The sequence below is a fragment of the Diceros bicornis genome, chromosome 13 (assembly GCF_020826845.1).
Source record: "Diceros bicornis minor isolate mBicDic1 chromosome 13, mDicBic1.mat.cur, whole genome shotgun sequence".
Taxonomy (NCBI): domain Eukaryota; kingdom Metazoa; phylum Chordata; class Mammalia; order Perissodactyla; family Rhinocerotidae; genus Diceros; species Diceros bicornis.
This window is the reverse complement of record NC_080752.1, coordinates 21,729,315-21,800,284: the sequence shown is the minus strand read 5'-3', so window position 1 is coordinate 21,800,284 and position 70,970 is coordinate 21,729,315. Positions and strand designations below refer to the sequence as shown.

General features: G+C 53.6%; 1 protein-coding gene across 1 annotated transcript; it reads left to right on the top strand.

The window, feature by feature from the left end:
• Positions 1-12,926: 12,926 nt before the first annotated feature.
• Positions 12,927-34,331, top strand: LOC131413245 (forkhead box protein O6-like). Its single transcript, XM_058553857.1, is given in 4 exon segments — positions 12,927-12,962; positions 14,540-14,689; positions 32,785-33,018; positions 33,020-34,331. Coding segments are annotated over 4 exon segments (1,464 nt in total). The 3' UTR covers positions 34,064-34,331.
• The last annotated feature ends 36,639 nt before the right edge of the window (positions 34,332-70,970 follow it).

The window sequence follows — 70,970 nt, the reverse complement described above, 5'->3', positions numbered from 1 at the left end:
AACATCATACTCAATGGGGAAAAACTGAAAGCCATCCCTCTGAAAACAGGGACAAGACAAGGGTGCCCACTCTCACCACTTGGAAAAAGAGCCACAGCCAAGTGGCAGGGTACAAAATCATCTTACAGAAATCAGCTGCATTTCTATATACCAACAACGAACTAACAGAAAGAGAAGTCAAGAAGACAATCCTGTTTACAATTGCAACAAAAAAGAATAAAATTTTAATCTAGGAGTAAATTTAACCAAGGAGGTGAAAGACCTATACAGTGAAAACTATAAGACATTATTGAGTGAAATCAATGATGATATAAAGAAATGGAAAAATATTCTATGCACTTGGATTGGAAGAATAAACATAGTTAAAATATCCATACTACCTAAAGCAATCTACAGATTCAATGCAATCCCAATCAGAATCCCAAGGACATTCTTCACAGAAATAGAACAAAGAATACTAACATTCATATGGGGCAACAAAAGACCCCGTATAGCTAAAGCAATCCTGAAACAGAAGAACGAGGCTGGAGGCATCACAATCCCTGACTTCAAAACATACTACAAAGCAATAGTAATTAAAACAGCATGGTACTGGTACAAAAACAGATACACAGATCAATGGAACAGAATTGAAAGTCCAGAAATAAAACCTCATATCTATGAGCAGCTAATCTTTGACAAAGGAGCTAAGGACATACAGTGGAGAAAGGAAAGTCTCTTCAAGAAATGGTGCTGGGAAAACTGGACAGCCACTTGCAAAAGAATGAAAGTAGACCATCTTCTTTCGCCATATGCAAAAATTAACTCAAAATGGATCAAAGATCTGAAGGTGAGACCTGAAACTAGAAAACTCTTGGAGGAAAATATAGGTAGTACACTACTTGCCATCAGCCATAAAGGGATCTTTTTGAATTCCATGTCTACTCAAAGGAAACAAACCAAAAAATAAACAAGTGGGACTTCATCAGATTAAAGAGCTTCTACAAGGCAAATGAAACCAGGATCAAAATGAATAGGGAACCCACCAGCTTGGAAAAAATATTTGCAAACCATATATCTGACAAGGGATTAATCTCCATAATATATAAAGAACTCACGCAACTCAATAACAAAAAAAAAAACAACCCAATCAAAAAATGGGCAGAGGAAATGAACAGACACTTCTCCAAAGAAGATATACAGATGGCCAATAGGCACATGAAAAGATGCTCAACATCACTAATCATCAGGGAAATGCAAATCAAAACCACATTAACATATCACCTTACACCTGTTAGAATGGTTATAATCACCAAGACAAAAAGCAACAAATGCTGGAGAGGCTGTGGAGAAATGGGAACCCTAATGCACTGCCGGTGGGAATGCAAACTTGTGCAGCCTTGTGGAAAACACTATGAAGATTCCTCAAAAAATTAAAAATAGAAATACATTATGATCCAGCTATCCCACTACTGGGTATCTACCCAACGAACCTGAAATCAACAATCCAAAGAGGCTTATGCACCCCTACGTTCATCGCAGCATTATTCACTATAGCCAAGACATGGAAGTAACCCTTGACTGATGATTGGATAAAGAAGATGTGGTATATATATACAATGGAATACTACTCAGCCATAAAAAAAGACAAAATCGTCCCATTTGCAACAACATGGACGGACCTGGAGGGTATTATGTTAAGTGAAATAAGCCAGAAAGAGAAAAACAAACAGTGCATGATTTCACTCGTATGTGGAAGATAAACCAACACATGGACAGAGAAAACTGTTTGGTGGTTACCAGGGGCTAGGGGGTCGGGGGGTGGGCACAAGGGGTGGAGGGATGCACTTATATCGTGACTGATAAACAGTAATGTACAATAAAAATTTCACAATAAAAAATTTTTTAAAAATGAAGGAAAAAAAAGTTGAAGGAGATAAACTGTTAGTAAAGTTCGCTCCTTCTTGGAAGGTAAGAAGCCTTTCAAAAACAAGTCTTCTCATACAAGTTTTAAACACTGAAATTGAATGTTATGGAGTAGTTGACCCCTTTATTGAAAAGGTTAAAAGGGATAGAGATGGAACACTCTCTTGATACTTACAGTTTTTGATACATTGACTACACATATATCACTCAACGGTGTCAAGGGGAAATCCTACTATACTGAGAAGCAAAATTAGAAAAACATACTAAAGATATAAGAATATGGCATTAACAATTCAATATAGGATTATATACTGACTTCTAGAGTACCTCTGAAAATCTCCTGACAACTTGATTTAATGATTTTTTTAAGTTTTAAAAAATATATAAACATAATTTGCTCAAAGGTTTAAAAAAGTGTGTTTTCACTTGTACCAACTCTCCAAGTAAATGACCTACAGGCAAATTTACTTAATTTCACTTAAGTAATTTGGTTGAAATCAATACTTAGTCCCCAAATATTTTAGGGCTCTAATAAAGTTTGATAATCAAGCTGATATTAGTAGGGTAGACTTAAAATACACAAAAGCACTTGGAATGAGAACTATATGACATAGAGGAAAATATTCACTTAAAAGTCTGAATGTTAGTAAATGTCAGTAGAATCCAACATTCTCTTGTGAAATGATGGTCAAACATGAACTCCTGAGATGCTAGTCAGATTCTATTAAGAACTTGTTTCTATTATTCACAAGTAAACACTAATAAAAGAATTAACTTACTATTAGTCTACTATCAAAGCTTTCAGAATGTTGGTCTTCAATTTTTCTTGTTTCTCACATAATTAACTTTTTTTTTTTTTTTTTGTGAGGAAGATCAGCCCTGAGCTAACATCTGCCAATCCTCCTCTTTTTTTGTTGTTGTTGAGGAAGACTGGCCCTGGGCTAACATCCATGCCCATCTTCCTCTGCTCTATATGGGACGCCGCCACAGCATGGCCTGACAAGTGGTGCGTCAGCGTGCGCCCGGGATCCGAACTGGCGAACCCCGGGCTGCCGCAGTGGAGCGTGCGCACCCCACCGCTTGTGCCACCGGGCCGGACCCTCACATAATTAACTTTATAAGTAGACCTTCAGCTTCTCCCACAAGGCCTGAAGGACACAGCACTCCTGCTGTCATTTAGTTCAAAATACTCCATGAGGATATTCTCTTCCACCCATGAATTCCTTAGAAGTAAGTCTCTTAGTTTCCAAACATAATTTTTTTAAATAATTGATTTCTAATTTTCTTCACTGTATGCACAGAATGGTCCATATGGAGTTGATGTTTAAAATCATATTGAAGTTTCCTTTGGAGTCGATTTACAAAAAATTTCCATGTATCCTTGAAAAGAATTATTTCACTTTGTTGAATGAAAGTTTTTACACACACACATATACATATGTACATAGATTTAAATATGTACACATATGTATAGTCAAACAGGATAATTTATGTTGTTAATTCATGTTGTTCACATGTTCTACATCCTTATAATTATTTTATTTCCTTGATTTATTATTTTCTGAGAGAAATGTTAGAATCCGCTCATATAATGGCGGATTTCAGAATGTCCCCCTTGAAATTCTGTCAGTTGTGCCTTACATATTTCGAGTCTAAGTTAGACCTATAACACCCACAGAGACTCGAACACGGAGAGGGGCATGGTCAGGATTCTCAGCTTCGGATAGTGTCCAGCCCCCCCGGCAAGGCACCGCAGAGAGGGCTGCGGGTGCTGCCACTCCGAGCAGCACAGCCTGGAACAGTGATGGGGAGAAGTGGAGGGACAGTTAGACGGAGGGGCGAGCGGCTGGCATGCAGGTGCTAGCGGACTCAGCCATGCACAGGGTCCCCAAACCATCCTCCATAAACGGGGAGGGCCTCAGCACATCTCTAAGACAGCTATCAAGTAACTATAACAGTGTCTTGGTGTGAGAGTAAAATGTCTAGAACATGTGCTTTAGGATGATGCAGCTCTGAATTTCACTCGTGATGATATAAGCCATGATATCCATTTCCATGACAAGTAATTAAACATGAGAATTTTCACCTCCATCATTAGTAACTTCAGACTGCTCCTCCTCCTCCTCTTCCTCAAGGTCCAAATCACTCTGCCTGAGATGAGCTTGCGATAGGGCATAATGTTTCTTCTTAAAAGCTAGGAAATCCATCATGTTCCTTTGAAGGTGCTGCAAAAAAAACAGTTCAATCAAATACTCCTTAAAGGCCGCCTTCAGCGCCTCCATCTCTCTGTAGTGGTGGTCCAGGCACTGCTTCCTCATCTCAGCCAGCTCCTGGGAGGCCAGAGGATCTCCTCCTACTTCTTGGGATCCTCTCACATCCCAGCACTCCCCAGAGATGTGAAAGGAAGGCTGGAGAGGCCAGCGGGCACCATGGTCCTGGAAGGGCTGGTGGGGCGCAGGGATGTCCTCCCGAATGCTGAAGTTCCCCCAACCCTGACCCTGACCCCACGGAGCAGAGGTCTGGTCAGTGGTGGTCCCTGCAGCACCTGCTTCTGCTGGATCAGTGGCCCCTGGATGTTGCTACTGATCTAGGGTGGCAAGCTCGCTGTGGTGATGTGATGGGGCTGGCCACAGGCTGCAGGCTGCCCCTGCCTGTGTCCACAGGGCTCTGGGGTCTCAGGTGCTGGACAGCCCCCCCTGGACTGGGTGTGGGGCTGTGAGAGTCTCCATTTTCTGACAGTGATGGGAGTCCCTGCATGCTGCAGGTGAACCTGGGTCCCCTGAGCCACCTGGCCAAGGCCCTAGCCCTCCTGAAACACAGAGCGCCCACCACTGGATGGGTTCCAGCTGATCTGCCTCACCAGGTAGGACCGCTGCTGCAAAGGCCCAAGCCAGCATGAGGGGAGCCAATTTGCATGCTCTGCAGGCCCGGTCCTGCCCCAGGGCTGGGCTGGGTGGGGCTCTGGGTCTGCAGCTGTTGGGACAGTGGTGAGGCAACCTGGATGTATGACGGAGATCCATGCTCAAACTGCCTCTGCTGGGCACTGAACTGAAAACCCAGAGAAGTGGGGCTGGGGAGCAGCACAGGGGCAAGCGGGATCCTTGGGCTTCCTCCCTCCTCCAATCCAACATTCTGACAAGTGATGCTCACATTCTGCACAGCCACGGGACTCCTATTCACCTGCTGCTGAACTTGGTAACTGGGTGACTGGGGTGGGTTGGGCTCACCGATGGCGTGAAGGACATGGCAGGGGCCTGGAGTGGATTTCCATGGGCCTGCTGCTCCTCTCCTTCGCTGCCTGTGAAGGCCCCAGACCTCTGCAGCTGGTGCTGGACATGCCGAGGGCCGCTGCCATGGTGCATTATCACTTCTTTATGAAATAATTCCTAAACAAATACAGAAAAGATGAGATTCAGTGAGGCAAATTTTATTTCTAGTAGTCTTTCTGAGTACTGTACAAAGGCATTTAGAAAGTCCGACTACTGCATCAAAAAGCGTACCCTTATTACTTGCTTTAGGAATAGGGGAGCCGGCTGCTGTGGTTAATAACAATTAGGCACAAACTGATTACTTTAGGTGGAAAAAAGCCCTTACAGTGGAGTAATTTCAGATTAAAAGAGCTGCTCAGCAGGAGATGTTCAGTAACACTTTCTTGTATCAAATTTTCCATGAGCTAAAGCATCTGCTTAATTCAATTCTACTGGCTAGTGGCTTCTGAGCTGACGGTAATGAGGACAGCAACAAGGAGCCAGAGGAGACCAGGGGCAGCGGCTAACGTTTACCGGGGCCGGTCCTCTGTGCTCCAGGCATGGTGCTAGAGGCTTTCCATTCCTCACCTCACTGACTGCTCAGGAGAATGCCACGAGGCCAATTCCACCATCATCCCGTTCTACACGGAGGGAACTGAGGCCACGAGAGGGGAACACGCCGTCTGAGCTAAGAGGCAGTAGCCTTCTTCAGCCCCAGGCTCTCCAGCTCCAAGGCCACGTGCCGGCCACTGAGCCAAGCACTTGGATAGGTCCTACACAGACTCAGCCTTGCCCTGAATCTGGATTTGGATATTGTTGACCAAACTCAGCGCTGGAGCACCAGGTCTTTGGATTTGAGCCTGTGTGAAGACTGAACACTCTGTTTAGCACCTACCCTACGGGAACTAAGTGCTAGAGGGACTCAGTGATTACTGCTTAGTGACTAGCTCTCTGGTGGAAAATAGTGAATGGAAGTAGACAGACAGTTTCTGAAGTAGTCATTCCAGAGACAGGCCAGACATGCGGTGCAGAGTGGGCTTGAAGTTCCTGGTGGGCCAACCTCCAGGTCCAGCACTATCATAACTTGGGACTAAAGCCCAGGACACAGGAGACTCCCTACTGCCAAATATTTTTGAATAAAGTATATGTATTATAGAAAAATATATTTTATAAGACAGCTCAGATATCATTTTTTTCCATCATAATACATCATACAATTTCAGGGGAAACATTTAAAAGTTGCAATAACCCCACCAACTATGGCAGCCGCCTTTCCAAAGGCTTGATGCTCAGAGATGTTTATGACAGCACGTCATATAAAAAATGGATGTAAACGAAACACCAAATAGAAGAGAACAGCAGGTCAGTCATGGGATGACATAGTATGTAGTCACTGAAATTACTATAAAGAGTGTTGAAGAAATAAAATGTTTACGTTAGATTTCAAATGGAAAAATTCAAGATAAAAAAATTTTGTAATTTTTAAAGATTTAATAGAAAGACTCAAATGTGAACCAGCTGGGGTTGAGAACCACTGTGATAGATCAAGAGTCCCTTTGTGTTCACCCCTGTTACACCTTCTAAACAATTTCTACTGCAGGACTCGCCCCTCCTGCCCCAGCTGTTACCAGCACACATGAACACACGTGAGATCATGGAAAAACCCTCACAACAGTGATTAGACCTGTGGTCCTTAACCCTGTTGATGCTTCTGAGAATCCAGTGAAAGCTACAGACTTTTCTTACCAGATCTAAGATGAAAATCTGGTTCTACACAGAAAACTAGGACTAGAAGAAAACTTCCTTAACCTGATAAAGGGCATCCTACAGGTAACTTGAAGCTAACTCATACTAGATGGTAAAAGACTGAACACTTTTCCTCTAAAATCAGAAAGAAGGCAAAGATATCCACTCTCAGTACTTCTATTCAACAATGTAATGGAGATTCTAGCCAGTGCAATCAGTCAAGAAAAATAAATAAAAGGCATACAGATTGTAAAGGAAGAATTAAAATCCTTCGTTCCCAGGCAAAATAATCATCTATACAGAAAATCCCATGGAATCCACAAAAAGACTCCTAGAACTAATAAGTGAGTTTAGCAAGATATAAGCTCAATATACAAAAGTTATATTTCTACAAGCTGACAACAATCAGAAATTAAAAATTTTAAAATTATGATAGCATCAAAAAATATCAGCAATAAATCTATAACAGATGTGTAAGACCTATACACTAAAGTGACAAAAATTGCTAAGAGAAATTTTTAAAGATGTAAATAAGTGTTCATGGATCAGAAGACTCAATATTGTTAATATGTCAATTCTCTCAAAACTGATCTAAAAATTTAAAGCAATCTCAATCAAAATCCCAGTAGGCTCTTTATAGAAAGTGAGAAGCTCGTTCTAAAATTCATAAGGAAATGCAAAGGACCTAGAAGAGCCAAAATTTTGGAAAAGACACTGGAAAATGTAGATGGCTCGACTTTAACACTTATTATAAAGCCAGCAATCAAGACGGTGTGGAAATAGATCAATGGTACAGAATAGAGAGACTAGAAATAGATTCACACATATATGGTTAATCAATTTTTAACAAAGGTGCAAAGACAATGATGCTGAAACAACTGGGTATCCACGTGCAAAAAGATGAACTTTGATTCATTCGTTGTACAATAGACATGCACAAAAATTTTCAATGGATCAGCGATGTAAATATAAAACTTAAAACTAAAAACTCCCTAGAAGAATGCATAGAAGAAAATCTTTGTGATCCTTATGACTTTGGGTAGGCAAAGACAGCTTGGATACAACAATAGATTCGTAAGAGAAAATTGATAAATTGGACTTCATCAAAATTAAGACTTATGCTCTTGAAAAGACATTATTAAGATAATGAAAATATAAGCCACAGACTAGGAGAGAATATTGTCAAATCCCATTATCTGATATAGAACTTCCAACAAGAAGAATTCTCAAATTCAATTTGAAGAAAAAATTTTAAGTGGGCAAAATAGTTGAGCAGGCACTTCATTGAAGAAAAATGTATGGATGAGAAATAAGCACATGAAAAGATGCTCAACATTATTAGTCATCAGGAAAATGCAAGACAAAACCACAACCGGATATTACTACACACCTTAGAATGCTAAAATTGCAAAGACTGATCATACAAAGTGTTGGTGAGAATGTGGAGAAACTGGAACCCTCAAACACTGCTGGTGGGAATGTAAAAGGGTGCACCCACTTTGAGAAACAGCTTGGTAGTTTCTTTAGAAGTTAAAGACACACTGAGCACATGATCCTGCCATTTCACTCCTAGGTATTCACCAAGGAAAAAAGAGAGCATATGTCCATACAAAGAGTTCTTTACAAAAGTTCATAGTGATAAACTTACAAAAATTTTGCATATGTATGGATATTAAAATTATTTAAGAAATTAGTAAATAGAGCCCAGCATATACTAACAGAGATAATAGACTGTCCTCAAAGGGGAGGTAGGCCAAAAATGTAAGAGAGTGGACTATCAGGAAACTCACTAACTTTATCATCAATTTTAAAGCCAAAAAGTACTAGATGACAAAATAATAGTTTATAAAATTAGCAGCCATTCCTAATAAAAATTCAAAATACAACGCCTATCAAAGGAAACTACTTAAATGTGATGTTTTAAAAAACTAGGGCCCAAAACTCAACAGCAAATATGTTAACGTTGACGTACAGAAGCTAATTCCAATAAATTAGAAACACAAGAGAGTCAAATATCACCACTTCACCACTTCAACGGAGGTTTTAGCAATTAAAAAAACAAAGAAAAATGAGCTAAATAATGAGGGGAATGAAATTATCTTTGTTTGCAAATCATATGACTGTATGCCTAGAAAACCTAAGAGACCAAAAATTATAAGAATAACAGAATTTGGTAAAGTGCCTGGAATCAAAATAAACATACAAAAATCAATAGCTTTGTTTCTATGTCAGCAATAGACAATTGAAACAGAAATAGAAAAAATATCCCATTTCATTAACAGCCACAAAAACTATAAAATACCAGTGAATATACACTTAACAAGAAAAGTGGAGCACAATCTGAAAAAAACCATACAATCTTATTTTAGGATATAAAATGACACGAATAAATGAAATAAGATACTATGTTCTTGAATAAGAAGATTTAATATCATAAAATGCCACACTTCCAAAAAAGTAAATATACATGTAATGCAATTCTGAGGAGAATTCCAATGAGTTTGGCTTTTGTTTTGCTTTAGAAATAGAAAACATGACTTTAAAGCTTATATGAAAAAGCTCATGTCTGAAAAGAGGCAACAGTATTTTGAAAAGAAGAATAAAGAATACCGAGGGGGTTCTTGACTTACAAAATATTCATACTTATTCTAGAGCTTCTGTACTCAAAAATCAGTGTTGTCCTGGCACAGAAATAGACCAAAAAAAAAAAAAAAAGAGGAAAGGAAAAGAATACAGAGTCCTGACCAAAATATATAGACAGTGGTGTTTACTTTGAATGAAAAAAGAATGCTTTAGCTAAAAAATGGTAGTGGCACCTAGGGAAAAAAAAAAAAAAAGCTAGTTCCCTACCCCACACCATGTCAGACGGAATAAAGAGTTAAATGCTATCTTCCTCAAAAGAAAGAAAGAAAGAGAATAAGGGGAGGGAGAGAGGAAGTTTATTAGAGTCAAATTTAGGAGAATATTTCTACAATCCTGAGATGGTGAAAACTTTCTTAATAAACATGGCAGGAAACCCAGATGCCATAAAGTAAAAAATAACTACATAAAGATGTTCTAACAAAAAGACAAAAAATAATCAGGGGGGAAATACATGCAACATTTTATTTATGGCTGCAAAGGGTAAATATCCTTAATATACAAACAGCTCCTAGAAATTAGTGAAAAAACAATTCACCAAGGAGATGGAGAAGAATATAAGAGGCATTTACTGAAGAGGCTGTCCCAACTGGCGACAGCCAACCAAGGAAAAGCAACATAAAGCAATGGGGCAAGATGTCTTTTCACCCATTCAGCTGGCATTAACTTCAGATAGGAAGTCAAGGATCCTCCCCTGCATTTATAGAATGTAAATTGCTATAATAGTCTGTGAAACACTCTGTCAACATCTATTAAAATTAAGATTTTAAATATGTATATCCTTTGACCCATTATCTCGATTTAGTTCCCACTATTGGGAATCTAGCCCATAGAAATCAAGTACCAGAACCTATGTATCAGAACGCTTATCTCAGTACCACTCGTGGTGGGAAAACCCATCAATGGGGGACGATTGACTCAGTATGGTACATCCTAATTATGGACCATTATGCAGCGACCAAAAGAAATTATCTCTGGACTTGAATAGATGTTGGAGACATATTGCTAAGTGAAGAAAAAGGGGGAAGGGAGGTAAATAGGACTAAGGAGAAAAAAGGACAGAAAGGAATTCTTATTTTTCTACATTGTTCGAATTCTTCTTATAAGGTTGTATTTTGTTGTATTTAAAAACTAACTTTAAAATATACCTCATTCCAAGGTACAAAAAAAAAATTACTTTGGCAAATCAGTTTTCCAAAGGATCTTGAGATTCAAAATGTCAAACGCTCAAACTTTCAGCGTTCTTACGCCAGCTGACTGCAGCAGGTCAGTTTTCTGTGCGGAAGGATATTTACTCAGCCCTTGGCCAGATGGCTTAACGGTCTTCGGGGCGAAGGTGTGTCCTAGTTCGCCATCCGGTGTCTGAACGCCCCCTGCGGGGAGGTCTCTCCCAACGGTGCGCGCGCAGGGCTCAGCCCACGGAGAGACTGCTTCCCTGGACGGACGCGCCCTTCTCGGGGTGCAAAGCAGGGTCACCCCGACCCGACGGCCCACCGGAGACGGGCGCGGCGGCGTCAGCACCGTTGACAGCGGCCTCCCGGAACGGGGCAGGGGACTGCACTGTGGGAGGCGGCCTCACCTAAGCGGGGGTCACCGGGCCCAGGTGACAGGGGAGGCGGGCCAGCAGTGGAGGCCGAGGGGAGGGCCGCACCGCCCATCACGCCCCGGCGTGGACAGCGGCCGTCCCTACCGAGGCTGCCGGGCAGGCGGCGCAGGACTCTGGCAGGAGTAGCGCAGCGGCAGGCCACGGGACTGCTGGATCCGCCGGACTAGACAAAAGCGGTCTGGCTGGCCCCAGTGCGCAGGCGCACCAGCAGGCAGGAACACAGCTCAGGCAGGGGCACCTGCGGACCCGCAGGCGGAATGCGGGCCGATCGAAGCGGGCGGGGTGAGAGCGGAGGACCCAGAGGGAGTGGGTGGGGCAGAGGTGGCGCCTGCGCACTCCTCTAGCTTCCGTCTCTGGCCGCCACTGGCCTTCATGCCTTCATTGATGCATCTCTGCTTGCCACAGACTATGCACGTGCCAGTCTGCCCACCCACCCATACACGGGATGCTTACTACCTGTTACACTGACCAAGCACTTCTAGTTCCTGCAGTGGTAGAACCTGGAATCTCGTGAGGAAGGGTCAAATCAAAAGGGTCAAAATTGGGGTGAGTTTATTATGAGCCATATCTGAGGACTAGCCCAGGGACTTCCTTCTCCAAGTAAGGAGGGGCGCGAAAGGAGTGGGGTGTACAGAGGGGTTATACACCATCAAAGAGCATGTATCACATATGATTGGAATGTCCCTTTTACAACAGTCAAGAGATTGCCTAGCCTGCACAGCAATTCACACAGCGATTGATGACCACAGCAAGTAGCAGGTCTGTCGTCTCGTCTCGAGCTTGGTGGTCACAGCAGGTCACCAATCAATCCGTAGCCTAGGGAGAGATGCTTATCCTTAAGGAAATGCCAATGGGAAGTTACATCTTTCCTTATCTTAAAGGGCCTTGTGCTTGTCTTTGGGACATAGTAAATACTTAAAGCAGATATACAATGCATGCTCAGTGGCTGCGGCAGGCCCTTTTGGAAAAACAAGGTCAGGCCAAATTAGTTTTACACCAAATGGCTTCCTCATATAACCCAATATATCCTATTGCTTGCCATTTATTTATCATTTATTAATAAATAAATGCCCAATGAGAAGAAAATAAGGTAGGGCTGCTGAGAAAATGTGGTGGGAGTTGAGTGCCTATTTTAAACTGGGGAGAAGGAGTCAGAAGATGCCCAATAGGCTGTAAGCGGGGATCTGAAGATCCACAAGGATAGTTCTTCCTCCTGCCTGTGACCAGGGAAATGTTCTAGTGTGTCTCTGGTTTCACTCTTGCTCCGTTTCATCAAGTCTCTGAAACCAGCTCAAGACAAGGTTGACATAAGGGAAGCCATATTGTAGAAAAGAAAAACTCTCTTGTAACTTTGAATGACCTCTGACAAACTAACCCAGCTGGATATGCACCCTCCAGGAGATCTAACTGCTCTGTAGATTTTATGACACCTGCTCGTGCATGTACCTCCCAGCTGCGATAAGATGGTAACTTGATAAGGTGATAACTTTGTTTTTGTTGAGTTCCTTAGGAATGTGATGACCCCTGAACAGAAAATCTATGCTGATAGCCATCATCAGTGAAAACTGAAAGATCTGGTGTGGCACTCCCAGTCTATAAGACCAGAAGGTCAACATTCCTAATCCCCTCCCCAGTAACCCAATGGCCTATATAACTGCTGTAAGATTTTTGTGCCCCCTTAAGATGGTTCTTTTGGACATGAGTCGGCCATCTTCCCTCTTGCTAGGAAGCTGTAATAAAAAGTCCTTTTTCTCCTACCACTTTGCCTCTTGGCTATTGGCATGTCTTTTGGCGAGCAGAAGGCCACACGTTGGGTGGTAACATCTCCACTGCAGACAGGGCGACCTTTCAAAATTGTAAGTCAAGTTGTCTTTCAGGCTTCAACCTTTCCCATCTACTTAGGATAAAATCCAGATGGTTGTCAGAATCTTGCCCCTGTTTCTTCATGGTACTTATCCCCTTCTGAATTATTTTATCGTCAGGCTGGCTGCTGGAATGTGACCTCCTTTTCCAGGGTGCATTGTAATAAAATGATTTTCCTGCAGTATAGGAGATATTATAATAAAATGATGCTCCCACAGTATAGGATGCATTGTAATAAAATGATTACACTGCTTTGTTACAATTATAGCTTTACAGGTGCTGAACATCTCACATGACATAGTCCCAAGTTTCAACAATAAGTAAAATCTACCAGATTTTGGCTAGATGGTGGAATGCATGGATGGCCTGCACTGAGGCCACCCCACTTTCCTGACTAGGGGCATGGAGTTTGGGTGGGCGTTGTTAACCTGACAGCAGGGACTCTTATTTGTAATCTGGGCTGCTGGTTTGGGCTATCAGAGCTGGCTGGCACCTGTGCTGGTCGGGAACACCAGGGGTCTGCAGCTGGGCCACAGTTGTCATCATAACTTGCTGCTGCGTGAGTTTCTCCTGGACCACCCGTGGCTGCACAGGGCCACGGGGCCCCTGTGGGGATCATCTGGACTAGCTGCCTGGCTGTTGTTGCCTGGGTGAGGGGCACAGTCTGTAGAGAAGCCTGAACTGAAACAGTTAGAAAAAACACATTACCTAGAAAACACAGATCAAGTGACATGACAAATGAATCATTCTTGGGGGTGGGCAGAGGGGTTTTAGAAAGTTAATTAGCCGGAATGCTTTTGTGAAATGTGAAAACTACCTGACATATCAAAATATGACCCCTGGTTTCTAACGAAACAAAAGAAAACTAAACCATTGTTGCTTTAAACCATTGTTGGATGCCTCTGCGGAAAAGGCGAGGGTTGATGACTGGGGACTGGTGGTAGTGGCAGTGTTCAGCTTTTAATACTATTTGGTTTTTTGAAATCTATATGCCAGTGTGATTTTGAACAAAATAAAATGTTTTTAAAGCACTGCTTTTATATGGTCACATTTTGTAGCAGTAAATAAAATAGTAAGAGCCTGACGTTTCCTCTGTTAGGAAGGTAAGTCATCACTGTCCCTAGGAGGACTTATACCTCTAGGACTCAAGGTCACTACAAGTGGGTTCTGTTTTCTTTATGCATTTCCCTAAAACTATGATGTGGCAGCTTCAGCTTCTAGGACGTACCTAAGGTTATCGGCTGAAGGAATGATCCTAGAAATGAGCTCCTTCAGTACATTTGGCACTGAGTTTGAACACGTTTGTCCAGTTTTTTCCCTGCTAGTCTAAGGATATCAAAGGTTTTCCTCAAAGTTAATTGTTTTCTGTATTATGAAAATCAAAAGAGATCCTCTAGGGCCAGCCCCAGTGGCCTAGTGGTTAAGTTTGGTGTGCTCCGCTTCGGTGGCCTGGGTTTGGTTCCTGGGTGTGCACCTACACCACTCATCTGTCAGCGGTCATGCTGTGGTGGCGGCTCACATACCAAAAAAGAGGAACCTGTCCTACGCCGACCTCATCACCAAAGCCATCGAGAGCGCCCCGGACAAGCGGCTCACGCTCTCGCAGATCTACGACTGGATGGTCCGTTACATGCCCTACTTCAAGGATAAAGGCGACAGCAACAGCTCGGCCGGCTGGAAGGTGGGGGCGTCCGGCTGTGGAGGGGGCTGGGGTCGCGGGCTGGGGCTTCCAGGCTGCTAGGTGCGTCCAGGCTCCCGTCAGGCGGTCAGAGGGAGGCCCTGGGGCACCCCCAGGGACATGGAGTGTGTGCCTAGGGCGTGGGGCCGGCCAGCAGACAGGCGCGGGCGTGCTGGAAGCAGCTGTGTGTGTGCCCTGGATGCGGGGTGGGAGGTCTGGTGGGGTGACAAGGGACTGCCGCTTTGAGGCATCTCGGAGGAGCATCCCACCCCGTCCTTGGGAGCATAGCAGAGGAGCCAATTCCCAGGCCTCGGACATGGGGGAGCCCCTCTCACCCCTGCGAGTTTGCTTTATGATACTCTTGCCCTCTCCACCAGATCACCCTCCTTAAAGAGCTGGAATAATGACTTGGGGCCAGTGACTGCTTTCCCCCCAAATCTTTCCCACTGCCCTCCCTGGAGCGGGCCCCCGGGTGAAGAGTGCGACCCTGGGCCCACAGTTCTTCCTGTGGTGCCAGGAGTTCACCCTAGGGCACCAGCCAGCCTGGGGTGGGGAACTGGTCAGGTGACCTGGGATCTGAGTTCTCCATGGGGCAGCTGCTGCCCCCTTGCCTGGATCAGCATGGTGAGCTGGTGATGACCTCTGTTGGTGTAGGGGCACGGTATTGAGGGCTGGGGATCTGTCCCTGCCCACCCCAGGCTGTCAGTCTTACACTTCTCTGGCTTTCTGAGCCCAGATGCATTTGGTGGTGCGGGGAGGGGCAGGGGCACCCCAGGGAGGCCTCAGTGCCAGCCAGTGGAAAGGGGGGCGCCATCTTGCGAGGGGACAGGGGCTTGACTGGATTGTGGCCTCCAGACCCTCCCCTGGCCATCTTGTTGGGGAATGGGGATAGTCGATGCCTTTAGGGGAGAGGAGGTTGGTGGGGGGTGCTGTGCCTGGGGCCTGTGAGCTGTCAGGCTCCCTATGGGAGAGGGGTCCCTGCAAGGGAGTCGTGCCTACGTGGAGGGAGGGGGCTGTGCGTGGTGGTGGCTGCAGACAGGGTCAGAGGAAGGAGGTGTGCCAGTGGAAGAGGGGAGGCTTGTGGATGTGGACAGCTCTAGATGCCCAGAGGCTGCTTTTTAGGGGCCGCAGTGCTCTGACCCGGGAGCCATGGCTCTCAGGCGTTGTGCTGGCAGCTTCTCTGTCTCTCTGTGGCCCCTGTGGGGTGGGGCCACAGCTTGGAGGAGCAGACATGAGTTTCCTTCCCCAGGCTTTCTCCTGTCCCCTTGGGCTCAGCCCGGGCCAGAACATTTATTCCTCCCAGCTGGGTCCTGCCCTTGGGCTTTGCTCCCTCCTCCCTCCCTGCTCCCCATGCACTGTCCCACCTTTCACTTCTCCTTGTGGATATATTCCCTGTCCTCAAGGGCACAGTTTAGATGCCTCTTCCAGGAAGCCTTCCCTTAATCCTCTTTAGCTAGCTTAGGACTCCCTCTTCTCTGGCCATCTCCCTATCTGTCATAGGTCTCATTTCCCTTCTCCACCCTGCGTTTGGAAGACAGTGGCAGTGTCAGAGCAATCTCTGTGCCCACAGCACCCAGCATAGAGCTTGACAACGAGGAGCCACCGGTGCATGTCTGGTGAAAGAGTGAAGAAATGGGTGGATCATGCAGAGGATGCTGAGACCAGGGAGGGTACTGTGGGCCAGGGTAAGCCAGGAGGGCTTCCTAGAGGAGGTGGAGCTCCAGCTGGGCTTAATAGATTAGGTATGATGGGGGAAGATGGCAAGAAGGGACGTGAGGCTGGAAGCTGGGCGAGAACTGCACTTCATTGAGGGTCTCAGGGCCAAGCCCTGTGCCAGACACCTTCAGGCATCTGTGCCAGGTGTCTCCTTTAATGCTCTCAGCAGTCCCTAAGGTGAGTTTTACCGTCACCATTACAGAACTGGGCACTGAGGCGCAGAGTGGAGGAGTGAACTGCCCAAGGTCACATAGTCAGTTGGTGGGAAAGCTGGACTCCAGTCCAGGTGTGTCTCCCTCCAAGGCCCCACAGAGCCTCTGGAATAGTATCCTGCTGGCACTGGCCGTGGGAGTGGGGCGCTGACGGCTTTTGCACAGGGGCAGGTCTAAATCCTAGAACGTGATTGGGAATGGAGACAATTTGGAGATAATTTAGTCCCATGTGTTCATTTCTCAGACTGTGAGACTGAGGCCCCGGAAGGGGATGGGACTCTTCTCAGGTCGTCAGTCAGCTGTGAGCGGCAGGCCCTGGATGACGGCCCAGGTCTCCTGCCTGCCCATTGGATGCATTTTCCACTGCACCATGCTGCTGGGGACACACTGGTTCTCCCTGTTCCCCGGGCTCAGGAAGGAAGGAGCTCTGGAAGGCTTGTCCTGGACTGGGGCATTGGAGAGGGTGCTTCAGCCTGGGGTTCCTGACTTAGGCCCTGGCAGAGACCACCCAGGCATTGGAGGAGGCTGTTCAGATGGGCCTCTCCCATCTCATGCTCTCAGTCGCTGTCCCCCTTGTACCCCACCCCCCATCCAGCTCCCCATGGAGCTTCCTCCTCGTCATTCGTGCCCCCCCTGCCGCTTGTTCCTCCATTCCCAGTCAGTCCCTCCAGGGGCCTGGTGGAGGGGCCATCTCCAACTCCCAGCCAACCTCTGGTTAGCAGGGCCTGTGGTACGCTCAGGTGCCAGGGCTGGGGCAAGGGGCCCATTGTTCCTTCCTCCCTCCCCTCTCCCACATAAGTGTTGCACTTGAATCCCCAGGGGTGTTAGACGGAGTCGGGGAACAGGGGAAGGCACTGCACCTGCCTTCAGGATGCATCAGAGCTCAGCCAGTTCCACACCCAGGCCCTGTGTTTTACAGGCAGGAAGGGCCGGGGGTGGGGGAGTGCAGGGAAGGCAGGTTAGATCCACTGGGAGCCAGGCAAGCCCTCACAGAGAAGGTGGCACTTGATCTGAGCTGCCTTCACGGGGCGGGGGGGGGGGGTGCAGAATTTGAGAGAGTCTTCCAGGGGCTGTTGACTGCATATGGAAAAGCAAGGAGGTGGAATCATACATGTTGGGTTTGGGAGATGGTTGGGCGTGCCAGGCTGGAATGAGGGCTCCTAGGGATGGCAGGGAGGTGGCATGGGAAAGGCAGAGTGGGCCAGATCAGGACGGGCCGCTGTGCTTGGCCTTTGCCCTGTGGTCCCAGCTGTGGCGTGCTGCGGAGAGGAAGTGGAGGAGGCAAGGTCAGCAGCAGGCACAGGGCACTCAGCAGGCTGAAGCCTGAGGAGGGGCTGGGCTTGGTGCTGGGAACTCCACCCAAGAGGCTGGCAGTGTTACCCTCAGGGCGGAGGGTCTCTAGGCCTGGGACGGCGCTTGGACAGGAGGTCTCCCTCCCTCTGCAGTGTGCTAGTAGTGTTTATCTCCACCATCCAGGTAGAGCCTCCCACTTCCTCTCAGATGCTCCAGCCCCACCTTCCCTAGTGCTGGACTCCTCCCGGAAGCCTTCCAGGCTGCTCAGGGTCCTGGCACTCCTTCCACTTAGCGCCTCTGGAGTTGTTCTGCCTGCTTTTGTGTTTCCTGGCTGCCAGCTCCCCTGGGAGCTCCCAGGTCAGGCCTGGGCGCCTCCCATTTCTGTCCCCAGGCCTGGGGGTGGGGAGGAGCGCAGTGGATGGGGAGTTTCCCTCTCCTTCAGGGCTGGAGCAGCCTAGCTGTTGGGGGGTGGGATCTGGAGGGGTGGTGCTACCCCCATCTGGCCCAGGCTGGCCAGCAGGTCCTAGGTGGGAGGGAGGCTGGAGGGAGGGACTGATCTGAGAGGCCAGGAGGAGGGTCGTGCTACAGCCGGGCTGAGCAGTGCTTGTGAGCGCAGAGGGCTCCCCTTCTTTCCTCCCCCCAGCCTGCTCCAGCAGGGCTGCCTCCTCCTTCTTTGTCCTCCGGGGATCCCCAGCCCCAAGGGCTGGTGGGGGTTCGGGAGGAGGCGGTGTGAGCCTGGGTTGGGGGGTGTCCTCACCCCCCGCACTGCACGAGCGGAGGGCTGGCAGCTGCCCACCTCCTGGGCACGAGCCCGTGCCAGCCGCTCCTGGCACAGTTGCTGGCACGCCCGGCAGACTCCCACGGCCACCTGCTCACACCCACCCACGAGCGCTGGCGCGCTGCGGGCCCTTCAGGCTTCCTGGGCCTCCCGGCGCCCCTCCCCCGCCGCCGTGCTCCGGAGCCCCCACCCCGGTTCTCTGCGCCCCGCCGGCCCCTTCGCTCCCGCCAGCCCCACCGCCCTGGCCCCCATCCTCGCGCAACTTGGGGAGCTCAGGAGGCGGGGCGCCGGGAGGCCCCTGGGGTAGCTGTGCCGCTGTAGGGGGGAAGGGGGGACCAGGAGCCAGGCAGGCAGGCAGACAGACCGACAGACAGGGTGAGGGCCCCGCCTGCCACCTGGCGCCGCTCCAGCGGGACGATGGCGGGCAGCGCCGTGCCAGGCGGTAATTGCAGACAGACTAATTTAAAGAGATGAGACGGTTATTTTTAACTCGTGTTAAGGTAATGAACGGCGCGGGGGGGGGGGGGGGGGGGGGTTGCGGGTTTGAAAGTTCAGCACCCCCCAGCCCCCACTTTCTGCGGGTTGGGGCCCCCCTCTCTGTGTGCCCTGAGGACTCCAGCTGCAGGATTCGCTGGAGTGGGGGTGCTCTACCAGAGAGGAGGGAGAGCTGGGAAGGAGATGCCCACTAGCCCAGGGCATATCCCATCAAATCCTGGCCACCATCCTTCTGGGTGGGTATTAGCATCTCTGTGTCCCAGGTGGAGAAGTGACTTGTCCTGGGGTCACATCCCTATGAAGTGGCAGGCCTGGAAATTGAACCCCCTTCTGACCCCAAAACTCAAGCTTTTTCTATACCATTGGGGCTGGAGGGGGGCTCTTGTGTTTGGATTTTGAAAGGGCACAGGATTATTCCTTGCAGCCCACCTTCTCCGTCCTTTGAGTGGCAGCCGGTGGTGGCCACCACATGGGGTCCTGGGGCTGTGGAAGCCCCTCTTTCTGTGTCCTCTGAGGGGAGGGGGTGGTCATGGACTGTGTGTATGGATGTGAGCCTCTGGGATATAGGTGCAGCAGCCATAGCAGGGGGAGCCCCCTCCTCACCTCACTGTCCCCCCTATTTCGTGACTGACTCACCAGCACCCTTTGCCTATCTGCAGCCTGTGGGCCTGCCTCCTAACTTGGGGGTGGTACCTGGGAAGCAGGTACACACTGGTGCCCACTCCTCCCACCTCCAAATCAGACTTTGGGTCTCTAGGGGAAGTGGGGAGTCACAGAGCCCAACACCCCCTTCCATGCCTCCTTCCTCAGCTCAGTCCCTTCTCACACACTCCCAGTGACTGAGAGCTCATGATCTCTGACCTCTGAGACTGCCCATTCTATTGCTAGACAGGTCTTAAAGTTAAGACGTCCTTCCTTCTCCCGGCAGAGGCCCATCTCCCTGGAGCATCGCTCAGGGTGTCCTAGTTCAGCCCTTTGGGGTCAGTTGGAGCTGTGGAGTTGGGAGTAGGTGAGGGGTGGACAGAGCACCTGTAGGAACTTGATCCAGGTGTGTGAGCTGGAGCAAAGCTCTTTGCATTCTGGTCCTTGGTATTCTCCCTAGTGTCCAAAGGGCCTTAACTCGGTTTCTGGTCCTTTCGGCGCTGTGACTGACAAATCCTCTGGTTCGGGAACCACGAGGGGTTAGTTGGCATGGCGGGCACAAAGTACCGATAGGACTTCTCACGGGTGGAAGCGTGTGAGTGTGGGTGTGGATGGACTTGAACTTGGGGCTCCTGCTTGGAGATGCCTACCCTGCCCATGGCGTTACCCAGGTGGCAAACGTACTCTGGGCGCAATGACAGGAGTGCTCATGGCAGTCCCAATTGGCCCCCAGAGCGGGCAGATGGGGTGTGCAGGGTGTTGGGTGGGCATTAGCTGAGGCTCTGGGGCCCGAGTAGGGCGCTCAGGGGGATAGCTGGATCTGGAGCGCCCCCCTTCCTCCTGGCACCCTGGTTACCATGGAAAGCAACTCTTGTTTGGGAGGGTTTGGCTGTTTGCTGCCATTCCCCACCCCCACCCCATATGTGGAGGTGGGAGGGGGGCCAGGTGGTGTGTGGGGGAGGGGCCTCCCACACCCTCCCCCCAGGGCCTCCCTCTTTGCAGAGAAACCTTTCTGGTCTCTAGGAGGGGTGCTTCTTGTGGGAAGGGGAACACGAATGAAGAGAATTAACGTCTGGGTGCTAGGCAGTTAGTTGGACACTTCACATAAATGCTCTCATTTCATCCTCCCTGGGTCCTGCCAGCTATGTGTTAATAGCCCCATTTTGCAGTTGAGGAAATGGAGGCCAAGAAAGATGAAGTCACTTGGCCAAGGCAGCATGGCTGGGATGAGGCCGAGCCTGGATTTAGACACAGACTTGTCTGTTTCTACCATGTTTCCCCATGTCCCGATGCTGGTGCAGTCTCAGCCCCACACACCAGCCAGCCCTCCTGCTCCAAGGCTTGCTCATGCTCCAGAACGCTCTAGGGCTCCTCAGTTCCCCTGGGAGCCAAGCAAGCCCAAACTGCTCTGTTTGGACCCCTGGGCCCTCTGCTGGCCTTGTCTAGACCCTACCCTCGCTCCCGCTTTCCCTGCAGCCTCTGATCTCAGGCCACCCTCACGTTGTCGCCTTTACACCTGGCCCTGGAGTTCTTAACCCACACCCACTGTCATTGTCACATGCTCACCAAGGCAGCTACTGACTCATGGACTGATCCCTTGGGACACCCCTCAGAAAGTAGGCGGGGTCTTGGGTGGTTGGAACAAAGACCTGCCTCCCAGGTGATTCTGGAACTCACTGTGTCTCCCTGAGAATTCCTCCCTTAAATCCTTAGTTGTTGGCAAACCTGGCTGATGATCAGAGTCACCCAGAGGCTTTAGATAATACAGGTTTCCAGTCCCCATCTCAGACCCTCTCCATCAGACTCTCAGCGGGTGGGCTTTGGAATCTATATTTTAACAGGTCTGTCTAGTCACGGGTCCGATTCTGAAGCAGTGCCTTAGATGGTAGCGTCTCAGGCTCCACTTGTCCCTCCCTTCCGCTGCCCCCAGTGTGGACCAGCTTCTTCTCCAAGCAGGCTGCCCAGGTTGAGCCCACTCCTCTCCTGCTCGCTCTTTTTGGATCCTCCAGAGACTTGAACCCCATGCAGACAGCTTGAAGGGACTGACCCCCATCCCCAACACATTCACTCATCCCTCACGTCTTAGGAATCGCGCCATATAGAATGTGGATGGAGAGAATGCAGCTGGCAGCCAGGGCTGATACGCTGTGCCACTCAGAGCCTCTGGCCACAGGAGGGAGGGGAATTGATGGTGTAAATTCTCAGGAAGCCTCTCTGCACCTAGAAAGGTGAGGAAACTGAACGTCACAGCCCCTGCTCTCTGAGGGCTCCCCATCTGGTGAGGAGACGTGAGCACGTGTACAGTGCAGTGCTGTTCCTACAGGATCCAGTCCAGGGGCTTCAGCGTGACACTCAAGGCCTTGGCCACCTGGCACCAGTCAGCCTCTCCAGCCACATCACTCACCGTCTTCTGACCCTTGCTGTAGCCACACTGCACTCTTCCAGCTCAGGATTCAATCGCCTTATGCCATTACGTCCATGCTTTCCTTGAATTCTCATAGCAACCCTGTGAGGCTGGTACTGTTACTGTCCCCGTTTTGCAGATGAGGAAACTAAGGCTGAGAGAAATAAAGTGGCTTTCACAGTATCCCACTGTAAGTGACAGAAATGAAACTCCCCAGGGCTAACTCCTGCCTAGCCCATTGCTCTGGCCAAGACATTCCAAGCTGGCCTCCGCTTCCACCCCTGTCTCCAGCCCCATCATTGCCTCTCTGCTCTCCCTTGGAGTTTGGCCCTGAGGCTTCCAGCCTGGGGCGTGGCTCTGGGGTCCTTGGCTCCCTTTCTCAGAGAGCTCCCTGAAAACAGGGCCTGACCAGCCTGATATTGTCCCACACTGCACCCCCCTCCCCAACCCCATCTGTAGGCCCCAAGGCTGATGGCAGCTTCCTCCCTCCAGGCCTACACCCATTGGGCACCAACTGCAGTGCTGCTCAGGGGAACGGGACTGGCTCCCTGACTTTGAGGTGCCCACAAGTCAAGCTGGGGAGATAAGATGAGGACTCCAGATTTTGATTCAGGATAAAGACTGCTCAGGGTCACGGTGGAAGGCCAGATAATGATCTATAGGTGTTTGGAGGTAGAGGAAGGGAACCAGATAAAGGAAGTCAACCCTCAGGACTCTTTAGGAGCCCCACAGAGTCTGGCTGTGTTGGCCAGAGCCCACCAGGACTTGAGACTGGAGAAGCAAGCAGAGGCCTGACAGTTAGTGGCCTTGAATGCCAAGCTGGGGAGCTGGCACTCCAAGCTGTAGGGGATGGGGAATTACTCTGGCAGAAAAATCCCTTGACGGTGGTGTGGAGGGTGGACGAGGGGAGAGGCGGGCGCTGGCACCCAGTGTGGGCCTGGTAGTGGGGTCCAGGGGAGAAGATGAGCCCGAGAGAGGGTGGAGGCCCAAAGAGTCCTAGATGCCAGGCCTGAGGTGCCATTCAGCACCCTTTGGTGCTTCAAGGATCCCGGAGGTGAGGCAGAGTGGTGTTAGGGGTCTTGGATACAGGCAGGGAGGAGCTGATCATAGCTCTGTCACTCACCCTGTGTGTGGCCTTGGGCAACTGTCCCCAAGATATCAGGAAATAACATGACGGTTATTCATTGCTCTGGGAAAGGAAAGGAACCAGCACTGCTGTGTCAGGTGGGGGTCCCTGGGCCCTGATCCCTAAAAGACACTGACTTGTGCGTGTTGCGGGAAAGGGGGTCCTTCCTCTAATGCCTCCCTTTCTGTCCCTAAGGTGTCAGATATTCAGGATGTCCAAGCTTTGTCCTGCCCTTAGGTTGACCCGCTGCTTTCTAGCCTCCAGAGCCTTCCCCATGGCCTTGGGAGGCAAGCAGCCAGGTTTTAGGCTCTGTATTTTTAGAGATAAAGGCAGTGATTTGCTCAAGGTCACCCTTGAACCCAGGGCTGCCTGCCCCTGGGTGCCTGCTGCCCTTTGCCCATTGGGAGGCTGTGTGACCTTGGGCATGGCCCTTCCCTCTCTGGCTGAGTCCTATCTAGAGATCTGAATTCCCCTCCCCCAAGACTCTGGGAAGCTGTGATGCCTTCTCCACCCCTCCTGTCCCCTCCCCCTGTCCTCGTCTGGCCTTGCCTCCTCTGTAACCTGAGCTGGGGCTGTGGGGGAAGGGGCTTGCCCTCTGCCAGAGGCACCTGCCAGCTGAGCAGATGTGAGGGGATGGAGGCCCCCTCCTCCCCCAGGGCATCTCCGGCTCTTAGCCTGGCCAGGCTGGGGCTGGGAAGGCAGTGCTCAGTACACCTAGCCCTGGCCCCTGGCCTCTGGACCCAGAACTTGCCCTGAGCACTTGTCCCTTTTCAGCAGACATTCGTGCTCCAACATGTCCTGCAAGGACCTCTCAGTATCCAGGAGAAGACAGATGGCAGATGAGGGCTGGTGCCCAGTTTGGGTGGGCTGCCCTGGGCTCCTGGAGCCCCTTGGCATGGGGACAGAGGGCCAAGGGCGGCCCCTGGGGCAAGGCCAGTGTCTGCGCGGGTGGCCATGCCCCTGGGAGAGCAGATGGCTCTCTTGGCACCACGCCCATTCTGCCTTTTTTCCCCTCAGGAGCCGGCCTGCAGGGCTGGGGCACAGCTGCTGGGCCCTCCCCAGAGCCAGGCCCAGGGCAGGGCTGGGTGAGGTCACCGCAGCTGCTCCAGGCCTAGGGCAGGGGTGTGGGGAGGTGCGGCCTGAGGGAGGGAGGGGGCTCCGACTGAGAAGAGACAGGGAGAAGCCTGAATGGCTTTGCATTTAGGGATCCCCTTTAATCCCAGATGAAGGAGGAAAGAGTGTGGAGGTGTGGCTGAGCCATTGCGGACAGCCCCCACCCCCACCCCAGGCCCACCCTGGAGCTTCTGCCAGGCCTGGGCTCCTCCCTAGAGGCATCTCAGGGTGGGAGGAAGAGCAAGGGCCCTGGGTGTGAATTCCTGCACCACCACTTACACGACGTGACCTTGGGCAGGTCAGTTTGTCTCTTGGAGCCTCAGTTGCTCGTCTGTAAAATAGGGATAATAAACCAGCTCGGAGGGTTGTCACAAAGACTCAATAGGGTTTTAATTGCTGAGTGCCAGCACAGTGCATGGCACCTGGTGAACGCTCAGTAAATGGTAGTTTCTTTGCTTCCTCACTTGGCTGGATTCTCTGGAGGAGCCAGGAAGTGCTGAGGAAAAGGAGGGAGGTGGCAGAGGCAGCAGGAACGGGAGGGGAGACCAGGATGGAGGAGGCAAGGCCTGGAGCTCTGGCCTGAGGTTTTGCTGAACAGAAACTGCACAGAATTGCCAGGCCTGAGTGGTTTGTGGCTGCTGAGAGCTCCATCCTATGGTTGACTGAATGTGAGCCAAGGGTTGCCCCAGAAAGTTCACGTGGGGAGGCAGACTCATAGACAGTTATACTCCAGTGTGCAGTTAGATTTCTGTAGTAGCACTGACGTGGGAGCAGCTATCTTTGGGGCTTGCAGAGGGCGCTAGGAAGATGCCACAGAGCTAGCCTTGTTGGAGCAGCAGGAACTGGTGGAGCAGAGAGGGAGGGAAGGGCAAAGGGAACAGAGTGCAAAGGCATGGAGGTGTGAGACATCCAGGGTGGCTGGAGCCCCAGATGGGCTTAAGGGAATGGAGGTGATGAGGCTGGAGAGCCTCAGAGGGCTCTTGAGTATCAGTCTGGAGTTGGACCCAAGCCTGTGGGTGATGAGCAGCCACAGGCTTTTGAGGGAAGAGCTCGGACTTCTGCTGCTGCTTTGTTTGCTGCCCAGGCTGGGTGTGTGGGCTCTGCTGTCTCTGGGGTAGGGGTGGGGGATGCCAGGGCCTATCCCTTGAACTCATGCCTTGCTTGGGACATTTGGTTCCCCCTACCCCCTGGCTGCCCACTTCTGTTCCACTGCTGACCCCAAGCTCACCCACCTGTTGACACCTGCGGCCCTGATGCCACCACCTGCCCTTCTACCCCTCCTCCACTACAGACACTAGTACCAAGGATTTGCACGTGGCCTCAGGCCCTTGAGGTCATCCAGGTCACCCTTTCTGCCAGGTGAAGCACCACAGCTTCACCTCAGGCAGCAGAGCAAGTGACCCCCGGAGAGTCTGTGGCTCTGTCTGAGACAGGTGTGTGTTCCTGGGCCAGACTGGGGCCCCAGAGTGGGGTTGGGGTAAGGGGTGGGACAGGGGCTGCTCTTGGGGCTCTGAGACAGGGAGGGGTTGAGGTTCATGACATGTGGGATCTCATCCATGGATGTTGGGATTGTTACCTTCTTTTCCAGGGGAGGCCCAAGGTTCCATGGGTGAAGCTGGAATTTCAGCCACTGCCCTGGACCTTTGTTCCTGCAGGAAGGGAGGGAAGGAAGGAGGGAGAGACGAAATGGGAGTCATGGTGGGGATCCAGCGCTCACATAGCCCCACAGGTGGTGTCTGCTCAGGGAGGCATTAAAGGGAGGAGCTAGATCATCATCCCCATGGGGTAGGCAGGTCAACTTCCTGAGGGAGGGGCTGGGCTGAACCTTGGACAGTGATAGAACCTGGAGAGGTGTCCATACCTGGCTTCGGGCTTGAATGGATGGACACAAGACCCGGGACTGAACTGGGAGGGTCCTGGAACCGCCTGGTGCCAGGGAGGCCAGGAGGTAGCACAGGGCTTGTGGTGGGTGAGGGGCACAAGACTTGGGTCTCCTGTCTCTTATGAAAACCAGGAAGCTTGGGCTTGAGAACCAAGGCAGGGATGGACACTGAGGTGGGCAGGGGGGCAGTGTCCCCCGTCACACTGAGACCCAGACCTGGCTCCATCACTTCCCAGCTTCACGGCCTCAGGAGTCATTTAATCCACCTGAGCCTCAGTTTCCCCCCTTTGTAAAGTAGCACTACCTATTTGCAGGGCAGTTATCAGGATTAAAAGAAGAAATGTATCAAAGAACCTAGCCTGAGTCTGTCATACTGTAAGTGGTGCCCTTCTCCTGCCTCAGTATTTGAAGCACGTGGCGGTGGTGTGCTAGAGCTGGCTTCCACTGGCTCATGAGAGCCGATCGTGCACACTTCTTCCCAGTTCTGCGCTCAGTGACGTCATGCTGGCAGCTTAAAATTGGCTACGATGGGAGTATCCATGCCACAGAAATCAGCAACAGCTACAAATCAAATCCTGGAGAGCTGGAGGAAATCCATCCTGTGGGCCCTCTTTAGCCCTAGAGGGGACAAAACGGGAGGTGGGGCAATGGTGGAGCACTGGCTGGGCCACGCAACCTAGAACTCAAAGGCTGTGGGCCCTTTTGGGCCTGGGGAGATTGGACATAGTCATAGCAGGAGACAGCAAATGGTGGAACCCCTTTCCTCTCCACACTCCCCTCTCCCCACCTAGAGATCTGGTGGGCTCTGGCTGGAAAAGTAAGATTGGATGAGGCTGAGCTATCAGAGAATGAAGCTGTACTGGGAGGAGAAATGAGGTTGTACTGGAAGATAAACAAGGTTGTACTGTCAGGGAATGAGGTGGTACTTGGAGGCAAGGTGAGGCTGCATTGTTAGATAAATGAGGTTGTACTGTCGGGATGAAGTGTACTTGTAGGAGAGATGACGTCCTGCTGGATCAGTCAGGTTGCACTGTCAGAGAACACAGCCACACCACAGGAGGAAGGAGAGCCTCCGACTTGGAGAATAAATGAGGGTGTCCTGCTGGATAAATGAGGGGGCCCGTCAGGTGAATGGAGTGCTGTTAGCAAATGAGGTTGTACTTGCTGGATAAATGGGACTGGTGTGCTGGATAAATGGGGTTGTGCTGTCAGATGAATGCATTACTGCTCGTGGGCGAAGGGTGTCCTGGGAATAGATGGGGTTGTCTTGCTGGATAGATGAGGTGCGCCATCAAATGGATCAGACCCTGTCCAGGAGGGAAGCACGGTCAGCAAGGATGAGGTTATTCTGTTCCCACTGGGGCTCATGGAGTGTCTTCTCGCCCAGGTGGTACAGTCTGTAAGAAACCTTGGCCCCAGCAAGCCCTAGGTTACTCAGGTCTATCTGGGGAGCAGGAGGGAGCAAGGTGGGGGGCTGGGGTGGGCAGCTGCATTGTTCACCCTCTGAGGCCTTCTTCCCCTCTCACAGAATCCCTCACTGCTCTCTGCGGTTCCATCTGTGGATCACACTGTTCCTGACTTCCTCCACCCCATGCTTACCTCTCCTTCTGACTATGTTCCCTTCTCTCAGCCCAGTTTGGAGAAGCTCATATCATGTGCCAGCTACTCTGCCCAGTCTCATTAATTCTCCCTGCAACACAGTATTCCCCCTTTACTCTCTCATTCATTCATTCATTCCTTTGACATTTAGTAAACGCCTAGTATGTATCAAACACATGGAGTACAGTAAAAAATGGACAAAAATCCCTCATGAAATAGTGAAACCAGACAATAAATAATAAATACAGAATATAAATACATTATATATTTATATATAACATATATTAATTTATTAATTCATATATATATAAATTAAATATTCATTTAGACAGTGATAATTGCTTTAGAAAAATGTAGAGCAAGGTAAGGGGGCCCAGAAATGGCAGGGAAGAGGAGCAGTTGTTAAGAGTGGTCGGGATGGGCCTCGTTGCAGAAGGTGACATCTGAAGAAAGACTTGAAGGAGATGAGAGATCGACGTGGGTGTCTGGGCGCCCAGTGTTTCTCTGAGACAGAGGCCCCAAGGTGCGACCATGTCTCGCAGCTTCAGAGCAGGAGGGAGGGATCCAGCATTTAGGGGAGGAGTCTGAGAGGTCATGGAGGGGCTGTGGGCTATGGCAAGGCCTCTGTTCTTTACTCTGAGTGAGATGGGGGCGTCAGAGGGTTCTGGGCAGGACTGGACGTGATCCGGGTTATTTGAAGGACCACTCTGGCTGGCGCGTGGTGGAGGGCTGCAGGGGAGCAAGGGTGGAAGCAGGTAGCTGTGTGAGGAGATGGAAGTTCAAAGCATCTTGCCCCGGGGTCGCACTGCTTGTGAGTGTTGGAGCCAAAACTGGGATCCGCAGCCAACACCAGAGCGCATGCGCTTTGCCCTGCGCCAGCCTCCTCTCCCTGGTGGGTGAGGCCCCAGGGGACTGGCCTCCCTGGCCCAGGTTCTGAGGGAGAGTGGGATGGGTGTGGAATGTAACTCACTCTCCCTTCCCTCTGCCCGCTGAGGGTCTCCTGAGGCCCTGAATCAGGAAGGTCTATCTCCTCTGGGAACCTGCCCCAGGCCTGCATGGAGGTATGAGAGATGGGAGGCCCCAGAAGTCGGGCCCAGCTCTGGGCACCAGGGGAGCGCGGGCATGCTGGGGCCGGGCTGTGGTGGCGGGTTGCTAGGCGACTCCGAGAGGGAGCCCTGGTTACTGCTGCCTGGCAGAAGCATCTCCCTCCTCTGCCTCCCTCACCTCCTCTGTGGCCTCTGGCCTCCCAGGAGGCCTTGTGGGTGAATTGTGATCTGCGCTTGCCATTGGATGTTGGCCGGGAGGTCTGATCGGTACCAGGTGGCTGGGCTCTGAGGAGCCAGCCTGGGCTGCAGGGCCTGGGCTTCCCTCGTGGGGCACAGCCCTGGTGTACACCTGGTGCAGAGCCTGGCTCAGCAGTGAGGGCCTAGGTCCTTGTGCAGCTCTGGGCCACCTCCCTGGGTGACCCTGGACAAGGTATCGCCCTCCTCTAGGCCTCCTCTCTGCCCCATCCATCTGGCCAGCAGAATCTCTCCCCAGGGGCCTGGTTTTCTGTGCGAGTGCAAGGGAGGGTGCTGAGCCGGCAGGGCCTCAGGTGCCCCCACCCCCACTCCCTGATGGCTTGAGTGTGCAACACTCAAGTTTTGCATTAGATTCCATTAACTGAAAGAGTTCCACTACTTTGAAAAAAAGTTTGAAAACCTCTGGGCTGGATGATTCTAAGAACTTTCAGTGTCAAATCCAAAAGGTCCCCAGAGTACAGATGGCCCATCTCATCAGTTTACTGGTAGGGAAACTGAGGCTGGAGAGAAGGAGGGACTTGCCCCAGGTCAGGCTTGGTGGAATGGATCAATCCCCAGGCTGAGGGTCAGGGGGCTTGGGCCCGAATCCCTGCTCTACCACCAGGTCCTGGGTGACCTTGGGCAAATCCTTTCTTCTCTCTGGTTTGGACCAGCCATTGTTTCAGGCTGGGGCTCAAGCTCCCAGGGGTACCTGGCTGGGAAGGAAACAGAGTGGGGAAGGATGCAAACCTTCCTAGGCTCAGAACATGTGCTCTTGGTAAAAATCTAAAACATTATTTTTATATTCAGAAAATTTGGACGTATTATGAAGTACAATTCAAAATTCACTTGAACTCTACAAACGAATCACAAGACATATAGGAAATTTTGACCTTGTGATATGTCCCCAGTCTTTCCATGCTGCCAGCTTCTAGGGATAGTTTACATGGAAAGTTTGAGAAGCACTGGAGTACTGGCTTCCTAAGATTCTTTGGAAATTCTCTGACTCGTTTCTCTCTCCCGTGGTGGAATGTGATGTCCTTTAGACTCAGGGTGAGATTAACCTGAAATCAATACCTGGCTCTGCCACTTAAACTGTGTGACCTTGGCAACTTAGTTAACCTCTCTGAGCCTCACTATCCTCATCCTTAGATAGGGATCACAATCCCTGACTTGTATGGAGTTTGACAGACTGATCACGTGAGATAAAGTAGTTTAACGCTTATACGTCTGAACAGGCAGGTTCTGAGTAGGTGCTGGTACTTGGCAATGTCCTTCCTCCTTCCCCCCCAGCACTCAGAACCAGGCTGGCACATAGGGACATTGATAAAGACGTGTTGCCTTACTGACCTCCAGGTGGAGAAGCCGGGAGGTGGAGCTTCTGGGAAGCCAGAGAGTTCCATAGGGGAGAAGAACTGAGGCCTCCTAGGCCCCTGAACACAGGTGTGAGGGAGGGGCTGGGGAGCCAGGTGCAGGGGCGGGAGCAGGAAGGGGGTATCTAATTGAGGGAGCACCACTCCCTGGGGGTCCAGCTCCCCTCCTCTCAGGGCCCCAGGAGAAGCCAGGCAGGGCAACGCTTGGAGGGGCCTTGGAGCCCCAGCTGTCACCTCCTTAGACCAGAAAGTGCCAGAGATAGGGAGCCTGGGCCCTGAAGAGTCAGGGCAGTACCTGGAGCTGGGGGTGAGGGGTGGGAGCATATCCTGGGCAGCAGAAAGGACCCCTCCTCCTGGAGACTGGTGGGAAGGAGGCGGGAGGGAGAGCCCTCATGGATCAGTGGTTATGGTTACAGGTGGATTAATGAGTTAAGAGCAGGTCCATGAGCTGGGCAGATCTGGATGGAGTGGTACCTAGCACTGCTGCCTGTGGGACTGTGGGCAAGTTACATCATGCCTCTGGGCCTCCGCTCCCTGGTACATGAGATGGGGTAATGCCAGCTTCCCCGGGTTGTTAGTGCCCAGCACAGTTATGCTCAGGGTATGATATTAAGGAGGTAGAGACAGAGCAGGTCTGTTGGGTGACCTAAGAGATGAGGTCTTCTGGCCAGAGTGAGGGATTTAACCAACGTCTATGAGCACCTGGTGGGTTCACCAAACACTTACCCACACACATTATCTCAGGTAATGATCTAACAGCCTTCGAAAGTGGTTATTGAATGTTGCCCATTTTTTTCAGAGTTCACTGAGGCTCATAAGAGATTGAGTCAGCAGCCCATGGTCACATAGCTAGGTGGCTGAAAAGAGCCAGGCATCCTGCCCAGCCCTTCTGATACCCAAGCCCATGCTGTTTCTGCAGCAGTTACTAAGCTGGGAGGTCAAGGCCACCAGGTGGGAGGCCCCAGTGGTGGGGCGTGGCAGGCCCAGCAGAAGTCCTACTCCTCCAGGTTCCTGAGGGGAGCCAGGTCAGTGGAGCTGTGGACTCCCCTGCCTTCTTGGCAAAAGCAGGCAGTGACATGGGGATCACTAGAGACTGGCAGAGTAGAAATTTAGAAGAGGATATGCAGGGGTGGCAAAAAGGAAGCTCAGGGAAGTAGGAAGGAACAGCAGAAAGGGCCATGGAGCCTTGGGCAAGCCACTTCACCTCCTGAGCCTTGGTCTTCTTGTCTGTAAATGGGGATTACGCCACCTGCTTTGTGGGGATTTTGTGAAGGCTCCACGGAAGGGGCTTTGAGGGCAGAGCTACTCTGCTTCAGGTGGGTCAGGAGGGAAGGGTGGGCTGCAGCCCAAAGGGCAGGCTGGAGAGCTGGGCTGGCCTGAAGGTGGGCACCAAGCAGAGGTGGGGTCTGAGGTCTCCACGGCCAGTGGATGTGTTTTGAGGGGCTTGCTGGGATCCACGTCCTCTGTGGAGGTCCCAGGAGCTCAGAGGAGTTGGGGGAAATCTCTGCATAGTCTCGGGCCTATAGCCACCTTGGGGACCCCCAGCTTATTCTGCTTTCCCTGGCCAGGCCCTCCCAGCAAAGGGTTAACAGTCTTCTCTACCTGCAGTTGCATTTTAAAGACACGAAATTAAAGCAGGTAATTTATTCTCCCCACACACGAAAGAGCAATTAGTTCTAAACAGGGCTTAATCAGTCACCGAGAGATTGATTTCTGGAGCCCTGGGTTTTCGGGCTCCTGGCACCATGCCAGGCTGGGGAGGGAGGGGGGCAGACAAATGAGCCGCAGCGGCATGAGCCCTTACATAATCTGCCCGGGGGCCCTGGCAGGCTGGCCAGCTCCAGGCGGCGCTGGGCTGAGCTGGGGAGACAGGGTCCTGCTCCCCTGCTGCAGGCCCCTTAAGAGTCGCCCTCAGGTTCGCCCATGCTTCCCGGGAAAGGCCAGGCCCAAGGCTCGGGTCCCACCCTCTGGGCAGTGCCTGTGGGGAGCGGGGGAGAGGATGGGTGTTCGGGTTAGTCCGACCTGGGGACTTACACCTGTTCCCCCAACCCCATTGCCCCCTTCTCCCTTCTGGCTCTCTCCTTTCTCATCCTCTCACCTCCTTCTCTGTTTTCTCCCCCCTCCCCGTTCCCCACGGCCTCCTCACTTCCCACTCCCCCACCCATGTCCTTGTCTCCGGCCACAGAACTCCATCCGGCACAACCTGTCGCTGCACACCCGTTTCATCCGCGTGCAGAACGAGGGCACCGGCAAGAGCTCGTGGTGGATGCTGAACCCCGAGGGCAGAAAGACGGGCAAGACCCCGCGGCGCAGGGCCGCGTCCATGGACAACGGGGCCAAGTTCCTGTGCATCAAAGGCAAGGCAAGCAAGAAGCAGCAGCTGCAGGCACCTGAGCGAAGCCCCGACGACAGCCCCCCTGAGCGCACCAGCCCCGGGGCCCTTGCCTGCCGCGGCCAAGTGGGCCACCAGCCCGGCCTCACACGCCAGCGACGACTATGAGGCGTGGGCCGACTTCCGCGGTGGCGGGAGACCCCTGCTAGGGGAGGCGGCCGAATTGGAGGACGACGAGGCCCTGGAGGCCCTGGCGCCATCGTCGCCGCTCATGTACCCGAGCCCGGCGAGCGCGCTGTCGCCCGCGCTGGGTGCGCGCTGCCCGGGGGAGCTGCCCCGCCTGGCCGAGCTGGGAGGCCCGCTGGGTCTGCACGGCGGCGGCGGCGGCGCGGGGCTGCCCGAGGCCCTGCTGGACGGCGCGCAGGACGCGTACGGGCCGCGGGCCCGCGCCGGGACGCCCGCCTACTTCGGGGGCTGCAAGAGCGGTGCTTACGGCGGGGGCGGGGGCGGGGGCGGGGGCTTCGGGCCGCCGGCGTTGGGCGCGCTGCGCCGCCTGCCCATGCAGACCATCCAGGAGAACAAGCAGGCCAGCTTCGCGCCGGCCGCCGCGCCCTTCCGCCCCGGGGCGCTGTCCGCGCTGCTGCCGCCGCCGCCCGCGCCCAGGCCCGGCCCGGTGCTGGGAGCGCCCGGGGAGCTGGCGCTGGCGGGCGCGCCCGCCGCCTACCCGGGCAAGGGGGCGGCCCCATACGCGCCGCCTGTGCCCTCGCGCAGTGCCTTAGCCCACCCCATCAGCCTTATGACGCTGCCCGGCGAGGCGGGCGCCCCGGGCCTGGCGCCGCCGGGCCATGCGGCCGCCTTCGGGGCCCCGCCCGGCGGCCTCCTGCTGGACGCGCTGCCCGGGCCGTACGCGGCCGCCGCTGCCCGGCCGCTGGGTGCCGCGCCCGACCGCTTCCCGGCCGACCTGGACCTCGACATGTTCAGCGGGAGCCTCGAGTGCGACGTCGAGTCCATCGTCCTCAACGACTTCATGGACAGCGACGAAATGGACTTCAACTTCGACTCGGCCCTGCCTCCGCCGCCGCCCGGCCTGGCCGGGGCCCCGCCCCCCAACCAGAGCTGGGTGCCGGGCTGAGGGCCGCTTCCCGCGCCCCGGGTGCCTGCCCCGCCCCAAGGGGCCTCTGTCTTCCCATCCTGATCCCCGGGACCCCACCCCCGATTCCAGCTCCGCGGGAGGATCCAGGAGGCAGCCCCAGCCCAGCTAGAGACATCCCTCAGAAGTTGACCGCTGAAGGAAGTGGTGGGGAGGGGCTGGGGCACCCCTCCACTGCTGCCCAAACTCCTGAGACCCACTCCTTCCCCCGGGGGCAGGAAGTCTGGGAGTGGAGGCCGAATTCCGGGCTGGGTGGAACGGCGAGGAGCGAGGTGGGCCGCGCTGGTCGGGGAAGCCAACCGGGAGATGGGGCAGGGGGCGTCTCCGAATCTTCAGTTTCATTTGTGGGGCCCTCGCCATGACGAATCGCCCACCCCAAACTGCGGTCTAGTTCTCAGTTGACACTTTCCTACTGGTCTTAGCCTCACCCACCCCAAGCCAGCAATCCCCTCCCGAAAATACACTCACACCTACCTACTGTTCACCCTGAGCTGTCCTCTTTCAGCCCTAAACCACCCTCCCACCCATCCTTGCCGGCCCTAGCTTCTCCCCTCCTCCGTCGGAGTCAATCCCTCTTTCCAACCTCCCCATCACCCGCTAGTGCTGGTCTCAGTCTCTCCAGCGGGCCTCAGCTCCCATCCACCCCACAACCGACACCCCTTTCCCTGTGCCAGTGCTGGCTCCTCTCTCCCATATTTATAAGTGTCCGGTCGGGGCGGGCTGTGGGCGCGGCGTCCCTGGCGCATGTCGTAGGCAGTGTACCGTGGCCGTGCCGTCAGCGTGCGCGTGTGCGTGTGTGCCGTGTCGAGGCCGTGTAGAGTGCATTGTACAGCATATTTTCATGGATAAAATTGTTTTAAATATTTCCCGCGCCTTGGGCTAGCAGGGGGCGTAGCAGCAGAGGAGGAGAGTTGGCAGGGATCATGGGGACGGAGTGTCCCTGTGCCTGAGCCCCTACTGTGGCTTTGCCTCTGAGTATGTGTCAGCATTCACTACGTCTGTCTGCTCAACACACATTGGTTAAGGGCCTAGTGAGTTCCGGACGCTGGAGATGTGCCTGTGTGGAGCTCTGCACCTGTTTCCGTGAACATGTGCATGCAGGAAGTTTCTGGTTTGGCGAAATTCTGTCCTGAATAAGCCTCAGAGATTGGAAGAGAAGGCACAGATATTTACTGAGAACCTGTTAGTGTCAGGTCATGTATTAGGCACGATTTTTGTTCCCGATATACAGATGAGAAAAAGGTCCGAGAGGGACAATGGCTTGGGAAGGCAAGGTGGGGTGGAAAGGAGGCCTTTGAAGGCACACAGACATCTACTTGAATCCGTTCCCGGCGGTTTACTGGCTGTGTGACCATGGGCAAGTTTTTAAGCTCTGTAGCCTTGCTTTCCTGGTCTAGACCACAGGATAGTAGCACTGATTGCATGGATTTCTTCTAAGGAGTAAAGGAGAAAAGGTATGTAATGTGCTCAGCAGTGGTCCCGCACTCATTCATTCATTCATCCACAGAAGATTTAGTGACCAACTGTTATGTGCCAGGTCTTATACCAAGCACTGGGGCTGCCACAGAGAACACCACAGGCACAGTCTCTCCCCTCAAGGAACTTCGAGGCTCGAGGGGGACGTGGATGAGTAAAGAGGCGATTGCAGGTCAGAGCTGGAATGAAGGGAGGAGCCAGAGGGCTGCTGTGGGAATGAATGACACGCTGCACCCATCCCAGGCTTGAGGAGTCAGGGAAGGTGCCTGGAGGGGGTGCTGTCTCAGCTGAGCCTTGAAGGATGAGTTGGCCTTGGGAAGGGGAGGGATTCAGACAGAGGGAACGGCATGGTCAGAGGCCCGGAATCAAGAGATCATATGGGTTCCAGAACCAAAGGCAGTTTAGTGTGATGGAAACTCAGAGATAGAAAGGTTACTGATGACAGGGAGGCAAATGGGCTGGAGGGAGCAACAGTGGGAGGGAGTCAGTGGCCAGGCCAGAGGTGCTGGTGGTGACTGAAACCAGGAGGGAGATGGGAGGGCAGTGGGGCTGGAGCGGAAAGGAAGAGGTCACATATATTTTGGATGTGGGGTCATTGGGACTTTGTTGTGGATTGGACATGGGGGATGAGGGAGAAGGAAGAGTTGAGTGATACCTGGTTTCGAGTTGGTGACCTGGGCAGACAGAGCCCTTCCCTGAGATGGGGAACATCCCAGCAGGAGGAGCCCCGGGGAAGCTGGTGCGTTCAGCCTCAGACAGGCTCAATTTGAGTTGGGTACTACGGGAACCAGTGGGATGTGGGAGGGGTGTTCAGGAGCATGTATATTGTGTGAATGGCATTGGCCCTGGCATTGGCCGACATGGTAGCCTGGAGATGTCCCCCTGGGTAGTGAGGTCAGAAGCCCAGGAAGGTGTCTGGGCTGGAGAGGCTCAGAGAACCAAGGGCACAGAGGCTGTCATGGAGGTGTTGGGAGTGGCCTGGGGGTGGTGCAGAATGGGAAGAACAGGGGATCCAGGTCTGATTGCATGGATACCTTAGCACACCTTGGCACAGGAAGAGGAACCCACTGGTTGAGAGGGAGCCGCCGGACTGAGGAGAAGGAAAACCAGGACACTGTGAGCTCCTAGAATCTGTGCAAAGAGCATGGTCCTAGAAAGGAATGCCCAGTGCTCTTACCCGCAGAGCCTCACTTTCTTGTTCTGGGAGATGGGACAGTAGCACCTGTCTCAGATTTGTTTTGAAGAGCAAATAAGATTGGAATTATTCTCTGAGGTCACACAGCTGGCAGGGAGCAGAGCCGGGTTCCTGCCCACACTGTGGACCTCCAATGCCCAGGCTCTCCTGCAGCCTCCAATGCCTCTGGGGAGGTGGCTGTGACCACAAGAGCAAACGAGCTCTGAGCCAGCAGGACATGTACAGGACTTAAAGGTGGAGGGCGAGACCTCACTGTGGGGTGTGGTAGCTGTCCCTGCCGGGTGGGGAGCACAGAGAGGCTGACAGATCCTCCCCTGGGACAGATGCCCCAGCCCCACCCCACAATCAGACTCCGGATGGTCCAGCTGGGTCTGGGCTCCATATGGGCTGCAAAGCTGCCCCCACCCTAGGCTGACCGAGGGTGGGCTGCTGGTGTGCATGTGCAGGTCTGTGTGTGTCCATGTAGCCCCATGTGCCTCTGCCTGTGTGGGCCTGTGTGTGTGTGTGTGAGTGTGCTGGGAGGGGGGCAGGCTGAGTGATGGTTGGAGCCTCCCTGTCTGAGTACGCACATGCCTGAGCGTGTGTGTGTGTGTGTGTGTGTGTGTCTATTGAGAATGACAGTGTATCCATCTCTGAGTAGGCTCACATGTGTGCCCGGGGCTGTGGAGTCCATGCTTGTGTGAGTTGTGTGTGCTGCATGCCTTCCTCTCTGGGTGTGTCTGCCTTTCTTGGCGCACACGTCTCTCCGGGTGCACCAGAGCTGGTGTTCCCCTGCCAGGAGTGTCTTCTGGGCTGCTCTGCGGAGGAAGAGGAGGGGAGCAGAGGGACACTCCCAACCCTGGGATGTGGCCAGGCTTATGAGCAGGGAGCAGTGAAACCACCTCAGAGTAACGACTGAGCTCTGCCCGGCTCAGGCCAGTGGTAATTCTAGAGAGAGCTTCTGTCCTGCTGAGCCCCATCGGGAGAAAGGGGGCAACACCCCTGCAGCTGGGGGTCTGCGACTGGCCCTTCCCCACCAGCCTTGAGCCCAGCAGACGAGCCCCCCTCCACGCCCACTCCCTGGGAGGCGTCTGACACATGATTTATTCGTAAAAAGCTATTATTTGTGCCAAAGAAGAACAGAGCTGCTGGCTTTTTAAGTGCTGATAATGCTCTCAGCCTCCTTGCCTCTCCTCCCCTCCCCTCTTCTCTCTCACCTCCTTGGGACTTCCCATTCTTTCTTCCTCTCCTTTCTTCCCACTTCCCCTCCTGTTCCCTCTCTCTATTCCTTTCTTGTTCTCCTCATACCTCCTCTTCGCCCATTTCTTCATGCTCCTCCCTTCTCACCCCACTCACCTCTCCACATCTGCTCTACAATTAGGGGAAGGAGGCAGGGTCGCAGGAGGCTCAGAACCAATTGTCCCAGATTGGGGAAGGCCTACACAGGCCTGGAGCCCGGTGTACCCCACCCCTCCCCTCGGCCTTCACCTCTTCAGGACTAGGGGAAGGTTGGGAGGAGGGGGAGCAGGCTGAGAGTGACGGGGGATGGGCTGGTTTCTGGAGGCTGTCATACCAGCTCCCCCTATGCTAAAGGCTGTGACTTTTGCCCCCCATTAATAGCACTAGCCCCCCAAATAAACATTCAGTCTAAAAAACGTGCACTTGCTAAGCAAATGCAGGTTCAAGGGAAACTCCTTGGCCCCCTTTATCCCTTAAGTGTGCCCCGATAGAGAAACTCTGGAGCTACTGTTATTCAGGTGATGCCGGAAGAGGCTGGCATCAAGGGAGGCTCTTGGGGCCCCATCGCAGAGCTCCCTCTCTTTCCAGACAGGAGGTAGGAGAATGAGTATCACAGATGTGAGCATGGACATGGACACATGCAAGGTTCTTAGAAGCAGACATCACAGATCCACATGTGTGTGCCCTCATGCTCGCACGTGCACACACACACACACACACACAGGCATGCACACAGCCACACACCTACGCACACAGATGGAGAGTCGTTCCTCCCTGAGCACCTGCAGCGGGGGCTGAAACTCTCCCCATTTGGATACAGGTTCGTTCATTCATTCATTCACTCATTCACTCCATAAACTTTACATGCCACCCCTCTGTGCCAGCCCTGGTGCTGGGTGCTGGGGTGGCAGAAATGAGCGTGATTGGGCCATAGGGAGGGACTGGAGCAGGGGGCTACTGCATGCCCTCCCCTGCAGCCTTGGGCTAGGGGTTTGGCGCCCAGCAGGCAAGGGGTTAAGTCATTTGGCATCCAGAGCTGGGGCCATTAGGCCTCCTAATTATGAAATTATCGAAGGCCTCAGGTGACTGCTAATTTCACACACACTGTTCCTCTCACGGCTAATGAACGCCCGCAGAACCCACGCCTTGTCTTTCCTGCTGAACGGTGACCTGCAGATAATGAGCTCAGGAAGGCAGACAGGCGGCCGGCTGGGTGGGTGGAGTGCCAGGCTGAGGAGGGGGCCGCTTGCCCTCCCGGCTCCCTTGCTGGCTGCCAGCCCCCAGCGAGGACTTCAGGGCCAGAGCCCAGCCCACAGTCTCTGCAGGACAGGCTAGGCCAGGGGCCCTTGGGAGCGGGGAGGGCATCAGGTCATATGACCCTGGAATGAGCTTGGGGGTGGGAGGAGAAATGAAATGCAAATGCTGGAGGAAGACCATTTCTGCTTGATTCTGGGGCCACGTAGGAGACATTTTTTAAGGGTGAGGGTGTAACGACAGCTTAAGGGGTGGGCATTGGCAGTGGGGGCACAGTCATACCCTGCGGCTGGCATTGGTGATGACTCTGGGGGATGATGGTACTGATGATAGTGGCAGTGTCAATTGGCAAGGTTGCAATGCTGCTGCTGGTTGTGATTTTTAAAGTTTTAATTCTTTTGAAATTAAAAAAGTAACATGAAAAATTACCCTGCAAAATAGGAAGGAAATAAAAGTAATGCATACTGGTTGCAGTCTTAGGTGGGGGCAGACCAGGAGCCCAGGTCTAGAGGTCATGTACCCCCAAATGGGGACGCAATGGACACTTCAGGCTGACCACCAGGTGGGCTTGAAGGCTCTAAGACCTGCCCATGGGGAGGACCCAGCCTCTGCCCCACGATTCACCAACCTGGTCAGTGCCAATTAAGTGGCAGTGTGGCGAATGAGGAGAGCAAGGGGGTGAGAGTCATGGTCTGGTGCCTGGGCCCTCTGTTCTAGCTTTTTCTGTCCTATGGCCTAGAGCAAGCTCCCTTCCCTCTCTGGGCCTCAGTTTCTCTGAGTAAAGGGGAGGGTTAGACTAAAGCTGTGTTCACAGAGGGGACAGGGCTGGGATCCTTAGAGGTTGTCCGTATTCAGCCTGGAGTCCCCATCAGGGACCCTCCCCCGAGGCAAGCACCCTAGGCCAGGGACAGGCGAGGAATCGCCTTTGCTCCAGGTTTGTGCATTTGTGCACGAGGTGCCAAGGTGAGCATTACTCCATCCTCAAGAGTAGAGGGGCGGCCTGGCTTCCCACAGCCTGGTTGTAGGCTGTGTCCTCTGTCAGCAAGTTCCTGCTCTGCCACCAACTGGCATCTACTTCTGCACCTCAGTTTCCCACCTGTCAAAGGGAGGTAATAAAAGTGTGAACTCACTTCAGATGCAACAAAGATCTCCGAGGTTGTAGCTGTTACTGTGTGACCCGGGCCTGACCAGTTCTCTCCCCAGGTGCCCACAGGTCTCTCCCAGGCAGCTAGCTCCATGTTGAGGGCGGGGAAAAGTGTCTGTGCTGTGGGTGTTCCCCGGGGGGAGGGAGGGGTTGGGAGGGTGGGAAGGGCCCGCCCCTGCACATAGGCACACACCCCTGCATCTTGCACATCCCTGCCAGCCCTTTGAATGTGCCATCCCATTGATCCACGCAACAATGTGAGGTAGATACTTTTATTATCTCCATTTTACAGATGAGAAAATTGATGATTAGAGAGGTTAAGTGATTATCCCAAAGTCACACAGCTAGAAAATGGCAGATCCAGACCTCAAAACCAAAGTCTATGGGCCCTTGACTATTATGCTACACCTTTCCTCCACGTGTCATACACAAATGCCCAGGGACATGCATGCCACATACACATACATCCCCAACCAGAGAGTTTCTCATCTCCACGTCCCACCTGCATGCACACAAACACACGTCTGCCCTCCCCTGCGCTTAGGCATACAAACCCCGGCACCCAGAGATGCACTCGGACGGGAACATGTACCTTATTAGTAGACTTGCGAAAATTCACATGTACGTGCCCGCCTGCAAGCAGATGTCCACACACAAACATGCAAGGCACACGAGAGCATGCATAAACACACGCGAGTTCACATTTGCACACAAACACACTCACCCAGGAAAGTGCGCGCACACAAATGCACACCCCCGGGTGCACAGATGGTAGTGTCACCCGTGCACATGCACTGACATGCAAACACATAGGTACACAAGAAATATCTTCAAAGGAGCATTTAGACACACGTGCACATATGTGTGCCTGTGTAGATGCATGTCCTCCACATATGAAGCAAAGCACACGGGTACTCTCACAGGCACACACAGGCACGGGGTCACACGGGCCCAGGCACCCTGGTGCAGTTAGGTGAGCAACCTCTTGTACCGTAGGTGTGATGGATGGCCCCACGTCCTAAGTGACTATCAAAGTGTCGTGGTGTGCGAGGCACAAACACCAATTAGCTGGGCCTTTGAAAGCATCAGCTTGTTAGAGGGGAAGCAGAAGAGGCTGGAACTGGCAGAAAACACAGAGCTATTTAACTCTCGTGGGGTGGGGGTGTGTGTGCTGTGGAAAGTCCTTGGGACAGAGCTCCCTCCTCCACTCTGCACTTGTTAGTGGAGAAGGACCCTCACGAGGGGCCTTGGCAGGCGGCTTTGATGCTCCTTGAAAGCGGGGGTGGGGGGGCAGCCTCCTGCCAGCTCTGGGCTGGCACTGAGTGAGCGGGGGCTGCGCCAACTGGCGATCAATTTCATGCACATCGTAAACCTAAGTGCTTTCTGGAGAGTGGGGCAGATTGCACATAAACTCCCCCTTTTGTCCCTAGCACACGGGTGGGCGGGTGAGGCAGAGGCTCTCCCGGGTAGGCAGACCTCTGCCAGGCTGCAGGACACCTGGATAACCTGGTCCCCAGTAGGAGGTATCCTTGGGGACATAGGGAGTTCTCTCAGGAGGGCTGGCACTTGTGGGGGCAGCCGGAGATGTGGACAGCCCTGAGGTCTGCCAGACTCTGCTCCCTAATGGCTGAATGGCTTCAGGCAATCAGCTTCTCTGACCCTTGGTTTCTTCATCTGTAAAATGGGTTGATGTAAGAATTAAGTGAGTTCCTGTCTGTGGCATGATGTGTCACAGAGCTGAAGAACCTATGCGCATGAATGAGGTCACGTTTGCGTTTATTGGTATGCCTAAATGATTCAGGCTCTGAGTCCCCCCATGCTCACTGCAGGGCCTCAGGCCACCCCCCACAGTCTCCACTGTTTCTGGCAGGCTCCGGAGGTGGGGTCTCACAGGGGCCCACAGACCTGTCTTTCATTACTGCAGCCCACCCATCATTCTTCCAGCCTGGTCCTGACCCAACTCCCGTTTATGCACGCCTGCCACCTTTGAACATGTTTGACAGATCCTCCCCACCATTCCTCCCATCATGACATATCAATACCAGGCCAAAGAGTGGCCTCTGGGTGTTCTCCAAATCCCCTGTTGTTTGGATGCCACAGTGGTTCTGGGCTCTGCATCAAGGCCAGGGCAGCAGGGTGAAGACGGGGGATGAAAGGGGTAAAGGGTAGAAGGGACTGTGTTCCTGCTCAGCTCTGGGCCTTGTCATCTGGGCCCCAAGGAGCTGTGCTTGTGCTTATCATCTCTCAAACACTCTCATGAAATCAGTTTCTTCAGCTTCTGCCTTTGCCCTGACCCTGGAAGCTGAAATCTAAGCAGGGGCTCAGCTGGGGAGGGCTCCACACTGCCCTCATTCCAGGAACCCATACAGTGGAGGGGTTAAGAGCAGTTCTGAAGCCAAACTGCCCAGATTCAAATCCTGGCTTTGCTATTTACCAGACACATGATGTTGGGTAACTTATCTCTGCCTCAATTTCCTCATCTGTAAAATGGGGATGATGGTACCTACCTCATAGGGCTGTTGTTGTGAGAAATAAATAAGTGAATGTTAGTAAAGTGCTTGGAGTGTTACCAGCACATAGCAGCATGATGTGAATGTTTCCTGATAGTATTATGACGATATTAATGTTATGATATTATAACCATTGTTCCTGTTTCTCCTGTGCCCTTTTCAGACTCTCCTCCCCAATTCTTACTCTTATAACAACAAAATCAGTCTCCATATTTATTAGTGGGTTCAAAACAGAACTGGGAGTGGGAGTACGACAGGGTTACTACAGTTCACAACTCCAAGGGTTGACTTCCACATTATAATGTTTGTCAGTGCCCCTCCCCCCTGGAATTGTTCAGAACCCAACCTGAGCAGCTGAATGTAGCTATCTCCTTTTCTCTCTGATGATGGAGCCCTGCTGTCTTAGTCTGCTCGGGCTGCTATAACAAAGCACCATAGACTGGGTGGCTTAAACCACAAACATTTATTTCTCACAGATCTGGAGGCTGAGAAGTCCAAGAACAAGGTGCCGGCAGATTTGGTTCCTGGTAAGAACCCTTCCTGGCTTGCAGACGGCTGCCTTCTCGCTGCTTCCTCCCACGGAAGAGAGAGAGAGTGCTCTGGTGTCTTCCTCTTCTCCTAAGGGTGCTATTACTACCATGGGAGCTCCACTCTTATGACCTCATCTAAACCTAGGCCCCCAAATGCCTCCACCTCCAAACACCATCACATTGGGGATTGGGGCTCCAACATGTGAATCTGGGGGCGCACAAACATTCAGTTCATAACACCTGCCCAGCCAAGGCATCTCATGGTCAGGCCCTCACAGTGAGCCTGGCATACAGTAGGCACTCAGGAACTAGGGGTGGACCTTTTGATAATTAATCCTCATCACCACCCTGGGAGGAGTAGATGGTTATCCTCAGACTAGAGATGGGGAAATTATACTCAGAGAGGGCTGTATTAGTCAGGAGAGGAGAGGCTATGCTGTGGTAACAAACAACCCCTAAATCTCAGTGGAGAAACACAACAAAAACTTATTGTTTGCTTATGCAAAGTCTCCTGCAGGTCCGGGCACCTCTCAGGGCTGCTGTCCTTCATGGGGTGACTCAACTTTCCATGCCACTTTGATCTTGAGGATCCACCGCCTCAAAAGAGGCTTTCTTGGTTGCTGCAGCAGCTGGAAGGTCATGCACCAGCTCTTATATGCTTTGGCTGGGAAGTGACCATTTCACCTCTGTCCACAGGTCCTTGGCCAGGAGCAGTCACACGGCCCACTTACCAAGAAGGAGCCTGGGAAATGTAGGGTTTCGTGTATGCAGGAGGAGGGCCGGGGTGATTCTATGTGTCTAGGCATGGACAAGACAAGAAGGGCCCGGGAGCTTAGAGTGAGAGGGAGTTCTGCCAAGTGGGGCAGAGAGGAGAGGCTTCCTTGGAGGGGACTGGAGCTTGGCTTTGAAGAGGAGGCCAAGACAGATTTAGCATGGATTAGGCAAAGAAGAGGAAGAGGGCATTCCACGTGGGGACAAAGAAAGAGTAATCACCTGGCGGTAGACAAGCATAAGATGCCTCCAAGGAACGATGAGAACATCCTGGCTTGAGTGGTCTGTCTAGGGAGGATGGGGAAGGTCAGGGTGGACTTTCAAGGCCTTAGAGAAAGAGAAATATTTTGGAGGCAGAATTGATGAATCTGCAGTCCATCGTCACCTCTATGTGGATAAGGTGGGAGAAGGGGCTCTGGTTTGACTTGCAGGTTTCTGGCTTGGGAAACTGGGAGATGAAGGCACCAGTCATCAAGCTGGGGAAGCCAAGAGGACGAGCGTGGTGTGGGTCAGAGAGAAAGCTTGGTTTGGGCCACACTGGGTTGGAGATATCCAGGGAACATGCAAGGAGGGGCCAGGAGGCAGTGGATAGTCGCGTCCCAAGCTCAGGAGAAAGAGCTGGGCTGGAGTGGAAGATCAGAGGTGTAGGCACGCAGATGGTGACTGAAGCCTTGGGCACGGATTATATTACCCAGGGGTCATGTGAAGGGTGAGCGGAGAAGGGGACCCGGACAGAGCTCTGGAGAGCAGCCTTGTGAGAAGGGCAGAGGAAGAGTCCAAGAAGGTACCAGCCAGAGGGGTGGAGGCAAAGCCAGGAGGCATCACGGGAGCACGAGAGAGCCAAGAAGAGAAGAGAGGTCAGTTGTGCCTGACGCTGTCCCGGCATCCAGATGAGGAATGACCGTGGGATTTAGTGACAAGAAGGCTGCTAGTGACCTTGGGGAGGATTGTTTCTAGGGCATGAGGGGTATAGAAGCCAGCTTGGAGTGGGTCAAAGAGCAAATATAGACAACTCTCAGAAGCTTCTCTAGAGGGTGAGGAGAGAGACAGCCATGGTGGAAGAGGTTGGGCTGTCAAGGGAAAGTATTTCTTAAAATTATTTTATCATTATTATTGGTTTTTAAGAAAAGAGAGACTTGAATGTGTTGAGAGCTGACGGGAAGGAGCCAGTAGGGAGGGAGATGCTGGCGATTCAGGGTATCCCTGGGGGGTGGGGGGCAGTGGAGCGGAATCCAGGACTGGGGTGGTGGGTTGGGATTCGTCTAGAAGGTCAGCCATAGGTGGGCTGCTGGGGCAGGGTCAGCCATGAGGAAGCCATGGAGAGGGAGTTGGGGAATGACAGACAAGTAGCTGAGGCTCGAGGGTCCCAGATCGAAAACATGGTGGGGTGGGGGTGCGGGTATAAGACCCAGGAAAAGGGAGAGGTTAGGAGTAAAGGTATGAGTTGGAAAAAGAGGCAGAGCAGGGGGAGACACGGAGAGAGAGATAATCAGAGACATAAAGACACAGAAGGATACGAAAAGAGACAGAGAGGGGAGGACGAAAGGCAGGGCTGAGGCTCAGGAGGGGACCCCTCAGGAGAGACCCCTCCGTGCCGGCACAGGTGGGACTGCTGTGGAAAGAACGTGTGCTTTTCTCAGGGGACCCTGAGCCAGAGCTCAGATCCTCTCCCAAACCCTACTGGCGCCCAGCCCAGGAGTCCACCTGACTATAGCCATGCAGATGCCCGGGCCCCTTGCTCTCTGGGCTCCAGGGGTGGGGAGGGGCTCTGCCAAGCCCTTCCTCCATTACAGGAGCACCGACCACGCCCCTCGATGCCTCCAGTCCTGGGCAGAGGGCAACCTGGTCTTCACTGGGGCAGTCCAGGCCTCTGGGCACCCCACAGGCATTGGGCCCCAAGTATAGACAGGCCCTGAGGGAGATGAAGGTGGCAGCCAGCCCCCTGCCCCCCATCTCTCATGGCCCCAGCCCCAGGCCCTGGTCGCCCCGTGGGGCCTAGGCCACCCTGACATTCACCTAATTGTCTTCCTGCTTTGATGAGTGGCTCCGCAGAGGCGCCGCCACGGATCAAATTAAATGTGAGCTGAGCAGGCAGCCCTGCTGATGAGACGGGAAATACCACATTTACATAGCCCAGCCCTGGGGTGGGGAGACCCAGGCCCAGGAGACAAAGGTCCAGGGGACCAGAGAAAGACGGAGTCAGAGAGCCGGAGACAAGAGATATGGGGGTGGGGAGAAGGAAAGAGATGGCATAGAAGGTGGGGGAAGGTGGGCAGGGCACCATCCAGAGGGTCCCAGTCACTGCTGCTGAGTGACAGGCGGTGGGGGAGGAGGGAGAGCAATACAGGTGGAGGTTCTTGCCACCCCCAGCAGGTGACCTCCACCACGCCATGCCCAGCCAGCTGGCCCTGGAGGTAGGAAGGTGGCCTGGAGCCCAAGGTGCAGCTGAGTACCCCTCCTGCCCCACTCCCAGCTGGGTCTCGGAGCAGCTCCCCTCATCCCACCCCAGAGCCCACAGCTGGGCCGCAGCTGCTTCCCTCAGCACAGCCCTGGTGGGTGCAGCCACGAGCTTCCCCTCAGTTCACGTGGGGACATTCTGGCTGCCCCAGAAAGGGTGTGTGTGGTGCGTGTACAAATGTGACAGCGAGAGTGCGATCACGCGTAGCACCAGCATGGGGTCTTCTGGGTGCGGGTGCAACGGCTGTCACTAGCCCTGGGCACTTGGAGGACATTAGTGAGCCAGGTCTTCCCTCTGCTCAGTTTGGCCCAGATGTTCCCACTCAGGGACTCCAAGTCTGGGTGCAGGATGTGGGGCGCTGTTGTTCAAGTCACGGTGACTGTGCCAGCAGCCCCTCCTGCTCCTGAAAGCACGTTCCAGGAGCAAAGCACTGTCACAGCCTCAAAACAACTCTGTGACGAAGCCACTCATATTCTCCCCACTTTACAGAGAAGAAAACTGAGGTTCCAAGAGGGGAAGTGGCAGTGGCTTGACTACCTAGAAAGGGCACTGCCCAGACACGAACCCAGGACCATCCTACTCAGCCCAGTCGGTCCTTCTCTGCTCCATCTTCTGTCTGTCTCTCTGAGCATCTGAGGCCCCTGAGGCTGGGTCTGGTGGTCCCACAACACTCAGCACTGAGCCCTTGTGCTTAGTAGGAGTTGAGAAGGACTTGACTTATTCATCCCTTCCTTCAGCTTGCTATCCAGGTTCCCTCCAGAAACACCCCCTACCCTCCCTCTTCAGCCTCACACCTGGGCTGGACGCCTGGGATAGTACTTTCACCATTAACAGGGTTTACTGAGCACATGCCATGTGCCAGGCCTGAGGCACGCCCTTTACGTGTGTGTCACTGACCCCTCACTTCAACCCGAGGCAGGCTGCACCATCGTTAGCCTCATTTGCGAGATGTGGAAACTGAGGCTCACACAGATCAGGGAGAGGCATTCTGTTACGAGTTAGGCTCTATTTGGGTACCGTCTCCTTTTCCCTGAGAGTCCCCTCCCTCTGTCACCGACACAGACCTAGCCGTCCAGGGAGACAGAAGGGTGTGGAAGGAGAGGCTTCCCGTACTCGAGGGCGTGTGAGCTCGGGGCCAGGGCCCCCAGGACGCTCTACCCTGTGCCAATGTCTGTCAGGTGGTGTCTCCACCTCACCTCCTCGACTCCTCACAAGAGCTCTACGACCTGAGAATGAATATCCTCCCATTTTAGAAGGAGCAAACCAAGGCTCAAAAAGGGGAAGTGACAGCAAGTCAGCATCAAGGCTAGTTGTGAGGCCCAAGCGTCCAAATTCCCAGCTCTTTCCAGCACCCAAGGCTAAGCAAAGTTTGCCCCTTGCTTTCCCCATGGGAACTCCCACTTGGGGCTCCCCCCCTGCCCAGGGGAGCTAGACCCATGAAAGCGCCAGTTGGCTCCACTGAAAAGCCCTTCCCCCTCACTCACGGGGTCCAGGGCGGCTTTTACTGGGAAAATAATTAGAAATCTAATTCTTATTTCTCCCACTCCGCTAATTGTCTGTGGACAATTTGATTGTAACAGTCGTCACTGAAGCAGAAAAACCACCTTATTTCTGCCAGACATCCTCCCTGCAATTAACACTAGCAACTGCCTGGCTCTCCTCTCACCTGCAGAGACCCAGGGCTGCCCTCACCTCTCTGCCTCCCCAGCTTTGGCGAGAGCACATCTGGGGGCCAGGCCTGGCCACAGGGGGATGGGGCAGGGACTGCGCAGGGGCGGGTGCCTAGGGCAAGGGAGAGAGAGAGGAGATTGGGGGGTGGGATATGAATATTTGAGCATTTGGGGAAGAGGAAGGAGAAATGCAGACCCAGGCCCAAGGAGAGACAGGGGCCAGCGGGCCAGACCCAGGGCAGAAAGAGACGGGGGAGAAGGGAAGGCAAAGGAGGGAAGAAAATGCCCCACAGGAGTCAGGCTGAGGAGGCAGGAGCCAGGACCCCCAGCCCAGACCCTCTCTCTGCCAAGGCAGGGGACACAGCTCTGAGACAAAACCAGATAGTGTTTTTAGGAGCCGGCTGCTGAGGGCTCCCCAGAGGGCCCAGCCTCCTGTGGGATGTGGCTGCTTAAGAAGGGAAGGAGGGGAGGAGGGGCTGGGACAGGAGGGGTGTGCAGAGATGGGAAGGGTGAAGGATCCAGGGACCAAAACAAGAATGCGGTTGGAGATAGGACCGAGCATAAGACAGTCATACAACTGACCTGTTGATCGAAGCTGTAAGGGCTCTGCTCTCCTACCTACCACCCACCACCTGCCCTTTGCTCACTGAGAGCACAGCCCTCTGGGGACAGGCAGCCTCTATTTCTAGCCCAGTCTCCCCACACATCTTGTCTCCAGAGTCCCCATCCCTGTCCCCCACCCTGACCCACTCTCTCCTTTCCTGTGCAGAAGCCCTGACCTCACATGGGTTGGGGTTGAGCCCTCTGTCTTGGGGTGCAGGCTGAAGAGCTCACAGTGGTTCTCCTTGCCAGAGGGGGCAGGAGGGAGGGCCTGCTGGCTGTGTTGGCACCAACCTGCTCTCAGAGGCCCATTCCAGGGCATCTGCCCCAGGGTGGATGCTCCATTTAGGGGCAGGGGGTGGGCAGCCCAGCCTCACCTCACGGGGAACCCTGAGCAGCCTCCTCTGCCCCAGCCCCCTCTCTCTTAGTCAGGCCAGGAGGGAGAGTGCAGGGGGACTGAGGGGCAGGTGGCCATGTGGTTGGGGCCTGGGGCCTGCACAGGGGTGGGAGAGTGAGAGAAAGAGAGAGAAAGGGGAGCTGTAGCCCAGAGCCTCCTCTGCCTCTTCTTCCCTCTGTCGGTTCCCAGCCATCCCCACTCCCCCCTCCCAGGCTTGTCAGGGGAGGATATGGGGGGGCGCCGGGGGCTCCTGTCAGTCTCAAGCTGGAGAGCTCCCCGAGCTTCATTAACATGCAAATTAGCAAGTTCTGACTGGCTGCGGCAGATGGGCAGCCACCCCTCCCAGCCCCACAAGTGTGTGTGTGTGTGTGTGTGTGTGTGTGTGTGTGTGTGTGTGTGTTGCTGGCAGGCAGCAGGGTTTGAAGAGGGGAGACTGGCTCTCATTGCCCTGGACTCCGCAGACAGCAATATACGTGTCTCATGCACACGTACACACACATACCTACACAAAGACACTCGCCCACACACATAGTACATATATACACAGACACACACATGCACATATATGTATATACATACGCACACCAGACATACAAACACTCCTGGTCACAGCCAGCCAGCCACATATCTACTGCTTAGGGACATCCATGGACACACAATCACACACACAACTTCACCCACAGTGGTCACACCCTAAACTGTCTCAAACAGGCAAGCTCCCTCCCTTTTCAAACCCACACTATTTCACATTCTCACACACACAGCCCCACCCAGAAACACACTCACAAACACACCGTCCCCCACACAGCCACACACATACACACAGAGTCCAGTCAATCACACAAAGTCACACCCAGGCACACAGTCCAGTGAAAGGCAGGCACCGAGGCTCCACAGTCTGCCCCAGAGTGCAGCCACCCCCTGGATCCCTCCAGCCCATCCTGTCACATGTTCCCTCCACCGGAACTGACCAAGAGCAGCAGGCCTCCTGGCCCACCCTCACAGCTGAGTTTCTTGCACCCTTAGCCCCTCTGCTTGGACCCCGACTCTGAACCTCCTTCACCAGCCCGCTTGCACTGACTTCTCGTCATCACCCGCCCCGCAGCCTGCCCCGGTCTCCCTCTGTGGGGTTGGGCCCCTCCTGTGGCCACACGGTCCCCAGGCTTCCCCAGAGAGGGGCCCTGGTCACGCTGCACTGAAATTGCTTGTTGATGTGTCTGCCTCCACCAGGCGGGAGCTCGAGGAGGACAGGGGCGGCGTCAGCCAGTCTGGTGCATTGCTCGGTCCCCAGTGCTCGGTTCACTCTTACCCGCTGGGCTGTTTCCGCAGCAGGGTGCAGCAGGAGCCAGCAGCGATAATAACATGAACAGCTAATACTTACGTGGCTGGGCCACATACACAACGACCCCACAAGGGAGTGCCTATTCTTATACCCCATTGTTACAGATGAGGGAGCTGAGGCACAGAGGAGTTCAGGAGCCTGACCCAGATCACCCAGCCTCTGAGCGACAGACATGACTGGGATCTGAATTCGGATGGCCCAGCTCAGCACAGCTTTGCACGTGCTCTTCCCCAGGACACCAGGCAAAGACTCAGAGGGTTGAGGGGCAGTCACAGGGGTGGGGAGACGGAGTTGGGGAGGGAAAGAGCAACAGGAGGATTTTCCCAGTCCTGAGGAATAGAAGGAGGCCCTTGACCTCTGAGGGGAGGGTCTCTGCTCACTCACACTTGTCATGGAGGCTCTGGGCCCTGGGATCCTGGGGCATCAGGGCTGGGGAGATCAACGAGACACCCCCCATTTTAGAAAGGGAGTGACTGAGGCCAGAGAGGTCCCAAACTTGACGCCCATTTCTTTAGTACCTGCCGAATGCTCTCCTTTGATCCTCAAGACAGCCCAGTGAGGTTGGCACTCTCATTGGCTCCATTTTACAGGGCAGAAAAGTGAGGCTCCATGTATCTCCACATGCCCAAGATCAGTGTGGTGGCCATCTGTGGTTTTGTATTCAGAGAACCAGTTTCCCCACTAAAGGGCCCACCTTCCTGGGCAGTGTTGATTGGCTAAGGGATGGACACATGATTCAAACTGGGCCAATCAGAGCCCTGACTTGAGAGTTTTGAACTTGGGGCCAAGATGAGGCTGTGGAGGTTTCAGCAGCCCAGATCCCGTTCTGCAGTGGGAGAGGGAGCGAGTCTGACTATCACCTGCCTGTTACGGGGCAGCCCAGGGGCTTCAGCATGCCCTCGGCTTACTAGGCAGTCTCCAGCTGGTTCCACTAGCTCCACCTTGCCCAAGCCTCTCCCGCATCCCCCCATCACCCCTCTGCTTGTCCAGGGCCAACTGTCACCCAAGGGCTCACGAGTGTCCAGGGGGATGGAAGCCAGGCAGGAGGGGGCTGTGCCCATTGGACGCCCCAGGGGCTGCTGAGGCACAGCTCAGGGCACGGACAGCCTCACTCCTGCTGGACAGTCATGGGTGAAAGGCTGAGCGTTGTCGCTGAGGGGTCCTCACCCTCGCACTGCCTGAGGCCAGGGCCCTCGTTTCTCGTTCACTGTGCCCAGAACAGGGTCTGGCACACAGCAGGCACTCACTGTCCCTTTGTGAAATGAATGAACGGACGGATGAATATGACTCAGGCCCTGGCTGGGCACAGAGCTCACTCACCAGTGTGGGGCTCAGCAGGTGCTCCTCCCCACTCACCTGTCTTCTCTGGTCCCTCTCACCACCCCCTCACCAGTCTTTGGGGTCTTTTATCCCGTCCAGGGGTGGGGGTGGGTGGCTCTCTCCATGCAAGCTGCGTGCAGTTGTGGGGGCTTAACTTAGAAGAGGATCTTTTGAATGTAAAAGGCCAAGAGTACACGGCTTTTTTTCTCTTGTCCAGTGCAGGGGTGACCTAGTGTCACCTCATATGGTGGATCAGGCTACGGGCGGCACCCCCAAGCTGTGTAATGCAGCAGCTCAAGACTGAAGCCCAACTGCCAAGGCTGCGAGAGACCCTTGGAGAACAAGTCAAGACACGGTGAGAGTGGGTGGGAGAAAGAGTGGCCTGTTGCTTAATTATCCAAAATGTCATCAGGCCCCATGTCAGCTGTTGAGCTCTGACTTGAACCCAGGACTCTTAACAACCTCGGACTTCCAGGCCCCCATGCTCGCCTTTCTGAATTCCTCAGAGAGAATTCTTAGCGCTCGCCATTTGCATCTGATGTTAGAGTTGTCAGGGCTTCCTGAATGTGGCCTGATACATCCTTCCCTGTCCGCTGGGCCCCTTCCTTTTCCCAGACCCAGTGTGGGCCCCAGGTGGGGCTTGTCAGTGACCCTCCCTCCGGTCTGAAGGCTGCTGTTAGGCCTCTCCCTTCTGTTCAGGGATTTTTGATCCAGGAGAGGGCCCCAGGTCCCTGGAGAGAGAAGAAAAGGCCAGGCCTGCCCCCTGGGCCAGCGCCCCTGGGTATCTTTGAGAAATTCCCTGAGGTTGAACGGAGGTGTCTGTGTTCCTGGCTCTGGTTCCTCAGCTTGGCAGCTGCCCCCGGCATTTGGCACAGACAAGGCAGGAGCACAGCATCCAGCTGGGGGCTCCAGGGGCGAGCGTGGACGGCAAGCCAGGGCAGCCCTTCCCAGCCCTGGAAGCAAAGAGTTAACCGGCTGGGGAAGGAGGGAGCAGCAGTCATTTGGCTAAGGAGCCTTGTTAATTGATTCCCTCATTCCCATTTGTTCCTGCTAAAGAGAGACAGATGAGAGGGAGCCCGCCAGGCCCGTCTTGGCACCCGGCAGCTTGGCTGGGCACAGCTGTGCTCCTGGCTCTGGTATCTCTGTGAGGGGAGGAGCCCGTCACAGTGGAGGTGAGGAGGTGGGGCAGGCCCAGTGTGCCTCTGCTCACCCTCCATACGGGCAGACCTCAGAGCGCTTTTGGGAGGACAGATCTTTTCTTTCACCTTGCGACACCTCTTTGATCTTTTGGCCGGCACTGTGGCCACCCATGGTCTGGGAGCTCAGTAACAGACACCAGAGGCCGCTCCCTAACCGCAGGCTCACCATGGGCCCCTGTCAGCATGAGGCCCAGGCAATGTTTCTGTCTGGGAGAGGTCAGCCCTGGCCTGTCGAGTTCTCTGGCTTTGTGAGGCACACTGAAGTCCATGTCACAAAACTGGCATCCTTGTCATGGCCACAGGCTCCATCTGAATTCCCTGGTCCTGCCACCTCAGAATCACCTTTTTATCTGTTCCTGCCTCGCCTTATCTCAGCCAAGCTCTCCGGTGCCTGTTAGGTTGGGCTGTTTTGGATGGTGCCCGACAAGGGCCTTGCCAGTGTCCCCCAAGGGGATGGAGTTTGAATGTCACAATGCAATCACGTACGGAGACCCCTGAGGTCAAATCCTGGCTCTTCCACTCACTAGCCGCATAATTTAGGCAAGACATTGTTTCTCTTTGAGTCTCAATTTTCTCATCTGTAAAATGGCAGTAATACTAGTGCCTGTGTGTGGCAGATTGCAAAAGTGACCACAATTTTCCACTCCTCCCTGGGCACGCCCCATGGCGATGTAACTTTGCAGCTTCTCCCATACCCTTGAATCTGGGTTGGCCTTGCGCCTTACTTTGGCCACCAGAATGTGACAGAAGTGCCAGTGCCAGTTCTGAGCCTGAGCCTCCAGAGGTCTTGCACGCTTTCATTGGCTCTCTTGGAGCCCCGCCCAGCTGCTGCATGGAAAAGCTTGGGCTATCCTGCTGGATGAAGAGGGACATGGCTCAGTCATCCCCATCACCCAGATGACAGCCAGGCAACTCCCAGAAGTGGAACCACTTAACTGACGAGCAGCTGACTACACACGCATGGGTGAGCCCGGCCAAGATCAGAACAGCCTAGCTGAATTTCCAAACCATAGAATCATGAGCTTAATAAGTGATAGTTGTTTTAAGCCATGAATGTTGGGGTGATTTATTACACAGCAAAAGCTAACTAATACACTCTCTCAAATCATTGCTGTACGGACAAAGATGAGACGATGTAAGTAAAGTACCCAACAGAATGCCTGGCACATAGCAGGTGATCAGAAAGTACAGCTTCTATTACTGTTGCCCAGGGTGGAGTCATTGACCATAAATTAAAGCCTCTTGTATTTGAGAATGTTCTCTCATAGGCACTCAAAAGTTACAGGGAACTCTCTCTGACCTACCTCCTCCACACACCTCCTCTGGGGTAATAATGGAAACAATAGATGACATAATTGAGCACCTACTCTGTGCCAGGCTCTGTAGCAGGTAATTTACATGCATTATCTCATTTCATCTTCTCTCCACTTTATGAGAGAGGCACTGTCATTTATCCATTATTGCATTTAACACATGCGCCATTTTAAATCCCAGCAAACTGAGGCTCAGAGATGTGAAATCTAATTTACACACAGGCTGCACAGCTAGTGAGTGGCTCCAGAGACTTGTTAGAAAGCAATTGACTACCTTCTGCTTTTGTCTGCTCTGCCAGTTCAGCTTCCATCTGCAGGCCCTTTCCCAGCAACCCCAGTCTCTGGGGATATGAGGGTCTTCCTCACACTTTTACCAGATATTACAGTTAGGCCCAGTTACATCCCCACCCAACCACTCCAGGAGCCCAGACACTGCTCCTCTAGCCTCTCACACACACAGACAAACTCTGTTGGGAGCCTTCTCCTTTTCTCTGTCAGGACGATGTTTTTTATCCTCTGCTCTCAGTCAATGCCTTCTGGGGCCATGGGCTTTTCTCAGGCTGCCCCTCCTGGGCCTCTGAGTGACAACTACTCAATTTTCCAAACTTTTGCAAATTTTCCCTTGTTCTCATGATTCCCTTCCATCTCTCTGGTTAGGAATTCAGCTGACACTCATACTGTGCAAGGGACATTGGGCGTATTATCTGCCCAGCACCCTTCCCTTCTCCTGGGAGCCTCAGGCCTTCCCAGCCCCCTGCCGCCCTGTGGCTACAGTGTGAGCTGCCGTGTTCTTGTGGGAGCTCCGCCCCTAGCTGTAGTTGATTGGCCTAACGGTGGTATATAATTCAAGCTTAGCCAATTAAAGGTCTTCTCCAAGTTTTTCACCTGGAAATGAAAGAGAATCAGACTTTCTTGGAAGTTATAGGATATCAAAATTGTGAGGATGCTATTATGAAATTTTTCATATTTTATTTTTCCTGTTTTTGACTAATTTTATTGCTTTTGTGTCTGAATACTTACTAGAATAGTAAATCTTTTTTTTTTTTAAAATATACGTGCCTTTGGAATGGTCTTTTCTCTCTTCACAAACTCCGTTATCATATTTCTTCATATTTTTAGACCAAAGGTGGCCTATTTAAGAGAAAAAAATTAAAGATAAAAGTTGATTCCTCTTGGGGCCGGCCCGGTGGCACAAGTGGTTAAGTGCCCCCGCTCCACTGAGGTGGCCTGGGGTTCACTGGTTCGGATCCCGGGCGCGCGCAGACGCACCGCTTGTTAAGCCATGCTGTGGCAGCATCCCATGTAAAGTAGAGGAAGATGGGCACGGGTGTTAGCCCAGGGCCAGTCTTCTTCAGCAAAAAAGAGGAGGCTTGGCATTGGATGTTAGCTCAGGGCTGGTCCTCCTCACAAAAAAAAAAAAAAAAAGTAGATTCCTCTTGTAAAATAATCTGGAGGATTCAGTGTTTCCTGCCTCGAGGAAGAAGCAGGTCTGCAGTTGGAATGGAGGAGCTGACATGCTGAGAGAAGCAGACAGCAGAGCAGACCCAGCGGCTCCTCAGGCCCAGCTGCTCTCTGGGCCGTTCCCATGGGTTAATTCCTTGGATTCTGCGTGTCACTAAATCCGTCTTTGTGCCTATGGGAGTCAGAGTCGCGTTTCTGTCACTTATAAAACAGAGTTCTGACCAAGGCCCCTTGCCATGTGGCCTCTCCAAACACTTCTTCCAGAGAGGCCAGGGCAGGCCCTGGGGACAGCGGGAGGGGAGCTGCTCCCTTACAAGTGTGGTTTCTCCCCTGGAGAGAGAACTTCAGTCCCATGGACTTAAGTCCCATCTTTACAGATGATTCACAAAGTAAAGGTTATCCTGATCTTAGAAATTGGCAACACCAATCACCTATATATTCAGACTAGAGACCTGGATGAGACCCTCTTTCTCCCCTGTCCATCACCCCTCTTATCTAGACCATGAACAAGACCTGGTAACTCTATCCCCCCAAATTATCTCAAATCTGAGCACTTCTCTCCATCTCTATTGCTACCCTCTGGGTTCCTACCACCCTCCTCTCTGCTCTGGACTCTGCAACTGTCTCCTACCTGGGCTGGCCCCAGAAGGCCCATTCTCCCCGTGGCAGCAAAAGCGTCCTTAGCATGTACATGCAACTCAAATCACATCACTTCTTTACTTAAAGCTCTGTGGCTTTCCACTGCCCATTGCATTTGGAATAAAATCGCCTGCTCACACACATCTGTTTGCCCTGCCATAGCCACAGTGGGCTCCCTCCTGTACTGCAGACACATCCCAGGACGCTTGCCCCTGCTCTTCCCTGAGTTCTCTCACTGTCACTTGAGAGCCCAGCTCTTTCTCATCACTTAGGTCTCAGTTGAGATGGCACCTTCTCGGAAAGTCCATCCTGATCATCCTTCCTAAAATAAGCCCTGGGCCCAGTTACTCTGCACCCCAGTCCCTCATTTGTATTCTTTAAAGTATCATCACAACCTGGGGTGTTTTGTTTGTGTATTCATTTTGGGTCTGCCCCTCCCACTAGAATGTAACTCAGTGAGGGCAGGAAATGGGTCTGCCTCATTCACTCTTTGTGTCCCTAGGACCTCACGCGGTGCTTGGTACGTAGATGAGTTTGATAAATATTTATTAAATGATTAAGTACAAAGTTGAAGAATCCAGTGAAGGAGGCAGTATTATCCCCATTCTCAGAACAGAAAGTTGGGGCTGGCACGGAGCCAGCAAGTGGCAGAATGGGGTCTGAAGCCTAAGTCTGTGTGGGGACAGAGCCTTTGAGCTTTCCCAAACAGCCAACATTTGTGTCATGTGTGAATTTACAAAGCAAGGCCATGCTCATTATTTCATTTGAGCTTTGCCACGTACTCCATTCTCCCAATTTTATAAATGAGGAAATGGGGGCACAGAGGGGACTCATGGCTGGTTCAAGGGGCCCTGTCTTCAATAGGGACCTCTAAGGTCTCACGGGCTTCTGGGGCCCCTAAACCTGTCAGGGCCAGAGGGATTCAGTCTGAGCTCCCCCTGCCCGTTGGGGTACCACCTCCCTCTGCCCCCATGCAGGCCACCCGCCTGTGTCTGTCACATCAAGTTCAAGTGATTCACGTGGCAGCGGCTCCTGGTCTGCCTGTCGGGACGTCAGCTAGTCCTGGTTACCATGACAACGGGATGCAAGGCACCAGGGCATCAGTGGGCTGTGGCTCTCGGAGGGCAGTGCCATGGCGGAGGAGGGGGCTCGTTTCCTCCTCCTGTGGGAAGCTTGGCAAGGGCTAGAGCCTCCGGGGGCTGGCTGGCCCCTCCCTGCCTCCGTGCCTTGGCATTTCCTTCCTGCTATCTGTCCTGGGAGCTAGGGGAGGGGCTAGAGTGCCATCCCTGGTGGGAGGGGCTCAGGAGCAGATGGGTGGGAGGACCAGCCCTTCCCCAAGTTCTAAAGCCTCTCTTCCAGGGCCCCCGTCTTAGCCCCTCCGGCCACCACTGTCTGCCTCACCACACCACAGTCTTTTTCTCCTTGACACAAATGGGAGGTTCAAGACCCAATTCAGCCAGAAAATTGGTCTCTGGGCTTGGAGTAGAACCTTGGGGTCCTGATTTCAAGTGACGGAACCTGCTTTGGGCCAGCACCTGGCTAGGATTGTATCTCAGTCACTCCTCCCAGCAACCCTATGGGTTCAGTAGTATCCGACCCATTTTACAGAGGTGGAAACTGAGGCTCAGTAATGTGAGGCGACTTGCCTCAAATCAGCCAGCTGGAAAGTGGGAGCACCATGATTGAAACCCAGGTTCAGCTGCCTCCTGATCTTGCTCTCGCAGGAACCCTTGCTGCCGCCTCTGAGGAGAGAGGATTCCTCCCTGCCCCAGCCCCTCCATCAATCAGCTCACCCCTACCAGAGGGATGGTGGCCGGAGCTGAGCTCGTGCAAGGAGCACTGGCCTACAAGTCGGCTCCTGGCTTTGTGGCCTGGCTCTGCAGCCGGCTGGCTCGGGACCACAGTCCCTTTGTCCAGGCACTGCAGGATGGCTGGAGTGAAGGTGCTGCTCGACGGCGGACATGAGGCTATTGTGTCCTGCCCCAGGGAGAGGTTTGGGGCTGGGCCTGGGACAGGTGACAGGGATGGGGATGTGGCCAAAGGAGTCAGAGCTAGCTAGAGGAGCAGGGGCCTGCTTTCATAATGAGATATCCAAATGGGTCATTGCTCACTTGGAATTGCTTCTGAGGGCAATGGGTGCCGAGCATCCCCACATTTTAAATTGAGATGTAGATCTCTTCAGGCCTTGCAAGGTTGGTGACCCCAAGCTGGTTCTGTGACCCTTAGTATCCCCTTCCATGGTCCATAAAGGGAGGTGAGAGTGTTGAGGCTAGGGCAGGGGGAGATAGGCAATGAGGATTCCTTTGGAGGGGCAGGTGGGGTGTGCCCCCTGCTCCCACCTTAATTGGCTGAGGGAGTGGTGCTTCAAGAGAAGCATTTGGAGAAGCTGATGTGTGTCCCCTAGAATTTGGGTAGGCACAGCGGCTGAGGCCTGACCCTGGCTTGACAAGACTCTAGGAGGAGGTGGTGACTTGGAACTGTCTGTGGCGGGGGAGAGTCTGGCAAGCTCAGGTTCTCCTGTGGGTCAAAGGAGCCCTAGCAAAGCATGCTGCACAAGGGGTCTGCCCGCCAAGGCCAGGTGACCTCTTGGAGTCTGAGTGGGGGAACCCCCAGAAACAGGAGCTGGGGACAGTCGTGAGCTATCAGCTGCAGACATCATTGCCCATGTCAGAGAAATACTGGCTGAAGGAACCTGGTAAGGGGGGCTCCAAAGACCCGCAAGAGATGCTCCACAGAGAGGACCTGTTAGCCCAAATCGTCCTGGGGGACCAGGCCTCCCATCCCCATCGCAGCTTCCTTAGCCTGGGTCAGGCCTGAACTAGAGAGGGAAAGGAGGAATCTTTAGATTGAAAGACAAATTGAAGCTTTTGTGATAGATTAGATTGGAAATTTTATCTCACACAAAAAAAGAGATTGATAGTGGCTGAGAGTATCCAGAAAAATTATGGGCTATGCCCCAGATATGGTCCAGGAGCAGGGAAACACCGGAGCAAGCTCTGAAGAAGAATCTCAGCAGTGCTGAGAGTCAAGCGTCTTCTGCTCAGGCCCTACCAGGCCCGGCCATTGCAGTAAACTGGTCCCCATGATCGGTGTCCTGAGGGGGGAAGTGGTCTGACTCCATTCCAGGCCCCTCTTCCTCCATCCTCCCACCCCACCCCCATTCTCTCCCTGGACTCAGGCTACACTGGGAGGGGTTTCCGGGTGGTTGTCTCTTCCCACCTGCTACCCCTGCAGGGCCCCTTCTCACTCCCTCCTTGTTCCTGTCAGCACAGCTCCCAAAGCAGGAGCCCACAGCCCCTCCTCTGCTGGCTCTAGGACCTCCCTCATCCCTCTTCTCCCCCTGCCCACCCTAGAGCTGATTTTGGCTTCTCGGGACTGAGTTCAGTACTGCAGCTGGGGCAGGGCTGGGTCAAGTATCCTCAAATGGGCCAATAATCGTCCCATATCCCCCATTACAGATAGGGAAACTGAGGCCCAAGAAAGCAAGGGAACTTGCCCAAGGCCATACAGCAACCCCTGGCAGAGCCAGGTTAGAATCTAGGCGGTTAGCTTCCTAGTCCTGGGCTCAGTGGAGCACCTGGGGTTCCAAGGGAGAGGTGGCTGGGCCAGGCCCATGGCAGTCCCACTTGCCACCCCACCCTGGCCTGCAAAACTACATCTAGAGAGGATAGAGGGCTAGAAATTTCTCTTCCCAGAAGACCTCAGGCCCAATTTGGATTGGCAGAGATGTCAACACCTGGCAGCTACTCATTCCCCCACACCCAGCCCTGAGATTCAGTGGGCCACTGAGACCTTTGGAGAGCTGGTGGTCAGAGTGGCTTCTGCCAAGGACATCAGCAGTGCCTACTGTAGACTCCAGTGGGTGGGGTTGAAAAAGTACAGCTTCTGGAGTTAGACCTGAGTTCAGGTCCTGTCTCTATTATTTAGTAGTTGTGCATCCTTGGGCAAGTCACGTGGCCTCTCTAAGCCTCGTTCTGTCATATGTAAAAAGAGAATGAGGCCCAGGATTCAGTGTGAGGACAATGAGCTAATGCACCCACGGCACGTATCCCAGTGTCTGGCCGGCCAGGCTGCCTCCCATCCCCCACAGAGTTCTGTTACCTTACAGTTTCCTTTTGAACAACAGGGTCAAGGCCAGGGTGGTGGCCCCGTCCATCCCCGCCTGCTCACTCTGCATGGAGCCCCAGGGTCACCCCATCTATTTTTACACTTCTTTTCCTCCCTCCGTCCCACCACTTTCTTCCTTTTTATCCCCCCCCCTCCTTTTTCAGAAATGACATAATTAGAGGGATTTAATGTTCTGCTGCTGAAATCTTCATTTTCTTGGGTAATTTCCACTATTTCATCAAGGAATAATTAATTGCATCGTCTTTAATCAATTGTTTTACAAATCCAGCAGCGGGAGGAATTCTCCCACCATCTCCACAGCTGCTCTCCCCCTCCTGGGTGAGGTGCCAGCTCATGCCGGGGAGAGAGCTTGGCTGCCAGAGCTGGGGTGGGGGGCGACTGTGAGGGAGAGACCACAGTCTCCCCAGCCCCCCGGGGAGGGGAAGGAGAGTGTAGGCGGCTGGGAATCCATCGGGCGGCCATGCAGGGAGCGCCCACCACCTGCGGGGCAGCCGTGGGAGAGGCTGGGCTCACTTGTGAGCCTAGACAGGTGGGGAGGATTTAGCCGATGTGGACGCTGAGACTGGGAGAGGATTGCCAAGTCCGAGAGGTGGAGAGGGACTCAGGTGTCTGAGGCTCTGGGACTCAAGATAGGGAAGATAAGATCTAGAACTGCCATCTCAGAGATGGGTGCTGGTGGTGACCAGGAGAGGGGGAAGAACAGAAAGGAGGGACTTTCCCAGGCAGAGGAGGAAAGCGATTGCAATAGTAGCCGATGCTTCTGTAGCGCTTGCAAATGCTGAGCCTGTTCTAGGCACTTTATCATCACAATAACCCTGGGAAGTAGGACCTCTTATTACCCCCAATTTACAAAGAGGCTCAGAGAGGTCAAGGGACTTGTCCAAGGTCATACGGCTAGCAGGCGGTGGAGCTGGGTCTTGGCCTCAGACCTGAGTTTAAGTCCTAGCTCTAGGGACTGTGCGTTAATCCCCTAAGTGTACTGCTTGCCCACAGCCACCCAGTGACAACATCCTGTCTCACTCAAGAAAGGCCACACCCTGCGTGGCAGGCAAAGCACCCGTGTGATCTGCTTCTTCTCTCCTACCCTGCCCCTGGCTCACGGCTCCAGCCCGCTGGTCTCCTCCTCTCCACCTGCCCCGGGCATTTGCTCCCCGTCCTGTGCTCTGAGCTGTTCCTGCAGGATCGCTCCCTGATTTCATTTACATCTCTGCTCCAATGTCACCTCCTCAGGGAGCCTTCCAGGACTCTCATACCCACCCACCCCACCTCCTTACACCACTTTATTTTTCTTCCGCTTCTTTATTTTCTTTTTCTTTTTTCTCCGTGAATCTATCCATAGCGGGCATTAGTGCTTTCCACCAAATACTCGCTTTTATCTTCTGGGTACCAGGTAGGACTGCACTTCCCCACCCCTCAGAAGAGATGAATGTGGCCCTGTGACTTGCTGGTGGGAAATGAAACAGGAGAGAAGCGTCGTGTCTCACTCCTGGGACTGGGGCAGGGGCCTTGGGAGCTGTTGTGCAATTTGCCACGTTCCCTTCTGTGGAAGTTGCAGAGGAGCCTCCTTCATCCTGGATCCCCCAAATGGGGACAACAAAGAGCAGAGCCCCTGCCGGGATCTCCTCCAAGAACATGCAGTGTGAGCGAGAAATAATTCCTAGCGTATTGATGACAGCATAACTTTGCCCATTCTGACTGAGATATCACGTGATACATTGTCACTCATTTATGCTTCTCTCTCTCTAGAATGTCAGCTCCTTGGGAACAGGGGCTTCATCATGTTTGCTGCCCCTATCCCGGTTTCCAGAACATTGCCTGGCACATAGGAGGTTATCAGTAGTGTTTGTTGAATGAATGAATGAAGGTCATGTTCCCTTGTGCAGCACTTTAGAATTTACTAAGTTCTTATATATATGTATTCTTACTGTAGCTCCATGAAATGTAGATCTCTGTTTCACAGATGACTCTTGAACTGACACCCAGAGGAGTTAGTTGAGTTGCCCCTTGACATGCAGCCAGTTAATGGTGGAGCTGGGACTAGATTTCACATCTCTCAGTTCACTACTCTCCATCTTGGCCCCATGCATTTGCTCTTAGGATATAGCAGATGGAGCTACTCCCTTCCCCCACCCCACCCCGCGCCCCGTGGTTCTCTTCCCATTTACCCCTCACACCAGGCACTTTGCCTCTGATAGAGGGTGCGGGAAGGGGAGTTTCCTTTAGGTGGAGCCGTGGTTCCCAGGGCTGCCCCTTTCTCCTTCCCTGTGGAGGGGTCACCGGCCCATGGACGGGGTCGCCTGCAGCATCTCTCAGTTACACTGCATTTCATCCAGCTAGAACCACACCAACCCCTTCAGTCTCTCAGCTCGACAGCCGCCATATCTGGAGCCCAGCAGACACAGGCGGGCATCGCAAAGCCCCTGCACTGAAGCCCATGCCCTGTTCCCCAGGGCCCCGGCACTCCCCGGCCTCGGTCCAGGGTCGTAACTCTTTCTTTTCACGGGGCTCCGTCAAGCTTGGTGATCTGCTTTTCCTGCCTCCAGTGGATCGGAAGTAACAGACTAGAAGGGTAAGGTGGGGAACAGGCACCCTGGTACAGTAACATGCTGAAGTGGGAAGATTATGGAAACATGGAAAACTCAAAGGACACAGACTCTGGGGCCACTTAGCACAGGGGCAAGGCAAGGGCTGAAAATCCGTCAGTAAAGCAGGAGGTCACTGTCCTGCGGCCCAGATGTTAATTAACATTCATCACACAAGCTGCTTGATGTAGGCAAGTTACTTGATCTCTCCAGACCTGAGGTCCCTCCTCTACTGGATGAGCTCCAAGGCTCCTTCTGAAAACCTCTGTGTCTGTGTTGACACAAATCATGCATTCAAGCCGGGTTCAATCATGTCCCGTATACCACTTTAAAAAGGCAGGGGGGTCTGTAATACCTTTTAGAGATATTTCCATCCAAAGTAGGTTTTCAGTGGGTTGACCGTAAAGATCAACCTAAAGATCTTCCATTTTAAGAACTTTTATGGACTCTGTATGCTGGGCACTGAGCAAGATGCTGGGAATGTAGAACTGAAAAAGACACATTCTGCTTTTGAAGTCATCATCTAGTGGAGAACAAGACATATAAATTGATCACTGCAATCAACAAGATGCAATGGGGCCAAGAGAGAGACCAGCTCTTCATGGAGGATCAGAATGGCTGGGTCTTGACAGATTCATAGGAGTTTTCCAGGCAAAGAAGGGGAGGGCAATTCAGTAGAGAGAACAGTGTGAGCAAAGGCATGGAGGCATGAAACTCTTGTGTTCCAAGAATTGCAGGTGGTTCAGTATCAGTGGAGCATTAGATCTGAATCAAAAAAACACTAGAGATGAGGCTGGAGAAGAAACTTGGGGGCAGATGATAAAAGGTCTTAAATGCCAGCCTAAGGAGTTTGGACCTTATCCTACAGGCAGCAGGGAGCCATAGAAGGTTACAAAGCAAGTAAGCAACACGACCAGATCTATATTTTAGAAAGCCCCTCCTTCCAGCGCCCAGGGTGGAGGATAGATGGGAGGTACAAGTGACAAGGATGGAGGCAGGGGAACCAGGGACGGACTGCTGCAAAAGGTGAGAGGGAGTGTGGCCCGAGCTGGGGCAGGGCACATGGGCGTGGCCAAGCAAGGAGGATTCCAGAGACACACAGGAGATAAAATGGACCAGGTTCTGGCGGTGACTGGATGTCGAGGATAAGGAAGGAGCGAAGGGACACCCGCGTGTCTGTCTTTGATTCCCGGGGATGCAGGGTGGCAGTGGCTAAGTGTGGAAATGGAGACACGGGGGATATGAGGAGCTCCCCACTGAACTTAGGTGAGTTTGATGTTGGGGACATCAACCTGGGGCTCTTCTGAAAGGCCAGAGGGCCAGACCACCGGGTAGACAGCAGGGGATGGGAGATGAGAGGTGTATTCATTACTTATTTCTGTGTGACAAGTTGCCCTGAAGCTTTGTGGCTTCAAACAATAAACGTGTATTATATCACAGACCTTCTGGGGATCAGGAATCTGAGACCGGCTTAGCTGGGGGGTTCTGGCTCAGGGTCTCTCCTGCAGCCAAGATGTCTGCCAGGGGCTGGGGTCGCCTGCAGGTTCTCCTGGGGTTGAAGGATCTGCTTCTAAGGTGACTTGCTCACAGGCCTGGCCAGTTGTTGCTGGTTGTCGGCAGGAAGCCTCGGTTCCTCTCTATCGGGCCGCTTGAGTATCCTCATAACTCGGTGACTGGCTCTCCAGAGTGACTCGAGAATGAGCAAGGCAGAGCCTCACCGTCTTTTGTGCCCTGGCCGTGGATAGTTGACACAGATCCGGCCTCTTCAATGACTACACAGGGGTGTGACTACCAGGAGGTGACCACTGGGGGCCTCCTTGGAAGCTGTCTACAACAGAGAAAGAGCACCCTCTTCAACTCCCCTGTTATGTGGATGCAGAAGCTGAGGCTGAGATGGGCAGGGACTTGCCCAGGGCCACACAGCAAGTTTGGGCCTGGGTTAGAAGCAGTCTACATTGGCCTAGGGGAAAGGGGCCTTGCCCCTTGGGAGCCTGGAGGGAGGAGGAGAGGCCCTCAGGAGGCAGATACCAGGTGCCCGGAGCCAGTGAGGGGGTGGGGAGGGGAGGCTGAGGGACTGGCCAACCCCTCTGAGAGCTGGCTGGAGGGTGAAACCCCCTCCCCTACCTCCCCCTGGAGAGTGAGTAATAAATCAGCCCGGGACAGGCTCTCCCACACTCCCTACCACCCATCTCCTCATTCATGCAGGCCTGTGGGAGGCCCAGTTCCCTTGGTCACCTCTCCACCCTTCATTTATTCAACAAAGATTTACCCAAACCCTGCTCTGTGCTTGGCATCTCTATGACCCGTGTTGGACGTACATGGACATCCATGTTCCTTTGACCTCATGAATGAGGCTGATGGTCCAGTGGCAGAGACCGATATGAAGCAAATAAAGCGCTAAAGGGAGAATCTCATACAAATTGTGAAATGTGCCTTGGAGGAGAGTAGCAGGACACTTAGTTTAGATGAAATAGTCAGGGAAGATTCTTTGAGGCAGGGACATTTAGATCTAGAGCTGAGGGGATCACGCAGGCAAAAAATTTAGGGAAAGGTCATTCCAGGTATAGGGACCAGAGTGTACAAAGTCGGCAAGGAGGGGAAACTCATGAGAGCTTCAGGAAGAAAGCCCAGGTGATCTGAGTGCCACGAATGGGGAGGAGAAGGGAGAGGGTGCTGAGGGGGACAGAGAGAGTGGGGGTAGGTCAGGCGGAGTTGGCAGTCCAGGCTTGCTGCGTGGTCACAATTGCAACAGCAGACTAACATCAGCCTGACAGCTGCGTAACAAATGAGCCAGTGTGGCTCTGGAAAGGCACAACATGGGAGACTGGCATGCAGGCTGCACTGTCACCAAGGTAATCCTGAGCAGCACCTATGGTCCCAAAGGATGGACATGCAGCTGTGAAGGGTGGAGGCAAGGTGGGTCTGCCGAGAGGCTGTTGCCAGGAAACTTGGCATGGTGGGTGGAGGCAGGAGGCAAGGAGAGGAGACCACCATGGGGACTTGGGGCCCCAGGAGCTGAGCAGAGCTCTGGTAGGGAGGAGACCCCCAAGATGTCAGAGCCCTGGGATTCTGAGTCATCCCAAGGGAGCACCCCAATGCACTTCACTGTGGCCTCAGGTGTGGGAGTGGCCTGAGCTAAGTGAGTTCTGCCACTGATCTGCTGTGTGACCTCAAGAAAGCCCCTCTCCTTCTCCGAGCCTCAGTGCCCTTCACTGTCAAATGTGCAATTAAAATCCCCACCTCACAGGAGATGGTCAGGATCAGAAGGCATCAGGGATAGGAAAAGGCCTTATTGATTGAGAAGGGCCCCTCTCAACCCCCAGCGAGGATCTGGGGTTCGTTGTTACTAACGAACCGAGTGAGGTCTGGCTTGGAGCCCATTAGCCCTCTTCCATGGTGCCCCCAGGCCAGCTGAGTGTGGACAAGGGCTGCTACCGCCAGGGGGCCAAGGGGCTAAGTGGGAGCTAAGAGGATTAGAGGGTCCTCATGAGCACACAGCGTGATCAGCTCCCCCTCACCGCTGCCTCCCGGCTGTCTGGATGCCCTGCCTCGGGGCCTCCGGGTAGGAAGGAAGCAGAGTGGCAGAGGCCAAGGAAGAAGATGGAGGGAGAAGGAGGTGGGGACTCTAAGGGAGGAGGGATTCAGAGGAGCCAGGAAGACCTGCCTGCTGTACCCCACATAGGTTCATGCACAGGCACGTATATGTGCATGTGCACACATGCAGCGTACACAGCACACACGAGTGCGTACACGTACACACACATGCACACACCTGCACGCAAAGCACACACGTGGTGCACACATGAGCACACATGCCTATACACACATATGCACAAGCACATGAGTGCACACAAAAGCGCACACATGAACACATACATAGCACACAAGAGTGCATACATGTGAAGACATGCACACACAGGCATACTCATGAGTATACGCATGAGCAACACACATGACACAAGCACACAGAGCATGTGCACACAGAGACACACATGTGAGCACACATGCACACATGCATACTCACGTCCCCCCACCCCAGCTGGCCTGGTCACACCCTCCCACGCTCTCCCACCATCTCCCACCGTCTCTCACACACAGTCTGAGACCCAGGGCCTCACAGGTCTCCAGGCCATCACTGCATCTCCTTCGTCTCACATCAGTCGCGCGCTCAGCCCTGTGACCTGCACAATGTCGCATAGCTAGAAAAGGCCGGAGCCAGGATTTGAACTCATTTTGGAGGGTGCGCCTGTGTGGGGGCGGGGCAGGCGGGAGACAGAGTAGTGGAAGGTGAATCCAGGAGCCCCCAGAGGGCCACACAGCAGGGAGAGGGAGGATGGGTGACGCTGGCAGAAAGCCACACGGCACACCATACAGGGAGCGAGTATCCAGACACATCCCCACCAGGTGGCATCACCCCCTGTCCCCGTCCCACCCAATGTCCCCTCTGGTCGTCTCTCCTTTCAGCTCCCTGGACCCATCCCTTGAGGCCCAGGCAGGGCGTCTGGCCAAAGGCCTGGTGCCCCTGGAAAAGAACCCAGAAGGCTCCTGACCAGCCTGACTCAGTGCCTGGTGCCCACGGGCGGGATAGAGGCGGATGAAAGGAGCTGGCATCTGTGGAGGGGCAGCTGCTGGGAGCCTGGCTCCATGCCGGCCTCATTCATCTCATTACCTTTTTAAGTGAAAGGTCAAGGGGCTTGTGGGGTTCACGGGGCGAGGGTGGGAGAGGGCTGGCCTTGACCTCAGGCGTCTGTCTCCACAAAGCCATGGACCTGGTTTGGAAGGCATAGAGCCTGGAGTGGCCCTGGCACAGCTGCCAACAGCAGCCCCCACCTACACGCTGCCCCAGGTTGACCCTGCTGAGGCCCGAGGCGATGAGAAGGTGACAGGCAGGAGCAGCCAGGGTAAGGGGCTTTGGGCTGATGCCCCATGCGCGACCACAGGTCCTGGAGCCCCCAAATATCCTGGTGACGCCAGGCCTTAGCTGGGGGCGGGGGGCACAGTGTGGTTCTTAGATCTCCCCCGGGAGGCAGCTCCAGGGCAGGCTGGGAGGGCCTCCTCTGAAGCTCCCTGGAGCCGCCCCTGCAGCCCGCCAGGGGCCTGCCAGCCCTGCAGCTGGAGATGTATGGCTGAGGTGAGCATCCAGCCTGCGGGCAGGGAGCATAAATCAAAGCTGAAGGCCTAAGCTGCAGCCTGGCCTCGGGCTGGCCCTCCTGTGCTGCCCTCAAGGCTTCCTCGCCCGCCTGCCCCAGCCAGGCCCCGGCAGGCCCCGGAGCTTTCTGCCTACACTCTCCCTCCCTGTGGGGAGTCTCGGGTTTACCCAACAGTGGGGCTGGCGGTTAAGTGCTGGGCTCTGGAAGCTGCCTCTCCAGGTCCAAGTGCCAGCTCTGCCTTACCTGGTCGTGGGGGCCTGGGCAAAGGCAGAGGTCTGTGTCTCCATCTGTAAAACGGGATAACGGTCGTACCTGCACATGGGCCCTTGTGAGGGCTCAATGGGTTTGCTAAGGTGCATAGAACAGGGCCTGGGGGGTCAGCTGCTCTTACCTGAGGCCCCAGAGCAGTGCACAGGGACATGAGCCTGGCTTGGCCTGTGCCCCGGGGTTTGTGCCGCCTGGTGTCTGTCTGAGCGTCTGGGGGAAGGGTCAGGGTGGCTCCTTCCCCAGAGGCTGCTCAGTGGGCTCAAGGGGGGCCAAGGCAGGACCAGCTAGGGGGCTGCAGTGATGTGCTCCCAGCTGCAGCCCCTGCAGGCACATGGACAGAGCATGGAACCAGCCCCCATCCCTCCCTCTGTGTCCCCATGTGGCTCTTCCTCCTCCGGGTGGGGTGGGGTGGGAGCCGAGGAGACCTGGGCCCCAGGTGAGCACCCAGGTGAGAGCCAAGCCCCGCCCCAGGAGAGGTTCCTGAGACAGGCTGGGGCCCTGGGCCCTATCTCCTAGCAACATGGCCTCAGGCACCCTGCCTGTTTGCCTTAGGGACCCCAGGGAGCCCGGCTCAACCACCACCCCCACGAGGGGGCGTCTGGCTGCAAGCCCTGCTGGGGTGGGACAGAGAGGTGAGGGCAAAAGGTGGGGGGAATGGGGACTCCCTTTGCCCCAACCCAGGGCCAAGCTGCTGCAGAGTGGCCTGGGGGATGGGCTCTCCACTTCCCTGCCCCCAGCTCTCTGTGTCTGTCTCCTGTCTCTGTTTCCCTCCCTTGTCTCCATCTCTCTTTTCCTGCACTCTCTCTCTGCCTTTTGGGAGCTGTCTCCCTTCTCTCTCTATCTCCATCATTCTGCCTCTGTGTCTCTCTCTCCTTCCATCTCTCAGTTCTCCCTCAGGATTCTATTTCTCTTTCTCTGTATCTCTCTTTCTATCCCGTGCATTTTCTCTCATGTCTCTTTCAAATGTCTCTCCTCCATTTCTCTCACTTCCATGCCCCCCACCTCGTCTCCCCTCAGATTTCTTTGTCTGTCTCTCTCTGTGCACCCCTGGCACTCTCTCCAGCCCCCCACCCTTGGGGTCTCTCCACTGTCAGATCTGTTTCTTCCCCTGAAGTCTCTCCCCCGACCAAGGGGTGTTGTGGGTGGGCCTGGGTGCCTGCTCCCTATCCTTGGCGGGGGGTGGGGTGGGGGGGTGGTAGTCACACCATGGGACGTTTAGTGGGATGTGCAGGGAGGTCAGTCTGAGCAGGGAGGCCAGAATTCACCTCATGACCTCGAGCTGGCCTCTGCCTCTCTCGGGTCTCGGTTTCCCCATCTGTTAAGTTGGTGTAACGGCCGTGGCAGGAGGAGCTAGGTGCCCTCCAGGCTGCTGTTGGTCATAGACTGTGATAGAAATTGACAGAATTTCAAGCCAAGGTGGTGTGGGGCATCTTCTGGAGAAAGGACTGCACAGGTATCTGGGCCTCTGCCCTCGCCCTCCCTGCTGGCAGGCCTCTGGCTGGCATGTCCTCTTCCCATGAATGGTCTTGGCAGCAGGAGTCAGAGAGGCCTTGGCGCCCATGGGCGGCTTTGGCTGCATCATGGCGCCCTCTGGTGGTCACAGGTAGACACTGCAGCCACACTTCGCTGCGCCCGCTGGTCCCTGGTGTGGACTCCAGGGCCTTGATCTCTATTGAGCCCTGGGTATGTGCCAGACACTTTTCCAACTGCCTCTGTGCACGATCTCATTTTATTCTCACCCTGCCCTACTATTATCTCCATCTTACATTTGAGAAAGTTGAGACCAGGGTTTCAAACCCAGGTAGTCTGACTCCAGACTTGACCAGCATCCCTGGGATTCTGCCTCTCAACCACCTGCAGCAGAGGCCCACAAGTCCATCAATGGTGACTCACTCTTTGGGGCTACTGATTTGTCTAACGAATATTTATTTCCACCCACTATGGGCAATACCCTGCAGGAAACATCAGAGCAAAGGAGCCCATAGAATCCACCTAGCCTGACTGTACCATTTACAGATGGGGAAACTGAGGCTCAGAGAAGGAGAGTGACCATCCCAAGGTCACACCATCTGAGTATGTGCGTGTGTGGGAGAGTGACCTTCCATGCTCAGCTCAGTGCGGCGGCTCCAGGTCACCGTGCAGGCTGAGGCAGTGTTGGGACAGGGAGAAGGGACAGCGCAGCCTTCCACGGTGAGTGAGGCTACAGCGGGTAGGGGCTGGGGGCACTGCAGAGCAAGTGGCAGATCCTGGTATCCTGCACATTTG